Source organism: Dipodomys spectabilis, unplaced genomic scaffold (assembly GCF_019054845.1).
Source record: "Dipodomys spectabilis isolate Male_0828 unplaced genomic scaffold, ASM1905484v1 ptg000140l, whole genome shotgun sequence".
In the NCBI taxonomy this organism is placed as follows: Eukaryota; Metazoa; Chordata; class Mammalia; order Rodentia; family Heteromyidae; genus Dipodomys; species Dipodomys spectabilis.
In genome coordinates this window covers 13,468,223-13,540,311 of record NW_024870817.1, presented here as the reverse complement: position 1 = coordinate 13,540,311, position 72,089 = coordinate 13,468,223, and the positions used below count along the sequence as shown (strand labels likewise).

General features: G+C 36.6%; 1 protein-coding gene across 2 annotated transcripts; it reads right to left on the bottom strand.

Annotated features, from left to right (window-relative positions):
- Window positions 1-41,691: 41,691 nt before the first annotated feature.
- On the bottom strand, window positions 41,692-56,356 carry Cetn3 (centrin 3). 2 transcript variants are annotated; one of them, XM_042691002.1, is made up of 5 exons: window positions 56,221-56,356; window positions 54,102-54,237; window positions 52,132-52,246; window positions 45,067-45,180; window positions 41,692-42,084 (listed from the first exon to the last, which is right to left on the bottom strand). In XM_042691002.1, the coding sequence occupies exons 1-5, from the start codon at window positions 56,235-56,237 to the stop codon at window positions 42,041-42,043; spliced, it is 426 nt and encodes a 141-aa protein (XP_042546936.1). In that variant the 5' UTR covers window positions 56,238-56,356; the 3' UTR covers window positions 41,692-42,040. The 2 variants fall into 2 exon arrangements, with proteins under 2 accessions (XP_042546936.1, XP_042546935.1); XM_042691001.1 differs by having other exon boundaries at window positions 45,067-45,258; window positions 56,221-56,354.
- Between the last annotated feature and the right edge of the window lie 15,733 nt (window positions 56,357-72,089).

Below are 72,089 nucleotides of genomic sequence, written 5' to 3'. Positions count from 1 at the left end.
TACAGAGAAAGAGAAAGAGAGAGCGAGCGAACAGAAATAACAGCCTTAAAAAAGTGAATTAAGGCTGAAATATCCTGTGGTATTTTAACCTTAATTCTGAATTTCCTTGTTCTAATCAATCTAAATCAGGCCCTCCCTAATGATATTTAAGTGTAGCTACTTGTAATTCCCATAATAGGCAAACAAAAGGGAGGTTAAAATAATTCTATTATTTCACAATGATGAAACCGACTGAATATTTCAATTATTCTACTTATTATAGTACACACAGAACAATGCACTGTAATCTGCTTCGATATATATAGGCTCTCTAACCACACCACAGTGGGACTCATACAGTTACTTGGGTTGAGTTGCACTCGCTGATTCAGTGTTGGAATAAAGTACTTCACAGATTAGCTTAGTCTGCAGCACTTAAAGGTCAGGATTTATTGTAATGTAAATCACAAAGCAATTTTATCTTGACAGAGATTACATACTGTTACAATATTTCTCGCTGAATCTAGTGATGCGTTTGCTTTTTCTTTGCAACTGCTGTGCAAATTGGACGGTAGCCCAGAAAAGAAAAAGAGATGGCAGGCTGCTTTGGCTTTTCAGAAACAACTTAATTCTCTTCATTTTTCAAAGTTCCACAAGAAAAGGAACCTCTGAAAATATACATAAAATCACACATAAATACTTATAAACCTTTGCAAACCCTGAGCTCTCATGCACAGAGACACCTGTAAATGGTTATCTCTCTGATACTTTGAAGTGTTTTAGGAAAGGCTGATAATCGCTAATAACTTGACTTCAGATCATTCATACCAAGTATCTTGCTACCCTATTTAAATTATCTCCATTTTAAGCAAACAAACAGAAACAATAGGAAACACTCCGATTTCCCATTGACAGAAATCACAAACAAGAAAACTGAGTCTCAACAAAATAAGGTTGATTTAGAAAATACATTGCTGTCTTTGTCCCTATAACCAAATACAGAGATATAGAATCAAAAAATCTTCTCTATTTTTCTATTTCTTTAGAGACTGCCCTTAAAGTAGAAAATCTCAGAACCAACTATCAGGAAGAACTCTTTGATTACCAGAATATTTTATTAGCAACTCAAAGAGTTTGATATCCTGATATCCTCAAGGCAAGACCATCTCCCTTTGTCTTAAATGATGACAATCAAAGAATCAACATGCAGTAAATACCTCTACAGCAAGCAAATGGCATGTGTATAGAATTTTGCCATTTTTGTCAATTCTTCATATAGTAATAATATGCAAAATGTGATGGCTGGGCCTTGGACACCAGAAATGTGTCCCAGGTTAATTTCCACTGCACTTTCTCCATTTCTAATCCCTTCCCTGGAACCACCATTGGGCACTTATCTCTAACCCTGACAGAGAACTTTTCTTTGAATAAAAGATGACACATTTTTATACTTCCTCAAATACTGAGTGGAGTAAGCTTTCATTTTGGTTGCAACTTATCAAACAAAGTTGCCCACTTCTTAGTCATCCTAGGTCTGCTTTTACATATCTATATTTAATCTAAAATAAGATTTGCTTGTTTTTTCTTTAAATGAGTTCCAATTGTCCCCCAAATAACTTTATTTTAACATGGTTGCTAGAAAAATTATAGATTTAATAGTTATAAAACAATTCTTGTTTACTAACCAAAATTTGGAGAAATATAAGGTGTACAAAGAACTATGGGAACAGGAGATATATACTGCAGGTTAAAGTTATGTAGGAGCAATGGGTGATTTTCATACATGGAAAACACTTTAATAAATTACATTCATTCATGAGACACAAACAGTCCTATCCACAATGCTATCTGCTAGTTCCCTTCTCAATACACAAGTTGAGCAAACACCCCGATTTTCCTGGAGTAAATTTTTGTGTGCATCAGTCATGGAGTTTGACCTCAGGACTTCTTAAGCAGGTGCTTAGGAAGCCTTTCACTGTCTAATACATCCTGGTTTGGATAATGTTCAGAAAAATTAAGAAAATCATCCTCAGAAAGCTGGACGGTCAAAACGTGTCTGATTGACCTTAGGAGCTGTCTATCAGATCTCCAATACTAGTGGTGGGGGCAGGGTGGAATTCACATGAATAACACTGTAGAACAACACACATGGCCTTTTTGAATGTTCACAACAACTCTAAGAACTCTATATATATTACAACTAAGGATTCACAGGGGCAGGGCGGTTTAACAACTTCTTCAGAGCTCTGACAGTTATTGCCTCACACAACAAGGACTCACATATCCATGTCTTTGCTCTGTCTTTTCTAAGGAAGTAGGAATGTAAGCATCTTGGGAAGTAAAAGGGGTTGATCTAAATTGGATACCTATTCTGTTTATTTTTTCTTTTGATGTTTTATTTTTGACAGGGGCCTGCTACTCAGACCATGCCAAACTCAGGATCCTCCTGCCCTAGCCTCTTGACTGCTGGGATTACGGACATTCACAACCATGCCAAGCTGAGAAATACTCAGACACTTTGCCCATTTCCTTTTACCATGGCTTGGTGACGTTATAGCAAGAAATTGAGATATCCACAATGTTTTACACACATTCCCTAAGAAGAACACATTATATTATTTTGATTGCCAATATATTAGATAGACCTTTGGCTTAAATGGCTTTTTTGGCTTGGGCCTCACTTATCTAACCAAACTCTTAATTAAAATTCAAAGCTTATAATTGAAGCATCTTTTTTTTTGATGCTAAAAAGAATGAGAGGGAGGTACAGAAGGCACTCATTAGTGGCCTTGAAGATAGAAGCAGGGGGACATGTAACAAAATAGCACAACAGTCCTATACACTACTCTCCTTCTCCTCCTTTCCTGAGTGTTAAGCCAAGCATGTGGCTCCTCCCGCCTCACGTGGGGGAGGGCCAAAAGTTTTACATTACACCACTGGTTTACACCCTGAGAGACGTCGTGTGAGCTGCAAAATACACTTTGAAGCAACTTTCTAAAAGGCACATCTATATTTACCAATGTGTTCCACATGATTAAACTGTGAAATTTGTCTCCAGTTTGGCAATACCTTAGAGAGATGTTGTGAGGTTTAGAAAGAAAATGCCTGTGAAAGCCTTCAGTTTCATGGAAGGAAAGCACCCCAGGTGCTTCTCCCCCTTCCTCTTGGGGTAACAGCCAGGGGAAAATAGCATCAGTTGTGATGTCACAATGTTGTCATGCAACATCATCCATGGTGAGAGCAAGAAAAATCTGTTTTTAAAATTCCTCTCTCTCCCTTCTCTTCAGCTAGTTAAAGCATATGGCATTCAAAACTAGTTCACAGCGAACTTCATGTCTGTCCCTGCTGTAGATGAAGTTTCTTCTCAGGCAGATGTCAGTGAGAAAAGTTTGGTACTCATAAATATCAAATTTACATAAAATCTATATAGCTTTTTCAAAACTATCTTGGTTGATGTAGACTGATTAGCTGGGAATCATAGTTTCCTTACTTATTCCTGTAATTAGAACACTATCAGACGCACTAACTGGACAAACCATTTTGACTGATTTAGGAATGACATTCCAATGGCCTCTCTGGCTATACATGCCATGAGTCAGTCACCTTGAAGGGATCTGAGAATTACAAAGTTAAGTGAGATGTTCTCTTGCTGCTAATGGAGGCCTATGGTTTTGAACCATTTAGACAAAATGTATAATAGCTGATCGAGTAAGTTATGGCTCTTACTTACTTTACTCTCTAAACATTAAGATAACTTCTCAAGCAAACTCTACTGTTTGACAGACTAGAGAAGCTACCTCCTTGATAGAAAGATGAAAGGCAAAAATGGAATATTAATGAGAGGTGGCAATCTAGTTTAAAGCAAACCTTTTGCTGTGGAAAAGGGGACTTGATTATAACTGAGCAAATGTTTAATCAAACGTGTTTAATCCAAACACTTATTGAAGAGTAAAAGGTAGTTTTGATGTTGCTTTAATTGGTCTAGTCTACTATTTGTTCAGGTGGATTTTGAAGAACTTTCTAGAAGGAACAACAAAATTATTAATAATTTTATCTTCATAGGCAATCATTTTCTGAAACAATAAAACCAAGCTGATGAAGACAGTAGAATGATAAAATGATATTAATTCTAAGGTCATGTCGATTTAAGATGTAAGGTGTGTGGGTATAATAGCTATGAGCCACAGCACATGTCTTACTAATGTTCTTCAAAACAGAGCCTTTCTCAAACAAGAATTCACTTCCAGCTACAGAGTAAGCAAGACTTCCTGTAAGATTGCATACCCCATTTTACCTTGTTGATATTGCTGGCTACATGCATTCAAATTACAGTCAATTCTTAGCCTACTGATCCTTCCTCTCTTAGCCTAACTTAGCATATTTTTATGTAGACAACATAGTTTAACATTTGAAGGAAACATCTCAAGGTCTTTAAAAACATTCTACTCTCACAATGAAAATTACGAGCACAATGCTACTCTGCTTCAAACTCTTCCATGTTTCTTTTGATCTCTGGATGAAGTCAAAAATTCTCAACCCACCTCTTGAACCATGTATCTTTTTGTACCTCTCTCAAAGCCTGCATCTCTGAGTGCACACATGAAGTATAAATCCCAATCCGAGAAGATTGCAAACAGATTTTTCTTTCCACACTTGAGAATGTTACCACAGAGTTATGACTACAGCTCACCCTCCCTCCTTTCTTCCCTCCTTATCACTGATGACTTCTTACCGAGTTAAAGGACCTCTCTGCTAAGAAGTCACTTCCTTCAGGAGGTACCTTGCAACTATGGGGAGAATGCATTATACCCATTTGTGCTCATTTAGGAGAGCGTATTAACCAAGAAACCAAAAAGATGTATTTACTATAAATAACTCATAATTTGAAATAGGAATAGGATGTGTAGCAAAATGAATGCATCATAAATTTTTGGAAATAATTTTTCAGATAATTTTCAAATGTTTTCTCCCAAGACTGCTATAACCCATGAAGAGCCACTTCTTCAAAAAAGCTCCTGTTTATTTTGTGCAAAGGTTTTATTTTTTATGTTCCTTTACTCACCTTTTTTCCTTTTATTTAAGTATATACAATTATGGAAAATCTGCATATATTTTAAGTCAAACATCAACTTTTTAAAATTAATTATCCCTGTTCCCTCTAACTCTGTTATAAATCATACCCTCTTGTGATGAAAATATTAATACCCTAACGCTTGCTCATATTTCCCAGTATAGGGAAAATACACACACACACACACACACACACAACCTAAGTAAAATAAAACAGTAGCAATTAAGTGAAATTTAAAAAAATATATGAATTAGTAGCAAGAGAAAAGATGGAGGGGAAAATCTGACATAGTTAAACTCAATTTAATAGGTCATCCCTTGCTTAAAGACAGGGCTCCTCTGTGTCTATTATGATTATTGATTACAAATAAAGATTGAGTATCAAACACCTCCATGCTATCCTCAGGAATAATTTCTAATTCTAAGAAGAAAAGTCCCATTTTATATATGATGACCTTGCAACGGGGATTGGTAAATATCTATAGACAGCATTTTTCTCTCCATGGGTTGCCATGGAAACCTAAGGGGGTAAGTAATTCTGGTCACCAATGTCAACTTCAGATATTTACCTTTATGTCGAGTAAAAATTGACCATTCTTCAGAGAATTGAATTAGTAAACATACATGATCTGACAATGAGTCAGGTCAGTCGGGTTCTACCTAGGGAAGCTCTTCTGTAGATGCTTCAGGTGTTATTAAATCATCTATTTTTTTTATTTATTCACTTGTTTACAATTTCTCTACCACTGATGTTTACTTGAGGGCCAAGATCATTCCATGTAATTGTATTCTCTGCCTCTCTGGACTTGAGCACTTGCTGAAAGAGGGTTTGTAAGCCTTTGATGGGCTGAGTAAGAATGCTTATTACTTGGCAGCTCAGATGCATGATTTTCTTACAGAAAAAGATGGATCAGTATCACATACTATGAATAGAAAAGACAAGCAATTCATCAGAAAAACAACTTTAATCATCTTCAAGCAAAAATGGAAGCACCAGTGAGAATTTGAACATGATAGATGTTCAACTTTGTTCTAAGCAAACAAAATTAGAAGTTGTGGAAGAAAACAAAAGAAACTAAAAATGTTCATATTTATTTGTTTCATCGTTACAATGACATTGAGAGCAAAACATTCTCTCCATTTAATAGATAAGGAACTTGAGGTTCAAAAACTGAATGAATTTGCTGGCACTCAGTTATTAGGTGGTAGAAAGGGAATTCATGGTCAATTTAATTCCACATGGTCAATTTCTACCACACTAAAACAAGAAATGCCCTTACTCACATCTGAAAACACTAAAATCAAAAAGGATTCATGAAGTTTACATTGTATTCAAAATAAAAAGAGAATAGAGAGGCAAAAGTTAATCTTAGAAAGGTAAAACCAACAAAAACAATACTCAATTGAAAGCAGACATTGGTTCTACAGTATACAATGCACCTTATATACCTCTATACTCTGGACATAAAGATTAACTGATTTTTTCAATGTATTGGATATTCATCCTTATTTGCAGTCTGATTAAAATGTGAAAATACAATCTTTAAAACAGAAGCCAACCAACACAACTATATTTATCACAGCATTATTCACCATAGTTAAGATATGGAACCAACCCAGATGCCCATCAGTAGATGAGCAGTATGTATATGCATCAGTATGTATATACATACCACATTTTCTTGATCCATATATAATATCATAAGTAAAATATATATATAATGGAATTCTATGCCTCCATCAGAAAGAATGACACCACCCCATTTGTTAGGAAATGGAAAGACTTGGAAAAAATTACATTAAGTGAAGCAAGCCAGATTCAAAGAAACATAGGTCCCATGGTTTCCCTTATCTGCAATAACTAGTATGTCTAGGACAAAAAGATATAACCTGATGCTAAACGAAATGAACCCCAAGATAGGGACACAAGAAGTTTTATCTTTGTTGCTGTTCTTTTTAATGTACTTATAATGTACTATATGATTTTTTTTGTTTTTTTGTATGTTCTTCCCCATGCTACAACCCCTGATGTCACTGTATTTAATTCTGGTGTCCTGTATCTTGTATATACATTTTTCTAATTTGTGGAGGGGAAGGGAAATAACAAAATGCTGAAATAAGGATACAGGATGACCCATTGTAACAATGAGATGTACAAGACAGTATGTTGAAAATGAACTTTACAACTTTGTGGGGGGGTGGGAGGGAGGAGTTGGGGACATGGGAAGGAAAGGAATGGTAGGAGAAAAATAAAGGAGGGTGTAACAATGCTCCACAGGAAATGAACTCATTACCTTGCTCATGTAACTATAACCCTTCTATACAGTATCTTCACAATAAAAATATATTAAAATAAATAAAACAGAAGCCACCAATAATATTGCAGTAAGAAATTGGTTCAGTGATGTCCATGAACTGATCACAAGTGAGAAAATATTTTTAGTAAAACAAGATTACACTTGAAAATCTTTTCAACTCTGATTCTAAGCAGAGTAAGCTTCATTGTACAGAACAATCACTTAGGGGAATTTTCTATAAAATAGATTTTTGAGCTCCATTTTATGAGATTCTACTTTAAATATTGTATGTCTAAGGGTAGACCCTAAGCTGATTCTGATTCAAGAAATCTTAGGACAAAACTTCCAAGTATTATATGCAAAGAACTCATTCTCCTGTACTCTAAGCACCACCTATACTACGTGCACACGCGTGTGCACATGCACATGCACACATACACACACACACACATTAGGTGTCAGTCATCCTCTCCAAGAGCAAATAGTCCACTGACTGGAAAGAGTGGTCCTGGTAGCCAGAAGTGACCACTGGCCTGGTGGCACGTAACACATTTAATTGGACAGTGTATAAATGCTAGATAAAAGCTTTTCTGATCAGATTCTTTTCTAGGAAGATATATTTAGGATTGAGTAATCACATTTGTCTCTGATGGTGGTAAAAACAGAGATCATGGGTGAAAATGCTGATGGATTGTACTGTAGGATTCTATGGAAGTTCTAAAAATTTCTATATATCAGAAATGAAGGTCATTAGCTAAGCAAAAGAATAAAAAGCATTTGAAGATACAATAGAAAACAAAGTGCAAAATAATCATCTATTTACTTTCCTACCTCCTAGACTAATGATATGTATCATTATTATCTGGCAACATTAGGATTTCATACGAGATTTTTTTTGTCATAAACTTTAAACAAAAACAATTGAAAGTGTGTGTGTTTTTGTATACCACATTTAGCTTCATGATGCAAGCATAAAATAAGGGGAAGATTGGATTTAACCAGGAATGTAATTTGGACTCAACAGGACAATAAATCAAAGATCTATTGGTGGTAAAGGTACTTATAAGCAAGAACCATGACTGATAACAGCTAGCTGAAGACAGAAGAGATCCTGGTGGGTTAAAGGATTATTGGCATGAGGGTACTAGAGAGAAAAATGGAAAAACAGGAGGTGATGTTCACAGAACAAGATGAATGAAACTAAAGTGGAGAGAATGCAGTTACTGGTCAATATTTGAAATATAACTATGAAAATTAACAATTAAAATGGTTTAAGGCACAAACTTTTTAAATTTTTTTACTGTTATTATAATAGTGATGTACAGAGAGGTTATAGTTATATAAGTCGGGTAACAGTATATATGTTTTGGCCAATGTCACCCCTCCCCTAACTTTCTCCCAGTTTTTCCCTCCCATCCCCAACCATAAGTTGTATAGTTCATTTTCAACAGTGTCCAGTGTGTACTCTTGCTACATTTGTTCCTCCACCTTCGTGCCTAACCTTGTTCTCCCAAAGACATATAATTGAACATACAGAACAAAAAGGAAAGAAAACAAAAACAACAAAAAAATCTCTTGTTTTCATTTCCTGGAATTTCTTTCAATAAATATTATTTTGCATGATCAGATGAACGTAGACATTGTGCCTTTCTGTTCCTGTCCTAAGAGTGTCCTTCTTAGGATGAATGCCTAGAGAGTGTCCTTCTTACGAATGCCTAGAGACCTGTCCCAGTCTTTTAGATCTAGCTACTACATACGAGAAAATATGGGTAAGACACAATCTCCATAAGCAGCAACAGTCAAAACTGACAGACCAGAATGTTGAAAAATTATCCACAGGCCCAAAGTCACCAATCATTAAGAAGAAAGATTATTATTGAAAGAGGGGCAGTAGGAAGGAGATAATCCTATATAGTAAAGAACTAGCTGATCTGTGTCCTCAGTTTCTGAAAGTTTACACTGGAAATTTCCCAAGTGATTGCAGTGACTTTGTTACTTACTGTTGGGCCAGATTATACTAATGAGATGACTCACAATGGGCCTCTAGATCGTCAGGAGGGGAGATAGATGGTTATTGCATGAAAACCAACCCCGTGATTTGAGAGCAGGTGCTTTAGCCCTATGAGATTAACCTGAAGGGAAGAGAGAGTCTGGAAAATTGAGTTCCAGTTCAATCAGTGGCCTGTGAATCAATTAATCATGCCTACATAATGAAGTCCCAATAAGAACTTTGGGCATGGAAGCTTGAGTGTACTTTCATAGTTCAACACTCTTGTGTGTATTGTTCTACATCACACTGAGCAGGGATGTTGATGAAACCTGATTTCTGAGAGAGAAAATACTAGATACTAATACCTCACCTCACGTTGCTACTTTGGGCTGATTATCATTTACTTCCTTCTGCTGCAGCAAATCTGTAATCACCAGAAAAATAAATAAAACAAAACTGAGATTATGTAAGGGTTAGAACTTTGGGCTAATTACTTCTATAGAAAACAAAAAATAATCTGCAGAGTAAGCAGTAAAACAGATATGACAACGAATATGTATTATGTGAGAAAAGTGCTTCATAACTTTCTTTTCTATATGTATATGACATTTCTTTACAATAGATGTTTTGTAAGTTAATAAAAATAAAATGGTCCTTCAGTTTGTCCCAACTTACCTGCAACACAAGAGGAGTGTTAGAGAGTAATGAGTAAATTAAGACTCACAGATCATACTTAGTAACATTTAGCTTAACATTTATTAAATAAAATAATAAATAGAGAATGGAAGGAAGAAAGGAAGGTATGGAGGGAGGGAGGAATGACGGGAGGAAGGCAGGAAACAAAGCATTCTCCAAAGTCAAAATTTCATACTCTTTATCCATATCCAAATCATTGATCTTGTTAGTAGCTTGAGCTACCAAAGACCCCACAAGCCTTTGCCGTTCTACTAGTAGCTTTGATTGTATGCAACAGGCCTTGCTGAAACCTCTTCTGTTTGACTGATACTCCAAGAAAGCTAACATCAAAACTTAGAAATTCCTGCTGCTAGAAAAGGTAGAAATGGAAAGAATACTCTCTACTGTTATTTTTATTAGTACATGGTAATTGTACAAAATAATGGATTGCATCATATGTTCATACATGTATGTAATAAACTTTGGTCATATATTCTCCTCTCAGCACTCTCATTCTCTCTTTTTCTTGACTTTTTTTTTTTTGTCGGTCATGGGGCTTGAACTCTGGGCCTGGGCTCTGTCCCAGGGCTCTTCAGCTCAAGGTGAGTGGTCTACAGAACTACTTCTGGTTTTCTGGTGGATAATTGGAGATAAGAAACTCATGGACTTTCCTACCAGGCTGGCTTTGAACCTGATCCTCAGATCTCAGCCTCCAGAGTAGCTAGGATTACAGGCATGAGCCACTGGCACCTGGCTCATCACTATCTTTTATTCCCTACTCCCTCCCACTGGTTCCTTTCCTTTTCCTAAGTAGCCCAATCCTATTTTAATGTTTCTTAAAATCTAGACACCACAAAAGAGAGAGAATCATATGAGAAGATAGACAATATATAGTTAATGTTTAGGATTTTTAAAGAACAATAAGTTATACATAACTGTATAATAACCATTGGGGTAAAACAGGTTATTGATTTGAATTTACTGAATGATTTGTAAATAAAATACATACTCTTATAATACCTAAAGATCATTGTTTCTGCTTATTCCCTTTATTGATGTAATAGGCTAGACTATTGTACAATAAGAAATACCTTCCAAAATATTGGAAACTACCACAACCAATTCAGCAATTCTATGCTGATTATTATTGCAATTAATCTTCAAAATCTTATTATTTTAATCCTTTATCTTTTGATTTCCTTGTGAAACACAGGCTAGCCTTGAATTTACAATCATTCTGAGTGCTAGGATTATATTATGTACCACCATATCCAGCCTGAGATATCCACCTTAGGTCGCTAAGTGATCCAAGCTTCCAAGTGGAAGAATTCTCCATCTTTACATATAACTGATGATCCTCATGGCAATGGGACTTGGAGGACAATACACTGGCTCTTCACATGCACTTGGACCTCTAGTTGATGCAGAGTACTTCTGCTCAGATTCCATTAATAAAAATATGTGACCTTGTCCTCCTAACTACAGAAGGTGAAGGAATTTCAACTCTCCCGCCATTCTGACACATTGCTATGTAGCAGTGCGTGCTATGTATTATCTACCAACTAAGCTGGCACTGAAAATGGAATGGAATACGTATGAATACGCTGTTACATACTTTGCATTTGAACACCTGACAATTCATATTTCTTGATTTAAAAAAAAATTCTTGCTCTTCTCACTTAGGGTTCAAGTGTGACCCCCACAATATGTGAACACCTATCTTCTTGTGTTCTAGTGTGCTTACCTCACATACACAGTCAATCCCTAACCTCCCCCCTCCTTTCCCTAAGGCACACTCAAGAGTATATGATACATGGTTCTTTACTGAGGCATGTTAAAGGACACGTTTCTCATAAGGCGTGATAAAAGGATGTGATAAAATTGTATATATGTGTGTGTGTGTGTAACTCTCTAATATTGGTTAAATTTTGTGTGAACCCTAAATACTTATCAAATTAATTTAAATATGTAACAACTAGCTCCTGAAGTACAATTTTTTAGTACATTGCTCCCTCGTAAAATCCACAACACTGAGAACTTTATCCTACTTGCCTCTATGTCAGTGGAACCCCCGAAGTGACTGGAACATAGTATTCTTTAAGAATGTGTGCTAAATTAAAGGACTTACACATTGCCTCAGGGATTTGCAAACTAAATTCCACTTAAAATACAATTATTGCTGAAGAAATTTATGTTTATAGTTTGTTGCCATCTTAGTCTGATTTGTTATTTGGCTGACTTATTTCTTAGTGGTACTTACTAAAGAAATAGATATATTTGGTAGGAACCATTTTATAAGAAGAAGCACATGAGAAAATACAAGATTACTTTACTTTCAATTCTCCTAAAGCTTTTCTAGGACATTAAGATTCAATGATTTACTTGATCATCATGAAGCAAGGAGAAATGCACTAAATAAGCTAAACCACATTTGCATTTTTCTAAAGTCTAGTTACAAAATGCATGTTCATACATAAGCACAAGTAATATAAGCCACTGTTGGTGTATGTGTATATGTGTACACATGTGTGCATACATGCACACTAGTGGCCAGAATAAGAATAATCCTATTTTCTCCCAGAATAAAAACTATTCATATTTCTCCAATTAATCTACATGCAAAATCTTGCATAGATTCCCATTTCTGTACAGTATTATAACCCAAGAACAGACTTTTGCAAAGACTTTGGCTTTCCTGGCTCATTTTCCTCTAATAATACAAATGAAGTATACATGTAGTAGTTTGATATAGAGCTTCTATATCTCAGTTCCTAAATTAAGGCCTTTCACAGAGCTTTTAATAATACAGTTCTGCACTCCAGAATTATAGGCAAAGTTAAAAATCATTCCTCCTTTGCCTTTCAACTAATTTCAGTTCTCTCCTCTAGCTGTGTGCATGCAAGTTCTATTAATGCTAATGGAGATGATGCGCATGCATATGAAGCAGAATATATCTCTAAATCACACTTTAATCTTTAGCTCATAACTCTGGCACCTGTTCAAATGATACATGTGCTTCAAATACGCTCTGTATGTCTGTTTTTTTCTGTCTGGATATTAAAATTTATTCATGCATTTTAGTAGCTATTACAATGTTTTGGCCAACAAATTTTCTTATTATTTTTATACATGTGGTTGAGTTTTAACTGAGTGCTAGATACAACTATAACATTCCTGATTTATTATAATGCAATTAGAATGTAAATTTCATTCCTGACCAGGTTATATTTGTCTTTTAAAAAATGGAAAATTTCTGTTGTTTTCCATCTGAAACATATGCAGGATAGAGAAAATATGGTGCAAGCAAAATAAATATATGTAACCTGCTAGCTTGTTTCTGTGTGACTCATGGTTATCTTTACATAATATAAAACATTTTCATGCATGTGGTTTTAAAAATCTCAGTTAAATGAGATGATACTTGATTTGGTCTATGGAAAAATATTTTTATGGCTGTTAAATTTTTAGGGAAAAGTCAACTAAGTAATTTTATATTATTATTTACATAATCCTAAAGAACACATATCAATCTAATGTTAGACATTATCAATAGGTTTTTCCATTTTCATATGTCTCCTTTCCTTTTCTTCCTTCCCACAATGAGCCTCAAAGATTGAAAAAAGGAAGATTATAGTGAAATATGTAAACTATTTCAAGGCCAAAATGCAAGTACTTTGGGATGAGGAAAATAGTAATTTTTTTTTCTGCAACACACCTCATGCCATTCCAGCAGAATAGAAACTTGTTAATGAATTCAGTCTCTTTTTACATAAAATCATAAATATTTAGTCAATTCAAAGTTCAAAGTCCCTTCTAGGACCATTTTTTTCACCTTGCACTCCTGGCCAGCCAGAATAGAACAGGGTGAATAAAGTTTTCCATGTCCTCAAACAAGCAATAGGAGCCTCTTAGGGTCCAGAATGATTTGTCAGTTCTTTTTTTATTTTATTTTATCTTCTTTCATTCTTCCTCCCTCCCTCCCTCCCTCCCTCCTTCCCTCCCTCCCTTCCTTCCTTCCTTCCTTCCTTCTTTAGTTTTATTGTATAGATTCTGTAGAGAGGGGTTACAGTTACATAAGTAAGGTAATGAGTACATTTCTTGTCAAGTGTTGTTTTGTTTTTCTTCTACTGTCTCTTCCCTCCCCCACCTCCCCCACTCCTCTCCCACCAGAGGTCGTAAAGTTCATTTCCAACATACTGTCTTGTATGTGTCATTGTTGCAATGGGTCAACCTGGGTCCTTGTTTCAGCATTTTGTTATTCCCCTTTCCCTCCCCGAAATAAGATAAATGAATATACAAGATGCAGGGTACCAAAATCAAATACAGTGACAACAGAGGATGTACCATAGGAGAAGAACATACCAAAAAAATCACATAGAGCTGGGCGCCTGTGGCTCACGCATGTAATCCTAGCTACTCAGGAGGCTGAGATCTGAGGATCTTGGTTCAAAGCCAGCCCGGGCAGGAAAGTCTGTGAGACTCTTATCTCAGAAAACCGGAAGTGGCGCTGTAGCTCAAGTGGTAGATCGCTCGCCTTGAGCTAAAGAGCTGAGGGACAGTGCTCAGGCCCAGAGTTCAAGCCCCACGACTAAAAAAAAAAAAAAAACAAAATAAAACAATTACATAGTACATTAAAACAACAACAACAAAGAAAAACCTCTTGATTCCATATCTTGGGGTTCAATTCGCTTAGTATCATTTTATATGGTCATTTTATGTACCCAAATGATCACAAACAAGGTCATGCACAGCTATGTTTATTGCAGCATTATTCACCATAGCTAAGATATGGAACCAACCCAGATGCCCTCAGAGATGAATGGACCAAGAAATTGTGATATATACAAATACATATATACACAATGGAGTTCTATGCTTCCATGAGAAAGAATGACACTGCCCCATTTATTAGGAAATGGAAAGACTTGGAAAAATTCATATTAAGTGAAGTAAGCCAGAGCCAAAGAAATTTAGGTCCTATGGTTTTCCTTATTTGCAATAATTGGTATACATCTAGGATAATATTATCAGATTTGACAGTTCTTTTGCATGCAATCATGAGAGTCCATGTCCTCCAATATCCAGCGATAAAGTCTACTTCAGTAGGAACTTCAGATATTGTGGAAACCATGTACCACACACCACACGAGACTGACTCAACTAGCTCCATCCCTCAGCCATCCAATCCTTTATATGACATGCTTCCTTTTAATTTCAGGATGCCTCTAAAACTTCAGAAGCTACGTTTTGAGGGACTCAAACTAAAAAGTCGCTTTTAGCAATCTAGATATTTCTTTCACCTTTAGTCTACAGTGCTCTACCTCAGGATCATACCCTAAATAGGGAGCCAGAACATACATCTCTGATCTTTCCTTTTTCTCTCTCCTCTTCTTAGCCTTCCTGATCAGATCTGTCTCCAAAACGTCCCATGTTTCTTTGCTTTTTCCATGTGACATGTGGCCTTCTCCTCCCTGATAACTCAAGACACGATCACAACTTTGTTTCCATGTGGAAACATGGAAATTGATCCCCTCCCCAGTTTCAGAGAGTGAAATATAATTTGAATTCATCCAAATGTGGGAAATTCCATTGCTTTGCTGTAGTAAGAAAGATGAGGTGAAATTATGACCTCTGAGATAGGAGAAATGGCATGCTTGGGACTCTGGCAAAGGGTTCCTTAAAGAGGGACCTGAAGCTGGACATCCACTTTCTTAATGAACACTGTGGATACGAATTGTGAAACACAAGGCTTGTAAGTGTTGCTATTGTTTTGCAGCTAAGAGTAGAATAGCCAACAGGTTCAGTGGGGAAGCCTAAAATTAAGAAAAGAAATCCTGGTTATTAATAATGTCAACAAGCAATTGAGCTAGAGAAACCTACCTAGGGCCATTCATCTCAATTTTACATCTTACAGCCAAAAGCACACTAATTTATACTATCTTCTCTGGGGTCAAAATGTACAGAGGACCACAGAAAATGCAGAAGACATTCAAACGAAAGTATGTATAAACATTTAAAAAATATTTCATTCATAACATGCCAAGTAATTATAAGAGCATGGTATTATCATCACAATCCTCTCTGATGTACTGATAAATTCAGTCCCTCCCCACCCCAAGGATAGTGAGTTTCAATTAGCGACCTGTATATTAACTACCTGAGTTCATCTCAAATTGATTAAAAGTGCCCAGAGTGCAGTTAGTTCCTATTGGATAGCACTTCATATAAACGCTCAAATGTCCAAAATGTTTGAAAGATTCCCTTCTGAAACATAATCGCCCAGGTGAAAGGCACAAAAGATACTCCTTATTCATTAAATATTGACTTCTGTTTGTGTTGGGGGGCATGCTTTGGTTAATGTTAGAAAAGTATGTAATTTGTATTGGTGTTGTTTGTGCTGGTGACTCATGCCTACAGTCCTAGCTAGTCAGGAAACTGGGATCTAAGGACTACAATTTGAAACTGGCCCAGGCAGGAAAGTCTGTGAGACTCAACTTCAATTAACTACCAACCAAGCCAAAAGTGGATCCATGGCTCAATTGGTAGTATGTTAGCCTTGAGCAAAAAAACTTCATGGCAGCACCCAGGCTGTGAGTTCAAGCCCCATGACTGGAACAACAACAACTAATTATATATTTAGTTTTAATATATTTGACTTCTATAAACTTCTTTTTTAATTTGATTTTATTGTCAAGATGATGTAGAGAGGGGTTACAGTTACATAAGTAAGGTAATGAGTACATTTCTTGTCCAACATTGTTACTTTCCCTCCCCCAACTCCCCTCACCTATTTCCAAGTTATTGTCTTGTGAGTATCGCTGATTGGTTCACCCTTTGTGGTTTTGCTTCCCATCCCTTCCCTAATTCAGATAAACATATATACAATACTGAGGGTACCAAAATATAGACCCTTTTTTTTTGGTTGTGGAGCTTGAACTCTAGGATTGGGCACTGTCCCTGAGCTCTTCAGCTCATGACTAGAACTCTAACACTTGAGCCACAGAGCCACTTCTAGCTTTTGCTGTTTATAGGGGGCTCAGGAATGAAACCCAGGACCTCATGCATTCAAGACAACCACTCTACCACTGAGCCACCTTCCCAGCCCCATAGATGCTTATTTTTAATAGTGCAAAAATGACGCAGAAACATGTTTAGTGGGGAGGGCAAGTGGAGGCACAGGAATTAAAGGAGAAAGCTGAGAAAATGCAAATTCAATGGCTAGTATGTATGAATGCTGTAACTTAAGGGTAAGGATGGGAGGAGGAAATGGGAGAAAGCAAAGGAAGGGATGATGTTGACTGAAAAACATCATACTCCAAAGGAGGAGGCTGCAATGCTTGGTAAGAAATGTACGCATTATCCTGCCCATGTAATTGTAACCCCTCTGTACAGTATGTTCACAAATAAAATAAAATTAAATTAAAAAAAAAAGAAAAACATCATACTCATAACCTCACTTAAAGAAAACTGTAACATCTGAGTACAAATACTTAATAGTAAAAAAATTAAATATATACTTTTGATTGTAAAGATACTGTACAAACCTGTTACAGTTACATGAGTAAGGTAATGAGTACATTTCCTATCGAGCATTGTTACCACCTTCTTTGTTTTTTTTCCCTACCATCCCTTCTCTCCCCACCTCCCCAACTTCTCCCTACCCCACCAAAGCTGTAAAGTTCATTTTCAACATAGTGTCTTATACATCTCATTGCTACAATGGGTCAACCTCTATCCTTATTTCAGCATTTTGTTATTTCCCTTCCCCTCCCCAAATTAGAAAAATATGTACACAAGATGTAGGACACCAGAAACAAATACAATGAAAAAAGGGGTTATACCATAGGAGAATAATGTACAAGAGAAATAAAAAAAAATCACACATATTATACATACATTAAAAACAACAGAAACAAAGAGAAAAACCTCTTGTGTGCCTATCTTGGAGTTCATTTCACTTAACATCAGGCTATATGGTCATATGTACATAGCTGTTAAAAAAAATTGTGAAAATACCATACAGAGAAGTTACAATTACATGGGCAAAATAATGAGTACATTTCTTATCAAGCATTGTTGCCTCCTTCTTTGTTTCCCCTTCCCATCCATTCTCATATCCCCCCAGCCTCCCCACCCCTCACCCCCCACTCTTGCCCCTGCCCCACCCCTGTCCCCGCCAAAGTTGTATAGTTCATTTTTCAACATAAAGATTTGCACATCTCATTGTTGCAATGGGTCCACCTGTATCCCTATTTAAACAATTTTTTCCTTCCCCTCCACAAATTATACCAACATCAAATACAGTGAAAGCAGGGGTTATACCATGGGGGAAGGACATACAAAGCAACAAAGAAATTATCTTATAAATATGTGAGAAACAATTGAAAAAACAATTGAATCCTTACCTTGGGGTTCATTTCACCTAACATCAACTTAGCTTTTGAACTTTTCTGTTTGTCTTTGACATAAACTAGTTATTACAAATAAGAAAAACCATGGGACCTATGTTTTTGGGGCCTGGCTTACTTCACTTAATATAATTTTTTCCAAGTCTTTCCATTTCCTAACAAATGGGGCAATGTCATTCTTTCTGATGGAGGCACAGAATTCCATTGTGTATATATACCACATTTTCTTGATATATTCAATTACTGAGGGGCATCTGGGTTGGTTCCATATCTTAGCTATGGTAAATAATGCTGCAATAAACATAGATGTGCTGGTAGCTTTAGCATGGCCTTGTTTGTGATCGTTTGGGTAAATGCCCAAAAGTGGGATTGCTGGGTCATAGGAGGGCTCTATGTGTAGTATTTGAGGAAACTTCATACTGCTTTTCAGAGTGGTTGAGCAAGTTTACACTCTCACCAACAATGCATAGGGTTCCCTTTTGGCCACATCCCTTCCAGCATCTGTTGTTATTAGATTTCTTGATTCTAGCCATTCTAAATGGGGTGAGGTGGCATCTCAATGTTGTTTTGATTTGCATTTCTTTTATGGCTACAGAGGTTGAGCATTTCTTCATGTGTCTATTGGCCATTCTTCTTTCCTCTTCAGAGTTTCTCTTTAAGTCTTTAGCCCACTTATTAATTGAGTAGTTGTTTCTTTGAGGATTTGTTGGGGGATTTAATTTTGTTAAGTTCATTTTTGTTAAATATCATGAACATTTAAATTTCCTTTCTAATCTCTTCCATGACCCACTAGTGGTTCAACAGTACGTTGTTCAGCCTCCATGTATTAAAGGATTTTCTTTGCTGGCTTTTAGTATTGAATTCTAATTTTATTCCCTTATGGCCTGAGAAAATGCAGGGCATAATTTCAATGTTTCTGAATCTGGACACATTTGCTTTGTGACCTAAAATGTTGTTTATTTTGGAGAATGTTTCCTGTGCTACTGAGAATGTGTAGTCTGATGCTGCTGGATGGAATATTTGGTAGATGTCTGTTGTCTAGTTGGTCTATGCAGTTGTTTAGATCTGCAGTTTCTTTGTTGAGTTCTTCCCGAGTTGATCTATCTAATGGGGATAGTGGTGTGTTGAAGTCCCCAACAATTAATGTCTTTGGATCTATGTGAGATTTTAGGGAAGGTAGTGTTTCTTCGATAAATTTGGGTGCTACATTATTTGGTAAATAGATATTTAGAATTGTAATATCCTCCTGAAGGAGAGATCTTTTAATTAGCATGTATTGACCTTCTTTATCTCTTCTCGCTAATTTTAATTTGAAGTCTATTTTTTTTTTATATATATATTTTTTGGGTCCGGTCGTGGGGCCTGAACTCTGGGCCTGGGCGCTGTCCCTCAGCTCTTCAGCTCAAGGCTAGCGCTCTACCACTTGAGCCACAGCGCCACTTCCGGCTTTTTTCTTATGTGGTGCTGAGGAATCGAACCCAGGGCCTCGAGCATGCAAGGCAAGCGCTCTACCACTGAGCCACCTTCCCAGCCATTTGAAGTCTATTTTAATCTGATATTCAGATTGCATCTCCAACGTACTTATGGGGGCTGTTTGCTTGGTAGATTTTATTCCATTCTTTCACTTTCAGAATATGTTTTGTGTGTGTGTGTGTCTTGAAGGCAGAAGATAGAAGAATATTGCCTTTTGATCGAACTAGACAATCTATGTCATTTAATTGGAGAGTTAAGTCCATTAATATTGAGAGTTAGGACTGAGAGTTGTTTGGTAGTTCCTACCATGTTAACTATCTTCTTGGGGGCTGTGTCAACTGGGTTCTTCCAATGATTCTTGGATTCTGTGTTAAGGGATGTTTCTTGGCCTTTACTATGCTCTTATTGGTTTTCTATGTGTAGGACATCTTTAAGTATCTTTTGTAGTGTTGGTTTGGTGGAGATATATTGTTTCAATTTTTCTCTGCAGAAGGTTTTTATTTGACTTTCCCTTATGAAGGAGAGTTTAGCTGGGTACAGTATTCTTGGTTGATAGTTGTTTGTCTTTAGGACGAGACATACATCATTCCAGACTCTTCTTGCTTCTATTGTCTCTATTGATAAAGCTAAAGTTAATCTGATTGGTTTCCTTTTATAGGTGATTGATCTTTTCTCCCTAACAGCTTTAAGGATCCTTTCCTTGCTCTCAATTGATCCTGTACAGATCACAATGGATGTTGGGATGTCCTGTTCTGGTTTGGTCTATTTGGAGTTCTAAAGGCTTCTTGTATCTGAATGAGCCTATCTTTTTGCATGATTGGGAAGTTCTCTGCTAGGATCCTCTTAAATAAATTTCCTACACCTTTCATTTCTGTCTCTAGGCCCTCCTCTACACCCATTAGCCTTAAATTAGGCCTTCTGATGGTATCTTCTAAATGTTGAATAGATCGATCATATCTCTGGGATTCATCTTGAATACTTGCAGTTCTTCCTCTATAATGTCCAGGCTGTCTTCAATCCCAGAGATTCGATCTTCATGGTCTAATCTACTATAAAGCCTTTCTACTTCGTTTTTTTATTTACTTTCTTTCTAGTTGGACAGATTCTTCATTGGAGCTTTGTTTTAGCCTTGTATGGACTTCTTTACCTCCTTAATTTAGTTTTCAGTGTTCATTCTCAAATCTCTTAGTTGATTGGTTATTGTTTCTTTGGATTTCCTTTCCTACTGTTGGGCTTCATTCAGTATTCCCTTTGTGACCTCCATGGATTCCTCCAGCTTTCTGTTTGTGGATTCCATGAATGCCTCTATTAATCTTTGTTTCTTCTCATACCACTCACACAATTCCTCAATTAATCTTTGATTAGCCTCCTCATGCTCCCAAAATTCCTTTATTAATCTTTGGTTACCCTCATCAGGCTCATGAATTGCCCTATCATGCTCACACAGAGTCCTTTGCAGGTTTTCAATCTTTTCATTCAGCATGTTTACTAGTAGTATTTGTAGACCATTGTGGGAACTCTCCTCTAGATTATTCATTAACTGCTCTGTTGCCTGATTATCATGAGTGGGAGTTGAGATACCTGGACTTGCCATTTTTCATGTGTTTCTCCGGTTTGCTCTGCCCATTTGGGTATAAAAGCCAAACAAATTCCATGCTAAAACACTATTTTAAGGCAAGTTCAACCAGACCCCTCTAGTTGCACAGATTGATGCAGTCAAAATGAATATAAATACAATCTAGTTCAACAGATACAATCTAGTTCAACAACAAACAACTAGGGATCAATGGACTAAGAAAATCAAAGAAGGAGTTAACAGGCCAGAAATTAATAGGCTTAGAGATAATTCTGAGGAGAAAATAAGATTAGAGGAATGTGGGGAGGGAAACGGAAGGAGAGACTATAACCAAGACCTAAATGCACAGAGAGGAAAAGGATAGAATGAAAGGAGAGGAGAGCTATAAGTAAAAAGAAATAGTACTACAATTAAAGGAGTTAAGGCTGAGAGTTTGTGAATTGAGTGATCAACATCTGAATAAAGTATGCACACAATGAAGGATAAGGTCTAATAACCAAAGATGGATATATATCTGGAGATGAACAGAACAATTAAGTAAAGTTAAAAAAAAAAAAAAAAAAGGACCAAAGAGAAAAAAGTAAAAAGAAAATTCAAAAAAAAAAAGCTAAAATAAAAATCATGAAAAAAATAGAAAACACTTTTTTATTAAAAAAAAGGGGGGGTTGGAAAGGTGGCTCAGTGGTAGAGTGCTTGCCTTGCATGCATGAGGCCTTGGGTTCGATTCCTCAGCACCACATACTCAAAAAGAAAAAAACTGGAAGTGGTGCTGTGGCTCAAGTGGTAGAACGCTAGCCTTGAGCTGAAGAGCTGAGGGACAGCGTCCAAGCCCATTCAGGCCCCACGACCAGACCCCCCCCCAAAAAAATACTTAGACAAAAGAGTTCTTCAATTTTGGGGAGTGGGTTGGGGTGGGGGGAATCTTGTATCTCCCCTGTGTCTGTAACCAGTCTCTTGGTGGAGTCTCTGGCTTGTTTTTGGTGTTTGGTTTTCCTGTGGTTTGACTGGTTTCTTAAATCAGTTTGTTTGAGCAGGCAGAACAAAGCTCTGTTTTATCAGGGACTTTATGACCTTCCTCCCAGGCTAGTTCAGTGGGAGGGTGATCTGCTTTGAGTATCACAAGAGGGAGATGGCTGTTTCCCCTAGCTAGTAGTTGCTGTGATGGGGCTAGGTTGTGGGTAAGGTTGAGGCCTGTCAGCAATCAGTAGCTTTTCCCTAGGGACTAGCTCCTGAGACATTCTCACAGACCAGCTTGGAGCCATTCTCAGGATTTATGTTTACTGAGTTTCCAATTCTTTTTCTTTTATTCTCCCGCAGCTAGGTCTGCTGTTTGTGCTGCAGTGGGGGTGGGGCAGCCTCTGTTTACCTAGTGAAGAAAGTCACTTCCTCTGCCTGGGAAGGGCAACTTACTCCTAGGATGGAGGTAAGGCCCCATTCCAGGACCTGTTGAATGGCTCCTCTTGTCTTCTTCCAAGGCCTGAATTATGGGCTCACTGCTGTGGCCTAGTCTTTGTCAGCATCAAAGATCGAGTTCTTCTCAGGTGGTGGGGAAGGGGCTACCTTCCCACCTCTGCTCTGTGAAAAGGAGTGAGGATGTCTTGTGAGGTACTCAATCCTTTCCTTTAGTTTCTGGGCCATCCAAGGCCTGTAACTATCTGTGATCAGCAGGATGAAGATTTCTGCTCCTTGTCAGTTCTTGCTGGCAGTGTGTAGAATCCACTTACATACTGCCTCTGGCACCTTTGTCCCAGGCTCTCTCTGTTGATATGGTGGCTGCAGCTGCAGCCACTGCTGCCACCACTGCAGACACCAACAAGTGGTCGAATCTGTCTCCTTAACCAAGCTGCCTGAATTTTTCCTCTCTGTCCAAACTCTCTGTACTATGATGGCACACTTGGTGATACTCTTTAGCCTTGGACTCTTCACTGGAACACTAAAACTGTTTTCTTCACAAGAGCTTGTTTAGCCTCCAGCTTCTCTTCTACCATCTTCTTCTGGGAACCTTAAAAATCAAATTCTTGTGGGGGAGGGGATTCAGGTCGTGGGGCCAGAACTCTAGGCCTGGACGCTGTCCCTCAGCTCTTCAGCTCAAGGCTAGCGCTCTACCACTTGAGCACAGCACCACTTCCGGATTTCTTCTTTTTGCTTATGTGGTGCTGAGGAATCAAACCCAGGGCCTCAGGCATGCAAGGCAAGCATTCTACCACTGAGCCACCTTCCCAGCCCCCAAAATAAAATTTTTAATCACAAAAACAAATAGTTTCTTCCTTGTTAACACAGTGTACTTCACAGAGGCAACCTCTTAATTCTGTAAATTGATTCATTATTCATTCCCAAGCTTTCCAACAATATGTCAAGCATTAGTTTGCTAGAACTGCCATAACAAAAATCACAAACTGAGCATCTCAAACAACAGAAGTTTATTGTCTTGTGGTTCTGGAGACCAGAAAACCACATTTACATTGAGAACAGGTTAGGATTCCCCCAAGGTCTTTCTCACCGGCTTGCTGATGGCCTCCTCACTGTGCCCCCCTTGGTGACTCTTTGTAGGCTTTCATATCCTCCTCATCCAAGGATTCCACTGCTGTTCAAATAGGGCCCACCTTTGCCACATCGTTTTAACTTACTGAAGCCTGGTATCCAAGTAAAGTCACAAACTCATGTCCTGAAGGTTATGGCTTTAAGCATAAACTTAGCATATGGAAGGTAGAATAAGACCAATTTAGTCCATTTTAGATGATACAGTTGAAAATAATTGTATAGCAGTTCTTATGTAGCAATATTAGTTTTCTAATTTTTTTTTTTTTTTGTCCATCATGGAGCTTGAACTCTGGGCCTTGACACTGTCCCTGAGCTTTTCAGCTTAAGGTGAGTGCTCTACCACATGATCCACAGTGCCACTTCTGGTTTTCTGGTGATTAATTGAAGACAAGATTCTCACAAACATTCCTGTCTGGACTGGCTTTGATCTGTAATCCTCAGATTTCAGATCCTGAGTAGCTAGGATTACAAGTATCCTCGCTGTATAGATGAGTACTGAAGCACAGGCAGAGCAATTATCTTGCCTGAGTTCATACCACTGAAAACTCATTCACCTATGCTGAAAACCTAGGCAGTCTGGATTCAACTTTCATGTTCTTATGTATTCTTAGTATGAAGTTATGCTACATCCCTAAATTGTTTTTTCTCACCACAGAATACGACCATTCAGCTGTCTGTCCATCTCTAACAAACAGACACACATGTTCTTCATCATCCCAATGTCATTGTTTACCCTTTATGGCTGAGTGGGATTTTTTTTTAGTCAAGCAATATTACATATTACTATTACTTTTTGCCTGCATAAGTTAAATTTCCTTTTCCTGGAGTTGTTGATTTTTCCTCTTTGTTTTATATACAGGCACTATTAATTCAGCTTCACACTCTCTGACAATTTTTAAATATCTCTTTTTATATTAAGTATTCTACTAATTTCATCTTACTGGAGTGATTTCTTTCTCACAGTGCTCTCAACCACAATTTTGATAGGATCCTTGACCTACATTATATTCTTTCTTTTGTAGACACTACACACTTTACACTATCTTCCAGAAGTTTCAACAAAAGGAAAATATGGAGGTAAACTTTTGGAGAACTTTTAGGCCTAAAGACATCTGAAGGGGTGGCATTGATCAATATGCACTGTAGCAATAAAGTGATATGTTGACTAGAAACTCCTTTGTACAACTACTTAAAGATAATCTGTTAAAATACTTTCTTTATGCCTCACACTTAGCTATTTGGATGAATTTGGATATTGGCTTGGAAGGAATTTTTCTTTGAGTCTATGGCTTTATTGTGTATAAGTTTCCAGTATGCTGTTAAGAAGTCGTTTCTGATTTTTTAAGGGGTGATGCAGGGGATCAAACTCAAGGCTTTTTATCACAGGATCTTCTCCTCAACTATTTCCCTCATTCCAATTCTTCATCCTTTATGCACAACTTATCTAGTCTTTCTAGAAACTGTAATATTCTTTTTACCCTTCTGTATTATAAAATTTTGTTATGAGTTGTCCTAAATTCATAACTGGGTCAAACATTCAACTTGGAAATTCATATCATATCTTTAAGTTCTGAAAAATGTCACTGAATTATTTTGTTAATTGCTTTCTTTTTCACCATTCCCCTTGACACTCACATCTCCATTCTTTCTGAAGTTCCTTTTATTCAGATGCCACGTATTTCTCTCTTTTTTGTACTTTTTTTATTAAAAATGCTATACAGAGGGGTTACAGTTACGTGCAAGGTGATGAGTACATTTCCTATTGAGTATTGTTACCTCCTCCTTTTTTTTCCCCTACCATCCTTCCCTCCCATCTCCACAACTACCCCTCACCCCCCCCACCACCGCCAAAGTTGTAAAGTTCATTTTTAACATAGTGTCTTGTCCATCTCATTGTTACAATGGGTCAACCTATATCCCTATTTAAGTATTTTGTTTTTTCTCTTCCCCTCCCCAAATTAGAAAAGTGTATATACAAGATGCAGGGCACCAGAATCAAATACAGTAAAAACAGAGATTATACCATGGGGGAGGAATATACAAAGAAACAAACAAACAAAAATCACATGGTACATTATAAATATATTAGAAACAATAGCAAGAAAGACAAAAAAATTGTGTCCCTATCTTGGGGTTCATTTTGCTTAACATCATCTTATATGGTCATATGTACAGAGCTTTTGACTTTTTCTACTTGTCCTACACATGTACTAGTTATTGCAAATAAGGGAAACCATGGGACCTATGTTTCTTTGGGCCTGGCTTCCTTCACTTAATACAATTTTTTCCAAGTCTTTCCATTTTCTAACAAATGTGGCAATGTCATTCTTTCTGATGAAAGATGCCAGATATTTCAACCAGATTTGTAAATATCATTCCTTTCCACTGTTCCTTGTGTTTTTATTATATATACATATATAGCACTTTTTTAGTACATTTTTCCAGTACATTGGTTTTTGAGTGCATTTCCTATCTAGCATTCTTACCTCCTCCTTTGTTTTTCCCCTATCATCCCTTCCCTCCCCACCTCTCCAGTCTTCCCTCCCTGCCATCCCCCCAAATTGTAAAGTTCATTTTCAACATATTGTCTTGTACATCTCATTGTTACAATAGGTTAATCTGTATCCTTATTTTAGCATTTTATTTCCCTTTTCTTCCCCAAATTAGTATATACAAGTATATACAATGTATATACAAGATGCAGGGCACTGGAATAAAAAATAGTGAAAACAGGGGTTATACCATGGGGGGAAGAACATACAAAAGAAACAAACAAAAAAAACACATGGAATATTATAAATACATTAAAAACAACAGCAAGAAAGATAAAACCACTTGTGTCCCTATCTTGGGGTTCATTTTGCTTAGCATCATCTTATATGGTCATATATACATAGCTTTTGACCTTTTCTGCTTATCCTAGACGTATACTAGATATTGCAAATAAGGGAAACTATAGGGCTTATGTTTCTTTGGGCCTGGCTTACTTCACTTAACATAATTTTTTCCAAGTCTTTCTATTTCCTAACACATGGGGCAGTGTCAGTGTCATTCTTTTTGATGGAGGCATAGAATTCCATTGTGTGTGTGTATAAATATATATACATATATATTGTTTCTAATGTGTGTGTGTGTGTGTATATATATATATATATATATATATATATAGCATATAAATATGGCATTTTCTTGATCCATTCATCTACAGAGGGACAGCTGGGTTGGTTAAATATCTTAGCTATCGTAAATAATGCTGTGATAAACATAGTTGTGCTGGAAGCTTTAGTATAGCCTTGTTTGTGATCATTTGGGTAAGTGCCTAAAAGTTTCCTTCTGTTTTTATTGCTTTACTTTCTGAGATTTCCTCAACCTTATCTTCTAATTCATCTATTGAAAAATTTAATTCCCAGAAACTGTTTTTGTACTTTGTTGCTCTTTTGTGATACCTTACTTTTTTATTCTCACTGTAATATTGTTTGTTTTCTGAAGACAGTCATCTTTTTCCCCATTTGTTTTATTTGTTTTTGATTGTTTAAATGTTTCCTGAGTCCCAAACTGGAGGTAGATGGGGTGATTGGCACACACTCTGGTAAACAGTTCTTTGAAATGCAAGTGGGAGGGCTAACTGGGTGAACTAAAAAGTTGAACTATGTTGTAGTTGCTATAGGCAAAGGCTGAGCTGGATTTGGGAACTGAATGTACCTTTAGAGTCCTTCCCAATCAAGACAAGAGAAACATGACTTTGTGGCCCCAATCTCCATCTTCCACCTGGATGAGGTGCATCCAGGCTTCAAATGTGAGCTTCTCTGGAGAAGAGACGTAACCTTCAACAAGGTAGCACCACTTAGTCACTCACCTGTCAATTTAGCAGCTAATATTGCCAGCAGCTGGAGCAAAAGAATGTTGCAGTCCTGGAAGGGCCTATCCCAGCAGCACAATACAGCATTCTTTACAGTCTATTTTCTAAATGAAAAGGCTTTTCTCAGTTATTTGGTGGTCTTTGGGTTTTTTTTTTTATATTGAGAGTGACTTTAGAAATATTTTGGAAGTTCTGAGTACAAGCTAGCTCTTGTCTACTGTGATCTGTACTGCAGGGTGTTCTGGCTGGTCATTTCATTGGTTCCCCGGTGTCTTTTCTCGTGACTGGCCAAGTTTCATTAAGAAATATTTCCTACCCACACTGCACTATCAACACCCTGGCAGCCAAGTGGGGAGAAATGACAGCAGGTATATAGACAGACAATATGTGGAATCTGAGTCTATCCCTTTGTTTTCAGCACATATTATCCCTCCTCCTGTTGTTTTCTAGGTATATGTCAGTCCAGACAGGATTTACTTTTGTATTTTTTTAACTCACTTTAGCAATTAAACCTCTGATATTCTATGAGTTTGTGCAAGGACAAGTGTCTGGCTATGCAAGTGGTTATTTAATTCCTTCTTATTGAGGCTTTCAACCAATCCTATTTTTAGCCCCACCTTCAAATTCATTTTCAGAGATACCTGGAAATGTCACTAGTTGAACTTGCTGGATATTCTGCACTTCAGCTCTTCCCACTAGAATTTAGCTTTCCAGGTCTGCTGAATGGTGCCTTCATTCACCTGATTTCCAACTTCCTTTTTTTTAAAAATTTCTTTTACTTTCATTGTTTTATCCTTGTTGGTATATGCCTCCCAGAAGTATCTGCTTACTGTTATTTTAAGTAGCCAACACATATCCTCCTCCTTAGACATTTACACTTTTTCTGTTTCTTACATATGTTTTATTGGTAAAATGTTTTCATAGTTCTACAAATACAATTCCCTCTCCTACCTCTGTCCCTTAATCACCTAGTTGCCTCTTTTGTGCAATCACAAGCAGTTAATCACTTTTCTTAGTCCTTTTAAGTTTCTGCACATACTGAACTCCCCTTTTTACACAAAAGATAGCTTAACTTCTTCAACTTCCAGTTGTATTTTACATATCAGTATAGAGCTCTTCCTTGTTTATTTAGCAATTATATAATAGTCCACTTAATCAACTTTCTCTTAAGAGATATTTGTTTCTAATTTTTGGTATAACAAAACGATACCTAATAGTCTTGGACATACCTTTGCATGTGATCAAGAATAGACATAGTTTAAACTTCAGGAAACATGTTGGATCAAGTGATATGTTGATATTGACAATTTTTCTTCATGGAGTTGTACTAATTTTTAGCTCATATCCTGGGAGAGTATCTTTTTTTGTTGTTGGTGGTGGTCACAGGGCTTGAACTCTGGGCCTGAATGCTGTCCCTCAGCTCTTCAGCTCAAGGCAAGTGCTCTACCATTTGAGCCACTATTCTACTCCCGGTTTTCTGGTTTATTGGAGATAAGAGTCTCATGGACTTTCATGCCTGGGCTGGCTTTGAACCATGATCCTCAGATCTCAGCATCCTGTGCTAGGATTACAGTGCCAGCCTGGGAGAGTATCTCATCTATTTCCCCTACTTCCCAACATCTAGCAGAGTATATCATAAAATGGAATAGGTAAAAGTAGTATCTAATGTACTATAATTTTGCATTTCTCTTGCTATCCATGAAATTTTTCATATGTCTAAGATGAATTTGTATTTAATTATGCTTGATTTGGACTCTATCCTTACAGCTAACCCTTTTCTTTTTATTCTTTTTTAAATAAGTTTTTTATTGTGAAAACTGTACAGAGGAGTTACAGTTACCTGTGCAAAGTAATGAGTACATTTCCTATTGAGCATTGTTGCCTCCTCCTTTGTTTTTCTCCTATCATCCCTTCCCTCCCACCTCTACAACTACCCCACACATAATTGTAAAGTTCGTTGTTCAACATGTCTTGTACATCTCATTGTTACAATGGGTTAACCAGTATGCCTATTTAAATATTTTGTTTTTTCCCTTCCCTTCCCCAAATTATACCAATGTCAAATACAGCAAAAATAGGGTTATACCATGGCGGAGGAACATACAAAGCACCTGGAACCTGAATACATTAGAAACAATAACAAGAAAGAAAAAACCACTTGTGTCCCTACCTTGGGGTTCATTTCGCTTAACATCATTTTATCTGGTCATATGTACATACCTTTTGACCTTTTCTGCTTGTCCCAGACATACACTAATTATTGCAAATAAGGGAAACCATAGGACCTATGTTTCTTTGAGCCTGGCTAACTTCAAAATATTTTTTCCAAGTCTATTTCCTAACAAATGGGACAATGTCATTCTTTCTGATGGAGGCATAGAATTCCATTGTGTGTGTGTGTGTGTGTGTGTGTGTGTGTGTGTGTGTGTGTGTGTGTGTGTGTACATATATACATTTTCTTTCTCCATTCATCTACTGAGGGACATCTAGGGTGGTACCATATACTCAGCTATGGTAAATAATGATGCAGTAAACAAATGATGCTGGTAGCTTTAGTATAGTCTTGTTTGTGATCATTTGTGTAAATGTCCAAAAGTGGGCTAGCAAGATCAATAGAAAGCCCACGTATTGACAGAAGATCTTCACTAGCCATCAATGGATAAGGATCTCGTATTTTAAATATACTTGGAACTCAAAAAATTAAATTCCACAACAAAGAATCAACTGCCCAATAAATAAGTGGGCTAAAAACTTAAAGAGAAATTTCTCTGAAGAGGAAAGAAGAATGGCCCATGAAGAAATGCTCAACATCTGTAGCCATAAAAGAAATGCACATCAAAACAACATTGAGATACCACCTCATCCCAGTTAGAATGGCTAAAATCAAGAACTCTAATAACAACAGATGCTGGAGGGGATGTGGCCAGAAGGGAACCCTACTGCATTGTTGGTGGGACTGTAAACTTCAACCACTTTGGAAAGCAGTATGGAGATTCCTCAAAAGACTTCATATAGAGCTCCCCTATGACCCAGTAGTCCTTTTTTTCTTTGGGAAGAGAATGTGTGTACATCAAAAGTTAAAAGGTATCAACAAGAAAAATGTACTTATAATGTTCTATGTGATTTTTTTGTTTCTTTTATGTTCTTTCCCCATGATATAACCCCTGTTGTCACTGAATTTGATTCCAGTGCCCTGCATCTTGTATATACATTTTTCTAATTTGGGGAGGAGAAGGGAAATAACAAAATGCTGAAATAAGGATACGGGATGATCCTTTGTAACAATGAGATGTACAAGACACTATGTTGAAAACAAACTTTACAACTTTGCTGGGGGGTGGGGAGAGGAAAAGGATGGTAGGGGAAAAACAAAGGAGGGGGTAACAATGCTCAATAGGAAATGGACTCATTACCTTGCTCTTGTAACTGTAACCCCTCCATGCAGTATTTTTACAATAAAAATATATTGGGGGGCTGGGGAGAGATGAGAAGGGATGGGAAGATGAAACAAAGGAGCAGGCAACAATGCTTGATAAGAAATGTACTCATTACTTTGCCCATGTAATTATAACCCCTCTGTATGGTATTTTCACAATAAATAATAATAATAATAATAATAATAATAAATTTTAAAATATATTTTTAAGGTATCATTACACTAGATGTAATGTCTCCTTTCAATAATCTGAAATACTATGCACTGATCTTTATTAAGGCCAATGGGAATTATTGGGACGCAGATTATCCACACAGCAAGGTATTCCTCAAACAGAAAAACATGTCTGGAACAGACAAATTATGAGTTTACTAGTCTAATGTAGACTGAGGAATTCTGCTGGGAACAATGATAGTCTATGTTTGGGATATATTAAAAATCGACTGTGTATTTTGGAAAGAATATTTGGCTTAGAATCACCATGCAGAAAACATTATATTATTCAAATAATGTAATCAGTCTCAGACTCCATTTCCTTATCTGAAAACCGAGCAAAGTAACAACTACTCTACAGTGTTTACAAACTGTCACCACTAAGAGCCACCAATATCAATTACTTCTTTTTTTTAATGTTTTTATTGTAAAAATAGCGTACAGAGGGGTTACAGTTACATGAGTAAGGTAATGAATACATTTCCTATTGAGCATTGTTACCTCCTCCTTTGCTTTTCCCCTACCAACCCTTCCCTCTCCACCTCCCCAATCCCCCTATCCCCAAGTTGTAAAGTTGGTTTTCAACATAGTGTCTTGTACATCTCATTGTTACAATGGGTCAACCTATATCCTTGTTTCAGCATTTTGTTATTTCCCTTCTCCTCCCCAAATTAGAAAAATGTATATACAAGATGCAGGGCACCGACATCAAATACAGTGAAAACAGGGGTTAAACCATGGGGAATAAAATCAGGAAGTAGTCAGAAGGGCCAAGTTAAAAACATTGAGAGTAGGGGCTGGGAAGGTGGCTCAGTGGTAGAGCGTTTGCCTTGCATGCATGAGGCCCTGGGTTCAATTCCTCAGCACCACATAAGCAAAAAGAAAAAAGCCGGAAGTGGAGCTGTGGCTCAAGTGGTAGAGCGCTAGCCTTGAGTTGAAGAGCTGAGGGACAGTGACCAGGCCCAGAGTTCAGGCCCCACGACCGGACCCAAAAAAAACAAAAAATATTGAGAATAAACTATAGAACTTTCATAAGAAGAATATTTGAAATATAAAAAGACTATTGAATGATCAAATGGGTGATATTGATCAAGACACATTGTTCTCATAAACCTGACATGTTGAATTGAAACTCCTTTTTTTAACTGCTGACAGTAAAATTTTTATTAAAATATATTAAGACATGAGTTGAGTATAAATAAATCAGATAATACTTTTTGGTGAGAAAACATGTAATCTAAAAACACAAAGTAAAATGTCTTCACTGCTAGACCAGACAAAGATAGATTTGCCCATTTTCTGATCTATTTTGTGGCTGCAAATATTCTAAAATGTTTTCAGGAAAATTATGACTTTAAACCCCAGGAAAAAGCCAGAATAGGAATGAAATAGACTGAATTAGTAAGTTAGAAACGTGTTTTATGGGGAAAAACGTTCTGCTTTCTGAACACAGTCCTGTAATCATTTTAAAACTATTCTCAAAAACTATATATAACTATATATTTCTATCTCATTCTACTTAGAAAGACTATTAACACTAACAAATAAAAAACTATTTTACCTTTCCAGTGCTTTCATTATACAGTATGTAATAAAAAAAACATGCATAATACCATTATGTGGAATATAAGTATTTTTAAACAGATGTATACTCTTTAAAAAATAAAAACTATAGTAGCATGTAACAGTGTTATAAAATGTGTTCTTCCTGATTCAATTTTTTTAGTTGCAGCAATAGGTCCCCCTGGTGGAGATTGAAAATATATTTGTCCTATTTTTCTGTTGCCTCAAATCACTATTCTAATTTGAGTGGTTGGATTAAATACTGTTCTTCTTTGAAGTACTATAAGGGGAAAGCTTTAAAACAAAAAACTAATTGGTTAAATGATAGTAGAAAGTCTGTAGATTCACATCTTCTATATGTGTAAATTTTCACTTAGTAATGTATATAAATTCAAGAATAAAACCTCTCCCCCAAAACATAGTTCTAGTTGATATTTAAAAATTAATATGTGATCCCTAGCCATAAAAGAAATGCAAATCAAAACAACATTGAGATATCACCTCACCCCAGTTAGAACGGCAAAAATCAAGAACTCTAACAACAACAGATGCTGGAGGGGATGTGGACAGAAAGGAACCTTACTTCATTGTTGGTGGGAATGTAAACTTGTTCAACCACTTTGGAAAGCAGTATGGAGGTTCCTCAAAAGACTTCACATAGAACTCCCCTATGACCCAGCAATCCCACTTTTGGGCATTTACCCAAATGTTTACAAACAAGACCACACTAAAGCTACCAGCACAACAATGTTTATTACAGCATTATTTACCATAGCTAAGATATGGAACCAACCCAGATGCCCCTCAGTAGATGAATGGATCAAGAAAATGTGGTATATATACACAATGGAATTCTATGCCTCCATCAGAAAGAATGACATTGCCCCATTTGTTAGGAAATGGAAAAACTTGGAAAAAATTATATTAAGTGAAGTAAGCCAGGCCCAAAGAAACATAGGTCCCATGGGTTCCCTTATTTGCAATATCTAGTATATGTATGAGTCAAGCGGAAAAGGTCAGATAATGTGATGTCAGGAAAATGAACCCTTAGATATGTATTTTAATGTTTTTTTTTCTTTCATGCATGTGTTTCTAACGCATTTATAAGATTATCTCTTTGTTGCTTTGTATGTCTCTCCCCCACAGTATAACCCCTGCTTTCACTATATTTGATGTCAGTATAACTTGTGGAGGAGATGGGGAAAAACCAGTTGTTTAAGGATATAGGTGGACCTGTTGCAACAATGAGAAGTACAAGTTGTCATGTCCAAAACGAGCTTTACAACGTCGGTGGGGGGGGGGGGGAAGGGGGGGGAAGGAGAAGGATTGGGATTGGGTGGAGGGGGGAGGCTGGGAAGGGATGTGAAGGGTAAACCAAAGGAGGAGGCTGAAATGCTTGGTAAGAAATGTACGCATTATCCTGCCCATGTAATTGTAACCCCTCTGTACAGTATGTTCACAAATAAAATTAAATTAAATTAAAAAAAAAGAAATGTACTCATTATCTTGCCCATGTAATTGTAACCCCTCTGTACAGTATTTTCACAATAAAAAAAATATTTTCATCTCAACACTAAAAAAAAAATTAATATGTGATATAATCAAGGTTTTAAACATCAGATTCATAATTATAAGATTCTTCCTAATGATTTCCCATACTGGTCTATATCTACTCATGTATATAAGCAGATCACAAAGTTCACAATTATATTACCAGATTGAAATACCAAGAAATACAACACTTAATGTTAGGTTCCCTTGGATACTTATCAAGTGACACAGGAGAAATGTGCGTCAACTTCTTCCATGCATGAACAAAATAGAAATTCTCGAAGTGAAACCAGCACCTCATGGCTCCATCCTTGTAGCCCACCAGAAGCACAGTCATTTCACAGCAGTACAGAACTAATGTTCAAGCAAGCCCAAGGCAAAAGCTGAACTTCTGATGGTATTGTCACAATCTTACACTCCTAAAGGTCCTGTCAATCCCAGAACATCCAAGACCAGATTGTAGAATTGCAGATCACTTAAACCAACAGGCCAAAAACCACTTGGCAATTATCTCTCTGCCATCTGTGTCCCGCTGTCAGTATTTCCCTGTGACTCCTCCAGGTTTCCTACCTCAACCCTAAATCTCTAGCCTTCCTGAGGTCCAGGAACCCCAGAGCACTAATATGGATATTGTTTGCACATCCTACAATATATCCTTCAATACTGAATTCATCAATCCCTTTAATGCATGCATCCTCAATCCCTTTAATCTCACGTTCCTATTAATAAACGAGGTATATTACTGACCCAGAATTAGCAGTTCAGGAAACTTTGACTACACTCTTAAGTCATATTCAAAGTCACACTTTCTTTTACCTCTCTCTTTCTCTCTCATGGGCTTCAAGTTCCTTCATTATACAGGAACAAGTTGTCTAGAGATCAACAATTCTAAACATTACAGAGGTCTGGTATATTCCTTCCCCTACAAACAGACACTTCTCAAAACTCAGCACCCCTAATTCCATAGGTAACAAGGGATGTGGGAGAGGAAAAAGTAGTGAAAAGCACCAGTCACAGATGGGATAAGCTTTGTTGTCCTCCCCTGGTCTATTCTTCCTTCCTTCTTGTCTTTCTAATGTATTAGTTTTATTATATTTGTGAAGTTGGCTACAATTTCATTTCTTAAAAATATTACATAAATTATGTGGAAACAGAAAATGTGGTACCTATATACAATAACATTTCACACAGGCATTAGAAAAAAAATAAATGTTATGTTCAGGGAAATGGATAGAATTAGAACAAATCATGTTAAGTGAGTTAAGTCAAATCAGACAAACAGAGCATGTTCTCTCTGATATGCAGAAGTTAGATCTAAACACGCACTGGGATATAAGAAATTACAAGGGATTCTACATACTCACATACATTGAGACCAAAAGAGTATATGGTCTTAGGTGAGAATCACAAATGTGCAATGCCTAAGCACCTCTTAAAATAATATGTACATATTGAAATGAACTCCAAAGATATGGAAACAAGATTTGTTTTTTCTTTTTCTGATGATTCTGGATTTTTGTTTTTTGTTTGGTTTTTTTTGGTCATGGGGCTTGAACTCTGGGCCTAGCTGTCCCTGCACTCTTCAACTCAAGGCTAACACTCTATCACTTGAACCACAGCACCACTTCCGGTTTCCTGGTGGTTTATTGGAGATAAGTGTCTCACGGACTTTTCTGCCCGGGCTGGCTTTGAATCATAATCCTCAGATCTCAGCCTCCTGAGTGGCTAGGATTACAGGCATGAGCCACTGGCACCCAGCTTGATTCTGGATTCTTTACCTTACATATGATGTATTCACATGCATATCTGTGGGAGTTTGGGCAGGGAGGGCACAGAAACTGAGTAAAAAAGGGTGAAAAAGTGCAGCAGGGGAACACACTGGCATCAATGAAAGTAATCTATATAACTGCTGGTGGAGATGGGTGGGAGGGACTAGGAGAGAATGAGGGAACAGACTACAGGAAATGTACTCATTACCTGATGGCTGTAAATGTAACCCCCTCTGTCTATCACCCCTATAATAACAATAATTTAAAAAATGGAAACCGAACTTTTATTTGCTTTTTTTTTCAGCTTAACCTTTCAGGAATGGAGTTATGGATGCTAGGAAGCAAGGTTAGTGCTTTGAAAATATTTCTTTTTAAACCTTGGGCCTTATTAATTTAAGTAGAAACATACATTATAATCTTTAAATTAGTTTCAACCAAATATGAACAGTATATGGATTTATACAGCCTATCTAAGGTTATACTTCCTCAGATATAAACTAATATAAACATAGAAATTTACCCTCAAGTGGGCTAGGGACGTAGTTAAGTGGAATAGTGTTGGTCTAGCATTCATGAGGTATTGATTCCATCTTCATCTGCAAGGACAAGGTTATAAAATTGTTTGCAGTTGGGCCCATAGGCTAATAACTTAAACTACACCACAAACATAATTATTCTTTATATTTTCATTAATTCCCAAAAATTTCATAAATATCTCATTTAATTTTTCCAACAACAAAATTAGCTACTTTTGTTTGATCCATCCTAGTTTTGTTGATTAACTTGAGATCTTTGCAACAGTAGTAAAAGCAAGAAGCCAACTATTGGGCTTCATAAAGATAACTTCTAGAATCCAACTCATCCATCCTCCCCTCCTTTCAGGAAGTAACTTTTTGTTGTCAGTGTTGAAAAATGGCTTCACAATCCCCTAGGATTTAGATTATCAACAACGGTCACCCAGCAAGACAAAAAAAGTTGGACCAACTATTAAGACATAAGTGGATATTTAACAGATATAAGACAAAAATTAAGATGTAGATTGCTCTTAAAGTATGGTTACATCTATGTGTTTGGCAGGGAGCTCAAATGCATGAACTTTCAAAATAAGCCTAAAGCACATTTTACAATGAAAGACTGCTTCTCAGTAGGTCAACCCCAAACCTTTAACCTGCTGTTAAAATTTAAGGAGCTTTTCCATGGTAGGAAATATTATTTGGAAATATTTTTATCACTTAGCATTTAGTTGATATATATTGTTTTCTTTTTTTACTCTAAAGAACCATCTATTAGAATAAGCTTTCACCAATAAGTCCCCAGAATTTACGTTCTACAACAGTACATGTTCCCTTGCAGTCAGGCTTACACAGACCTTTTGGAAGACCCTGGGGATAGGCAGTCTATGGTAATGCCATACAGAGAAAATGATCGTTCTTTTCAGAGAACACAGTGGTTGTTGGACAAATGTTACAAGCATATTAAAATCAGAAATGTCGGACTCCAGGGATTCTATTAAGTATCCCTGATTTCTTTTATTATGGAATAAAAGAAAATCTATTTTAAAACAGTTTTAATTGAGTATAAAATGAAGGCAACCCCGCTGATCTCTGATTCTAGAAAATGTCACTAATCTTCCTAAAATCATCATATAATGAAAACATCATATAATGAAAGTTCAAAACTTTCAGGTTTCCAAAGTTCTAATAAAAAAATTTAGATTTTGTAGACAATTAGACAATATTACTAAAAATTATACCTAATATTTAGAGTGCATCTCATGGAGGTAATGTTCATATACACTCAGGCATATCAGAAACTCATTTTTCCTAGTTTTAGATTCTCATTAGCAATTTTAACACAATCTAGATGGAAGTCTTCACTGAATGTTTTAACTATAGCATGTACTGAAGGCATAATGGGAAATGCAAACAAATTAACTGAAAACACCCATTTGAACAAGGATGCCAAGGCCAATTAACTAATTCTAAGATTCAACTAAGTGTTCTCCCAGGATGGCTGCCATATTTCATTTCAGGATTTCCTGCTTACCCCTCAATTCATTCATAATCCTAGTATTAAAATGAGTTGCTGATCCATTCTGTGAAAAAGAACCTCTATTGAGACAAGAACTTGGTTTTATGCTACCAAGTTTAGGTCCATCAACTTTTCACCCTCCTCCTCTGTATGGCTGGCTTAATAACTCAAAGGCCATTCCACATACCTTTCACCGTTCTTCTAAACTTCCTAAGAAATCTCCAGAATTGGAAAACGTTTTCCTAAACTTTACTCTCAAAATGAGAACCTTGAGTATTTACTACTGCTCAGTAATGTAGTTTCTCAAGAGATATTCGCTTAATGATGTAGTTTTAATTTAAATAATGTAGTTTTCTTTTAAATCCAGATACTTTTTGAATGTTGCTTGCATGACTACAAAAATAGCCTGATTACAGTAGACCTTTGGTCAACGGGTGTATGAGTATATGGCCCCAGGAGACTGCAGTTGAGAAAATAAAACCAAAACAACAACAACAAAAAACACCTGCAAATATTCAGAATGTATAAGGTTCAGTACTATCCTGTGGATCCATGATTGTTTTACCACCCCATGGCCCAACTTCCACTAAAAACATATGTCTCTACGACAAATCTCCAATCTTTCTTACCACCTAAGCATATTAACCTTTACCTTGCTTGGAAGCAGCATTCACTTTTATGGGAGGCATATTTCCAAAACTAAAGGCAGGAAAACACTCAGGAGAGGCAGTACTAAAAGCTTCTTAGTTGTGTAACACATGCACAGAAACTTTTTTTGGGGGGTCCGGTCGTGGGCTGAACTCTGGGCCTGGGCGCTGTCCCTCAGCTCTTCAGCTCAAGGCTAGCGCTCTACCACTTGAACCACAGCGCCACTTCCGGCTTTTTTCTTTTTGCTTATGTGGTGCTGAGGAATCGAACCCAGGGCCTCATGCATGCAAGGCAAGCGTTCTACCACTGAACCACCTTTCCCAGCCCAGAAACTTTTTTGTTTGTTTTTTTTACCACACTTTGTTATAACTATGTTCCATTAACCCATGAATACGTTGGGCTTACTGTGTAAGCTTCCAGAAGTCTGACACCAAATACCACTTCCTATAGAATAACATGTAACAGATGCATGCTCAATTAAGCTTCTTTTAACAAATGTTTAAGCTGCTGACCTTTTTTTTTTTAATTTTTATCGTGAAAATACCAAGCTGCTGACCTGAATACCAAAGTCCCTGGTTTCTGATTTTAAAGATGTGACTCACTTGAAAGACTATGAAAATAATCTAGTAGTGGTTATCAGTGGATCCATATTGTTAAATCTTGTGACTAAATTCCAATTCAATTATTGTCTGCTATACATAGCACATTAAAGTCCAAATTAGTTTTGTGAGGGTAAAATAAATTTAAGATTAATTCATTTCCTACTGTAAAACAACACTAACATAAACAGCCAGCCAAGGGGAACATTTTTTTCCCCCTAAAAATCAAAACTTCTAGCTATTCAGGAGACTGAGATCTGAGGATCACGGTTCACAACCAGCCCAGACAGAAAAGACCATGAGACTCTTACATTCAATTATCCAGAAACAGCTGGAAGTTGAGGTGTGGCTCAAGTGGCACAAAGCCATCCTTGAGCAAAAAAGCCAAGTGAGAGTATAAGGCCCTGAGTTCAAGACCTAGAAATGACACCATAAACAAATAATCCATCCCCATACACCCTAAAGAGGACTTATTCACTATGTGAGGGCTCACACCTATAATACTAACTACTCTAGAGGCTGAAATCAGTGGTCTGAGGTCAGCCCCCAAAAAACTCAACTAATAAAAAGTGGGTATGGTGGAGCATACCCATCATATCATAGTCCAGTCTGGCCTAAGCCAAAACTTCCTTATTTAAAAGAAACCAAAAAAGCAAAAAGGACTGGGAGCCAAGCTTGAAGGGTAGAGCATCTTTCTAGCAAGCACAGGTCTTGAGTTTAGGAAGGGAAAAAAAACAGGATCTCTAAGTAGAAAAAGTATCAAGTTATTGCTCAAATAAACTGTTTGAATACTAAGCATTGATTTTTGTGGACTATTCTTTATTTTTCTGGAATCAATGTAAGTCATGATCATGACATAGAATGCAATTCATCAATGAGGGCGATTCTTTCTTTCAGTGTTTATCTGTTACTCTGAATACTGTTACTACTGTGATGATTCCACATTCAAAATTAAATCATCCTAGGTAAAAGAATTAAGTTACTTGCTTTTTTTTTCTTTTGGTCAGTCATGGGACCTGAACTCTCGGCCTGGGCGCTGTCTCTAAGCTCTTCAGCTGAAGGTTAGCGCTCAACCACTTGGGCCACAGTGCCACATCTGGCTTTTTCTGCTTTTATGGTGCTGAGGAATCGAGCCCAGGGCCTCATGCATGCAAGGCAAGCACTCTACCACTAAGCTACCTTCCCAGCCCCAAGAATTAACTTACTTTCTAGAGAACTGTATGAAATATCACCACAGTTTTATTATTTCCTAATGATTTTCTGTTAAGTTTCTAAAGGATAAATCTTAACACTCTGGTAGTTTCATAATATTTAAAGTGACTCAAATTATATTAAATTTAAAATAAGAAGTTTAATCACTGAAATTGATATACTTAACATTCTTCCTAGGAGAACCCAGATTGCCAAAAACTGAACTGTTGGTGAAGGCTTGGTACAGGTCCACTTTCCTCATGCATTACCCACAATCACTGGTTCATCAAACATAGACTTCTTCAAGGCTTTAGGAAATCCTACCTATAACCTGGGAAGTATCTCCACTTTCTCCTGATAAATCACATGTTCCTTTACGTAGGTAAAACAAAGCCCTAAATTATTCTTGTGGCTTACCATTTTCTGACTTTATTACTGTCTTAACAGATCAGAATTTCAGTTTAAATATTTCATCAAGACATGTGGCAATTAACCCTGCATTCATTTATGAAGAAAATACTCATATTTAACTGTTAGAATACCAAGAGTTCTAAAATGTAATACAGTTAAATTAATGGGCTTGTATGCACAATATCTGATCTTTCCAAAATAAAAAATGACTAAAAAAGGAATTGGGTATATATGAATCATTATTTTATGCAGAATGTCAAACTTGATGAAATCTTAGGGAATGGAAAAATATGGTATTCTATTGTGTTTTTGTTTCAGAAACTAGTATAAGGAGAAAACATTTTTAAATAATTTATCAAAGGTTAAACATAATAGAAATCAAAAAAAATTGAAAACTTACCAGCCTTAGAGTACTAATAAAATATTTTATTAACAAAATCTGAAAAATGTGTACACCAAAATAAAAGTGATGACAAATGTCTAAAGATCTGCAAAGAATGTACACCACATGATTTTGTTTTTAACACTTTATATAAAAACTGTATTATAAATTCAAAATTAAACCTATTTGAATACTAACACTAACACTGTTCATATGAAGAAACTCAACAGTAGTAAAATACAAACACAGAAATGTTTAGTTTTGGTCCTTCTGGAAAAAAGAATGAAGATATTTTGGGTCTTTTTCATGGTGGCTCCATGCCCAAAATTAGAATATAAGATGGTGACTGCAACATTCTTAGTGTTTATCCTTGTAATCTTAAATGTCACCAGTCATAATAGCAATGAACTCCTCTTGATTAACTGCAGTAAGAAAGAAAATGTTAGTCAGAAATATAGATGCATTTTAGTCAAAAAATACCCTATTTTTAAGACTAAAGTTACCATTTACAGTACTTTTAAATTTTATATTATGTAAATTTCATAATAAGGCCTACTTTGCTCAGAAGTTAAACAGGTTTATTAAACAGAATTTCATGAATAACAAAAACATAAAATGTAATAAAGTTATAAAATTCATGTTCTACAATATTAACTGAGAAAAGAGATGATACTATGTTACTATAAAGCAATCAGTCATAACATTTGTACAAACTTATTAAGACAGTTTTAATAAACATGACATTTTACATTTCTTACGGTTCAATACCTCCTTATTACTCCTCCTTAACTAGTTTGGCAAATGCTTCCTCTCTAAGTAAGGCTGAAAATACAAGGCATGTAAATTATGGGTATTCTGAAGAATAAAAATACATTAAAAAAACTTTAAAGTTCAAATAGTTGTTTTTAAACTTTTGTATATTTAAAATAATTTCAAAGAAAAAATAATCAAAACCACATGACTGCAACTAAAAATATTAATAAAAATGGCAACTTGAAAATACAAATTTTATCTTAAAAAATGGCAACTTGAAAATACAAATTTTATCCTAAGTACTGTTGAAACCATAAAAAACAGATGTAAATTCAGTATATAATCACTGATTACTTTACCAAAATAATTAAATTCAGTAAGAAATTGTAATTTGTAAAGTGTGTTTCAGACAGTATGCTACAATAGTGGATAATTTTCTCTAATATAATTTTTATAAAACAATACACACACAAATTCAATTTCCAAATATTTGTAACGTTTCATTTTATGTATTCTGAGGAATCGAGTGTTATTCTATATCACTACTACAGTTTTATGTTTACTTTGAAGTATACTTTATTTACCTTTAACTCCACATCTATGTTTATTACTTTTTATTGTAATTTACAGTTTTACTGCTTTTAAAAACTGAGCAGCATGAAACATTCAAAGACAGATGAACTACAAAAGTCCACAAGAGTGAGAAAATATTATGATCATTAGCTGTTAAAATACAAAGAATGTAGTTTGTATCACTAAACAAAACTTGATTTGCAACCAAAAAAATTTATATTAAGTATATGCAAGTACAAAGCAGTCTGTTCTCTAAATGCTATGATCACTCAATAAAAGCTTCATAAAAAACACAGATACCATTAAGAGGAAGGTTTGGGAAAAAGATGGTCTTTAAAATGTGCTTGGAAAAATGACTAACATTTTAGTAGACAGATATTGGCAATTAGAGCACTCTTAAAACTGAGGAACAGCATAAGCAAATATGGCATAAAAAGTGTTTTCAGGATCAGAGTACTCTGTCAAACTGTGCACATATGGAAGATGAGGGCTGAAACCATAAAGCAGAAGACAGTGGGAAATAAAACTAGTTACTTGAAGTGGGACAGATATTAGAAGACTTTACATTTATAAACAGTAAAGATTCATTTAATATGAACACAGAAATAGCATAATCAAACCTCCATTTTAGGAAAAGAAATCAATCAACAAACTAAAGAAGAGTAAGATATTACAGAATTAGAGGTTTTATAGACTCAGGTTAACTAGAGGCTATAAAAAAAACCCAGCACCATTATGTAACATGTCAGCATACAGAATACTGCCACCTGCTGGACAATCAAGGAAAGCATAAATAAAGCTATAAGAATATAACTAAGACAGGTACTGGTATCCTACCCATATTCCTAGCTACTCGGGAGGCAGAGATCTGAGGGCACCATTCAAAGCCAGAGCATCAGGAAAGTCTGGGAGACTTTTATCTCTAGTCTGGGAGACTTTTATCTCTAATTAATGGAAACAGAAAGTGGCTGTTGCAATAACTAGTATATGTCTAAGACAAGCAGAAAAGGTCAGATAAGTTGATGTTAGGTGAAATAAACCCCAAGATAAGGACTCAAATGGTTTTTCTTTCTTGCTATTTTTCTAAGATATTTATAAGATGATTTCTTTGTTGCTTTGTATGTCCCTCCCTGTCCCTCCCCCACGGTATAACCCCTGCTTTCACTGTATTTGATGTTGGTATAATTTGTGGAGGGGAAGGGAAAAAACAAATCGTTTAAATAGGGATACAGGTGGACCTCATTGCAACAATGTGATGTACAAGTCATTATGTTGAAAAATGAACTATACAACTTTGGGGGGGTAGGGGAGGTTGGGAAGGGATGGGAAGAGGAAACAAAGGAGGAGGCAACAATGCTTGATAAGAAATGTACTCATCCTGCTCATGTAATTGTAACCCCTCTGTACAATATTTTCACAATTAAAAAAAGAAAAAAAAAGTGGAGCTGTGGCTCAAAGTGGTAGAGAGCTAGCCTTAAGCAAAAGAGCTCAGAAACAGCACACAACCCTGAGTTCAGGCCCCAAGTTCAGGCTCCATGACCAACAACAAAAAAGAACATTTCTAAGAAAGCAGGGTCTGAACTATCCACATAGGAAAAATAGTAAAAAGATCTGAAGCGTAACATTATTGTAACTTAGTAATAGTTTATAAGTGTATATTAGTTGAGTGACAAAGTCTGAAATTTTATTGAAGTTCTGCTAATACTTCATTTTCAGAGAGAAGTACCTTTTCAAAGTATAGTACTTCGTATTATAACCTATAATAATTTTAAAATTCTGATTCATTCTACATTGAATTTGTAAGGTATTTCAACAAAAATCCTACTACAGACTGAATGATATAATGAATAAAAAGTGTTAGTTTCTAGCTATGGCACACCCATAGTCCCAACTACTCAGGAGGCTGAAGTAAGGTGATCTCTTGAGCCTGAGTTCAAGACCACCTTGGGCAACATAAGCTCTGTCTATAAAGAAAAGAGGGAAGGATAGTTAACAAAGTGTCTTGACTATCACAAGGTAGGAATCTAGTATATGTGTCACACCAGAAATATTCAAAAAATAGGTTATGTAAAACTTACTTTCTCCATCACCATCTTTATCAAATTCTTCTATCATAGCCCGAAGTTCTTCATCACTCATATTTTCACCCAGTTCTCTAGCAACACGTCGCAAATTCCTCAAGCTTATTTTACCTGAATCATCATCATCAAATAGTTTAAATGCCTTAAGTATTTCTTCATGTGGATCTCTTTCCAATATCCAGTCTGTCACTGGAGTTAAAAATAAAAATTTAACCAAACCTACATAATCACAAAGGCATTCATTTGTAGAGTTAACTAACTATTAAATGAGAAAAGCTATAAATCTGTCAAACATTTATTCTAATATTACTATCTAAAACCCAAAGAAACAAACCTGAAATTATAAAAAGAAAATCCATATTTTAAATTTAAGATATTTAGAGCAAATAACTTGTAACAGTAAGCAAAACTGTATCACTCAGAGAAAAGAACTCATGTGAGCCATATTTACTTCAGGTCAACTTTTATTTTTTTTTATTTTTTATTTTTTTTGCTGGTCATGGGGCCTGAAACTCTTGGCCTGGGCGCTGTCCCTCAGCTCTTTGGCTCAAGGCTAACGCTCTACCAGTTGAGCCATCGCACCACTTCTGACTTTTTCTGCTTATGTGGTACTGAGGAATCGAACCCAGGGCCACACACATGCAAAGCAAGCACTCTACCACTAAGCCACCTTCCCAGTCCCTCAACTTTTATTAAAAATTGTACTAGGCTCCAGTGACACCACACCTAAATGAGACTAAAAAGTCATATCTCCAAACAAGCTAAATCAATAAAAGCTGTGAGCTAAACTTAATATACTCATGCTTCCTCTAATTGAATCCTTAAAAACAAACAGAATTTGAGAAATTAACAAAAAGCACTTCCATCATTGATAAGGCACACTCTGAATCAATAGATGAAAATTCCTCTAACATGATTAGAAGAACTTCTTGGTGTCTAAAATGTGGAAAGTAGATTTAAAGGATTCAAACTGATCACAGGAAAACAGGAAAATAAAATCTTGGAAAAGCACCCTCTAAAGTCATTGACACTTTGCTCGGAAGGATAATGTGAGTAATTTTAGGCCTCAACAAAAGAAATATGTATTTAATATACTAAACAAAATCACATATAAAATCATAGTAATGTAGCTAGCCTAAATATTTTCCATACTAGCCTTTAATTGGTAAGTACAATAACAAAAAAACTGAAGGAAAAATATGTAAATTTTTTAAAATACTAGGTAAAATTCTCAAAATGTGGGTATGTCTGAAGTAATTATACATGCTACTCTACAAGAAAAGAAAAGGTATTTTAAGATTACCAGTGAAACATTAAAAGTAGTCCTCGTGAGGTCACAGAATCATCACAAAACTGCAACAGTTTGAAAATATAAAGTGCTGGTATGCTTAGTGAATGTAAACTTAAAAAATGAATCAATAAATCAAAATCCCCAACAAGGTATTGCTGTTTGCTGTTGTTTCATCTGCATTTGGTTGAGCAAGCACCTGGTAAAGCTAACGTATCACCTACATATTCAATATGTAACTTTTAATCACTAATTTTATCCAAAAAAAGGCTTCCAAGTAACTAATTGAAGTATATTACTATCAGTATGCAAATCAAAGCTCATAAATATTCAGTCAAAAAAGATTTGGCATATATACAGCCATTACACCAAAATAAAATACCACACTTAACTCTATGGCTCATACTCAAACTTATTTTGAATTTAGTCCCAACAAAAAAGCAGGACAAGGAAAAAAGTGTTAAGAAATTCTCCTTACCAATTAAATAATTTGCATGACAGGTGAACCAAAAAAGCAGCTTGCTGAATGTATTAATGTACTTAAGGAAGCAACAGGGTGATATGGGGAACAGATGGGACTCCAAGATGTATAAATTCTTATCCCTCTGGTACTTTGTGTTAGCTCAGATTTATTTGTAATCTATATATCCTTTTATCAATGCTTTCCTTTAGAATAAAGCTATTTCTTGAAATTACAAATGTCTGTAGTTGCAGATACCTAAAGTATTATCTAGCATATATAATTATTCAGAGCCTCTTCTCCATGTCGTCTTCTTCTACTTCTGTTTTATAAGTAAACTTTAATCACAAGAAGTATCTTTTCATGAAATCTATTGATACATATTTCGTATAGGTTTCCTCTATTTCACAAAACTTCAGACTTCTTAGCCGGGCGCCAGTGGTTCACGCCTGTAATCCTAGTTACTCAGGAGGCTGAGATCTGAGGATCTCGGTTCAAAGCCAGCCCGGGCAGAAAAGTCTGTGAAACTCTTATCTCCAATAAAGCGCCAGAAAACTGGAAGTGGCGCTGTAGCTCAAGTGGTAGAGTGCTTGCCTTGAGCTGAAGAGCTGAGGGACAGAGCTCAAGCCCAGAGTTCAAGCCCCACAACTGACAAAAAAAAAGCAAAAACCTTCAGACTTCTATGTAACTGTTATTATCTCATGGGGTATTTGTTTTGCTTTTTTTTAATAATACTGAAGTTTTGTTGTTGTTTGTCGGTCATGGGGCCTGAACTCTGGGCCTGGGTGCTATTCCTGATCTCTTTAGCTCAAGGCGCTTAGCGCTCTACCACTTGAGCCATAGAGCCATTTCCGGCTTTTTCTGCTTATGTGGTGCTGAGGAGTCGAATCCAGGGCTTCATGCATGCAAGGCAAGGTAAGCCACCTTCCCAGCCCCAATACTGAAGTAAAGCACTCTAAATCAAACCAATTATAAAGACACATGATTTAACTACAACTATCAGAAGCATACTTCATCAAAATAATTAGGTCTTATGCATATAAAAACTCACTTAAGAATACAACATTCAAACACATCACATTAAAGTAAATAAAAAATGATTTAGTGCTAGAATAGCAAGTCTACTTCTCACTGCCACTAGAAATTTCTATCCAAACACAAACACTTGCTTTAAACCCAGCACACTGGGCTCCAAACTCCTTCCATGACCACCATGCAGGTCTTTGCTCCTCCCTGATCTGTAACCTTCAAGGACAAGAGCATCAGTAATAGATAGTTAACTCAATTTGAAAAGCCAAAATCGTTTCCTTCCCATAAACTTCATCAGTGAACAGATTATGTCGCTCTCATTGTTAGAAGAAAAAACTATACCATTTCAGGACTAAAGTCTAGAATGTGGTTTGTAATCTTTCGTCCCGCTAACTCATCCTCAATCTTCACATCATATCCCATAACTTAAAAATTGTTAGATAATCTTTGCTGACTAAAGTCTAAATTCTCTCCAATATTTGACAGTTGGCCAATAGGACCCACTTCTTCTTTCTCAGTTATTTCCCTATCCTCTAACCAAGGAAACCATCTGAAGTTTCAAAATGTGCTAGACTTCTAATACCACTCCTAGTTTTGCTATCTTCTTTGCTTCTTGAAGTATTTTTCTACTCCTCCTGCAGCCTTCTTGGAAATTGTATTCACATTCCAAAGGGCCTAAATTTAAAATCTCCACAGTGAAGTCTGCTTAAATTTGTCTGGATGAAGAGCTGATAGTAAATCTTTCCAGTAAATGGCCAGACAGTAAATATTTTAGAGGCTTGGCAGGGAGGTCCTAAGGTCTCTGTTTAAACCATGAAGTCTACTATGGTAGCATGAAGAATGGGTATGGTAGCATTAAGAGTGCAGTAGTGGCCCAAGAGTTGTAGCTTCCCTAGACAAAAAACACACTTTACCACATGAACCATGGCTTGTTATCACTTATACTTAAAAGAAAAATTGCTTGGTAACTTTTAATTAATTCCCCTTCCTCACACCAGTAACCGAATGCCAAAAATCCAGTATTAAATATGCAAAATAAAAATATAATCTTGTAAATAGGCAATTAAAAGAACAACATAGTATGTGACAGAAATAGAAGAAACACAAGTATCTGATTTACACTGTTCCTACTTCTAAAAAAAAATCCTAGCAGACATGGGTTGACTCATGCCTGTAATCCTAAATATTCAGGGGATTAACACCTGAAGGATCACAGTTCAAGGCCAACTCAGGCAAAAAAGTACCTTAGACTCCATTTCTAAAAGAACCAGCAAAAAGCAGAGCTGGAGGTATGGCTCAAGTAGTAAAGTGCCAGCCTAGCAAGTGTGAGACCCTAAGTACAAACCCTAATACCATGCTCTCCTCCCTCAAGAAAGCGATTCTTGAAATACCAATGATACTCATCAGCTCAGCTCAGGCCTCCTTGAATCTAAACTTGCATTAAATATTTAATGCTTCTTCCTAAAGCTGGGGGAGGGGGGGCGATATTAAATGTTAACTTCATTCATAGGTATCTGTGAGGCAGTATACTTAAGCAGTAGTAGACAATACATAAAGCCAAGATTCACATGTTCTGGTTTTGAGGCACTCATCACAAAGTATAAAATATTAATCTATGTCTCATTATTAATCAAAATATGAAGGTTTGATACATCATTTTTGATTGATTCTCAAATGTAAGGAATTTTTACTTAGTAGCTGGTATTCTCAATAGGTAGTTTTATGTAGCTAAAGTATATGTTAGACATGTCAGAGGTTCACCGTTCAAGAGCCAAAGTTGGTGTTTGCCATAGCTATGTATGCTAGAAGGAATAAGTATTTCTGCTCTGTTATCTTAGAAAAGATAGGATTTCAGGAAAAGGTGAAAGTAGCATGGGCCTCTGTTCCTGACTGCTAATAAAACCTCTTTTGAAACTGAATTCAGGGGCTGAGAATGTGGTTTAGTGGTTGAGTGCTTTTCTAGCATGCATGAAGCCCTGGATTCAATTCCTCAGTACCACAGAAAACAGAAAAAGCCGGAAGAGGCACTGTGGCTCAAGTAGTAGAGTGCTAGCCCTGAGCAAAAGAAGCTCAAGGACAGTGCTCAGGCCCTGAGTTCAAGCCCCAGGACTGGCAAAAGAAAAAGGTCTCATGGAGCCCAGCACTGGTGGCTCATGCCTGTCATCCTAGCTACTCTCAGGAGGCTGAGATCTGAGGCTCACAGTTCAAAGCCAGCCCGGGCAGGAAAGCCCATGAGACTATTATCTCCAATAAACCACTGGAAAACCAGAAGTGGCGCTGTGGCTCAAGTGATAGAGCGCTCGCCTTGAGCTGAAGAGCTGAGGGATAGCATCCAAGCCCAGAGTTCAAGCCCCATGGACTGACAAAACAAAAACAAAAACTGAATTCATTGACAAAAAAAAATTGACAAAAACAATGATGATAATACCTAGACTGCTACTAAAAAAAAAAAGACAGAAAAATCTCAGTTTTTTTTTTTGTCCAGTACGCAGCCTCTGACACAAATACTATTTTTAAAAAAAGTTGTCATAGATTACACTTAGTAGCATTTACTATATGGAAGGTCCTTTTATAAGTACTTCATGTATTATTAAATTATTTAACCCTTACAAGAACCTTTTGAGACATATTTACAATTATCCCAATTTGATAGTTGAACTTAAGACATAGGTACATAAAATGATTAAACTGTATAGCTAGTAAGTGGTAAAACCCAGATCTGAATTCTCAAGTAGGCCAGTGTAAACGACTACACAGTAGCTAATGTGCCTGAATTAAATAGCTCTTTCCTAGTATTATCATTCCACTATAGCCTAACACCTTGTTCCTACAAATAATCTAAATTCACACGTGGAATATTATAAGCATAAGCCTTATAAAAACATCTATCTGTACTGAGAGAAGAAAGGTGGCTCTTTCCTTTTCAGGAAAATAAATCTGCAAATCATAAGGAATAAAACAATACACTTCTAAAAGGGACAGATGCTTCTCTAAATAGTCACATATTAGTTTACAAGTTGGAGAATCTGTGCTGTGGTTTCTTTCACTTAAATTTGCCATTTACTTCTGTCTCCCCTCTTTGTTATGAGCTTTCAAATTGGAAAAAAAACAGTCTAACAATGTGAATCTATTTTCTCTCTCTACTAATTACCATTTCTTTTTGTTTCTCATATTGCTTCTTAATGAATATTTAAAATAAGTTTATACGTGCATATAAAATTGCATATGCTTTCAATTTTTTGAAAATAACTATATGGGACTAGGAAGGTAGCTCAGCAGTAGATTGCATGCCTTGCAAGCATGAGGCCCTGGGTTCGATTCCTCAGCACCACATAAACAGAAAAAGCCGGAAGTGGTGCTGTGGCTCCAGTGGTAGAGCGCTAGCCTTGAGCTGAAGAACTGAGGGACAGCGCCCAGGCCCAGAGTTCAGGCCCCATGACCGGCAAAAAAAAAAAAAAAAGAAAATATATGATGTGCTTAAGTGATTATCATTTTTTGGGAAAAATAACTTAATAGAAATAAATCTGAATGTTTACACATTTCACATATGATATTTTAGTCAATATATTCAGTTTATAGTAGCCAAGTCCTAGCTTTCCAGAATCTTCTATACTGAAAAGCCTAATCTAGACTATAAAAAAAAGATTTATCTATGACTAATCAATAATTCACTAAAATCAATTATATACAATTTAAGTATATTAAACTCATGACACATTATTTTCCCTTGGTAGTTCTAAAGCATTTTCTGTTTCTTTTATTACTCTTTTAAATAGTTCAAAGTTATCCAGCACATACAGCCCTCTCATCAACTCTATCATTATGAAGGAAAGTTTCTCATCTATACCAAATGCAATCAATTTCCTCTTCTCCCACTATACCCCCCACCAAAAAAAATTATTTGTAGAAAGGTCTTGGAAAATATTTCCTAAGTAGCAGAACACTATATTTTTTATCTTACTCAGAGAAAATTATTTGTTGATTAACTTTTTAAAACATAATATATAAACACTTATTAATTGGAAAAAAATCTTTACATAAAAAGCTGCATTATAGTTTCTGCTTGGAAGAAACATTATTATTCTTAGACGAAAAACTACAACTCTTACAACTACAAACATTTTTCCTTTGAAAGAAGAAAAGTACCCTCTGTTCAAAAAAAAATGTGAACCGTATTGTACACCAAAACATTTAATAACAAAATTCTCTACTTTAATTAAAAAATATATATTAACTGGACAATTTCCCAACAACTCCTGATTACAAAAATCATTAAAATACACACCAACTTCATTAAAATCTTCAAAGGTGATTTTCCCTGTGGCTTCTCTGTCGTAATCCTTAAGAATTTTCAGCACATCCGCTTTTTTTACATCAAACCCCAAAGCTCTCATTGCCACCTTTTGGAGTAAAAGAGAAAAGCAAATTATGAAGCACTTCTTACAAAAGAAATGATTACTAATCTTTTTATCTCTTAAAGAGATAAAAATGCCTTGAGGAAATACAATTCTTTTGTAGGCTTTATATATCTAAAATAACAAAGAGTACAGTTAATCTCCATTACAGAAATAAGACGTTTTCATTAAGATTTTATTTTTTCTGACTAGTGAACAGTGTTTAGAGAATACACCCTACTATGCATTGACTTGGACAATTTTAAAAATCTATTTACTCTCAAAGAAATAAAATTAAAATGTAAACTATATATTACATAAATATTAAGGCTATACAAGAACAAGAACGTATACATTAAACAAAAATTATACATTAAAACACGAATTATTGGCTCAGCCTGGTAGCACACACCTGTAATCAAAGCATTCAGGTGGTTAAGGCAGGAGAATTCCAAGTTTAAGACCATCCTTGGCTATGAAGTAAGACTCTTATCAGTAAGTAAGTAGATAAATAAATAATAAAGACCCCGTGCAATTAGCTACCAAGTAAACAGTCCAAGACCTAAGTTTAAACAAATAAGAAAAGAGTTTTATTACTAATTAATGAAGTCTTATTTGAGAGTTGTTCCTTAATGAATAAATGAAGAGAAGTAGAAGGCATTCAGAAAGGATGATTGGTATTAAAACAGACACTGAAATTGATGTTGGAAAAATAGATCTGAGAAACAATGAACAGAGCTGTTTACCTTCTATGAATGGGAAGAGCTCAGGTGAAAGGCAGCACCTAGCAAGTGACAAAACTAGATGGGAATAAAACCGCAGCGGGCATTTAATAGAAAGAAAGCAAAGGAATCTGAAGTTCATGTAGTGTGTGGTATATAGTGAGTCGGTAAAGGTCTAAATGCAGCAAACTATTAGAATAGTTTAAGAAAGATCTAAATCCAATGGTGATATACAAGGTGAACTACAAATAAAAAAACAAGTTAGAAAGTTTCAGCAATGAAAAAAGTTCCAAACCAAGCTAGTAATCACAACAAATCGAAGAAATATTTTAAAGGTCAAATCAGGATAGCTAAAAGAAAAAACAACAGGAAAAACAATCTGGAGAGACAATAAAGATTGAGCAGTTTATTACTAGACATTCTACACATTCTATCCTTTCTTTGCCTAGTTCCTAACCCTATTTGGAATTCTTGTGTACCAAAATCCCTTAGAAGTTGCCAAAGTTAACTACGAAATAAACATTCAGATTTTCCATTAAAGACAGTAAAAATCTCAAAAAGTTATCTTTGCGACTACGCTAAATATAAAACTAATATCAACTTCCCTTGCATCTTTATAAATAACTCCAAGCCTTAACGGTGTCATTTTCCTCCGTTAGGTATGTAATATTAGGTATCAGACAAGTTATATACTGTTTGTATCAGAGAAAGTAAGTTGAGACTGAAAGTGGACTGAAAATTTAAAGCTTACAAGACACTGAACATTCCCTCAATCGTAAAATTAAGCTATCCTTGCACACGTGCGTGCAGGAACACACACACGCAGGCGCACACACGCACACACGCACACACACACACAAACCAGAAGTCAGAAGAATATGGTACTAACCAAACGCAGTCCTTCAATTATATGAGTGAAAAATACACAGTATCATTTATTTTACCAAATGACAAAAAATTCCCTAAAATCTGTTAGTTCTATTTACTTTTCTTACAGCACCTAACTGTAATTGTTTAAAATTGCTTCATAATTTTAATGCCAGTTCATTTAAAATAATTATTTCCAAATATATTTTAAAGCAAATGCCACAACTGTAAATTAACTTAATAGGGAATTAAACCTCAAAGTACACTATTACCTTTAATTCATGATAATCTATTGCTTCATCTTTGTCTGTATCAAATAGCTCAAAAGCATCTTTAATTTCTTGTTTCTGTTCTTCAGAGAGTTCTCTTCTTTTTTTCCTCTTTGTTTTATCTACTACCAGCTCACTTCTATGAAACAGAAAAACAGTCTTTAGCCCCCTTAAATACAGTGTTTTATGCAAATTGGTTAAAGAATAAGTTTCAAAATTTTTTTAAAAAGGATTCTGGTGAGTCAATACCCTGCTTATTTTCTAATCTAAACTACTATTTACTTGCATTTCCCAAGACTGAACAGTGCTACTACACATTGTAACTAAAGGAAAAGAAGCCAGACACTGGTGGTAATCCTAGCTACTCATAGCCAATCAGGAAGCTGAGATCTGAGGGCCAGGGTCAGAAGCCACTCCATATAGAAGCCATCCCATGTAGAAAAAGTCTGTGGGACCCTTATCTCCAATTAACCAGCAAAAAGCCAAAAGTGAAACTGATTCAAATGGCAGAGTGCCAGCCTTGAGTGAAAAGTTAAGGGAGAGTGCTCTGACCTCTGACCCTGAGTTCAAGTCCCAGTCCCAGTAAGAAAGAGAAAGAGAGAATGAATATACCAAGTTTCCCTCTCCTGTCCTTTGTATTTTTCCCACAAATATTACTGCGAAGAAATAAGAATAGTGAAAAGTCTTAACACAGGTCTGAAATCCTAACCAAAGCAAGTATCTATACTAACATCGTTCTACAAAAGCATAAAAAAAGCAAAAATGAAAACAAAACTCATCGTTGATCATTCTATACTTTTTTTTCTTGATTATCTGTAAAACTGGGTTCTCAAAATCACTACAGAAAAAAAAAAAAAGAACCATAAACTGTATCAATTAACACAAATTATTCTGGCTCTGTAAATCCAGGTTTTATTTAACATGGCTTCTACTAATTTAGTACCGTCCTTGTAACTTCTCGGACTATACCAAACCAACCAAAATATTAATGCCTCTAGATACATTACAAATGCTAGACTCCAAAAATAGGACGGAGTACTCTGGCCTTAGTTCCAGGAGACGTGAAAAGTCTTGCACTCTTCACTTAGCATGTAAATGAGAGGCTCAAATTTTTTGTCTAAAAACAAAACATCTCCGGAAAAGCTTAACACAAATAAAAGGGCAGGGGGGGTGGGGGTGGGGAAGGGGTGGGGGTGGGGCAGGAGAGGTGGGAGTGGGGGTGGGGGGATGAGAGGTAGGGGTGGGGAAGGGAGTGGGGTGGGGAAGAAGGGCTTTAATCTTCAAGCCAGAAACATCTTCCTGCAAAGCTGGCGACCTTGAAGCGCTCTCACTTTCTTTTAAAGAGGGTGCCACACGCGTGTGCCAACACCGGTTTCAAAGGGGGTAAGATGCTTAGGAAACTGGCGAGTGTCATTCTGAAGACCAAGGCCGGTGTCGGAGGGTGTGGTCGGGGGCGTTTCAAGGTGGTTGGCTCTCGGACGCAACCACCCCCCTCCCCAGGAGCCCGGGCCTGTCTAGACAGGGCCTGACTGGCAGGCTGGCGTGGGGCGGCGGGGTGACGGCGGCCCTGGTCCGCCCCGGGCTCCGGCGCTCGCGCGGCCTCCCCCGGCCTCTTGCGCGGGGCCGAGTGCGGCACGCAGCGGGGCCCGGCCCAGGCCCCGGCACAACGCCTTCCCCTCCGAGGGTGGCCTGGCTACGGCCGGGTCAAGTGTCACGTCTACGCGGAGGGAGGGGACCGGAGGTCGGAACAGCATCGAAGCGGAGGCCTGCGGCGGCGGGGCACGGCCTTTCCCGGCGAGGGGAAGCGGCGGCCGCCCCGGCTGCGCGGGCGGGAACCCCGGGAGCCAGGGCCCGGTGCTCGGGATACACCGAGACCTCGCGATAGTGCACTCCCTCCCGGCTCGCCGTGGAACCCGCGGCCTCCGAGGGCCACGGCGGGAAGGGCCTCGGGCCTGGGGCCCAGGCGGAGGGCTGCGGACGGGGTGGCCCGGGGTCCCCGTCCCGCGTCCGTCACGGCATCCTCCGGCTGGCGCGGGCCGCAGGCGGCCTCCCACCTCCACCCATCCGGGGCCCCACTCCGCGGTGTCCACAGCATTCCGCTCCGGGGTGCCTCAGTACCGACCTCAGAGCTAAACTCATTTTCTCTCCGGACGGAGACCTTCCTCTCAAGAACGACTTTAACCCCTAGACGGCGCCGCGCCCCTTCCACTCGCCGTTCAACGGACTCCTAGCTCGCCCGACCGCCCTGAGCACCAGGAACTCCTCAACCGGATTGGTCGAAAAGCGCCAATGCGCTGCTCGTTAGAACGGAAGTTTTGCGATCCTCTATTCCCATTGGCCATATGGTACGTCAATCAAAGAAAGTCTATTGGTCCTCTCCCCCCCCCCCCACCCCTCCGCCCATCAGATTGGCCAGATGTGCTCTCCGCCACCCCCTGGATCTTTTGCGGGTGCGCTTCTGAGTAGGGGCTTTGAGGCGGTCTCTCCGGGATAGAGGAGGAGAAATAGTCCCGCAGGCTGGTCATCCCGCAGGCTGTCTTCCCTGGCGGGGAGCGGCGGGTGCAGAGAAATCTTCCTAACTTGGCTCCGGCCTGATCAAAAACTTTACCGGGCACATGTACTGAAAATGCACAGTGAGATCTGTCTACCTCCACTCTGATTCGGGAATGGAGTCGCTCGTTCTGTCTCTTCTCCGTTGCTATTTCACAACACATCGAGGTTCCTCAAGCTCACTTTATTTTAGTAATTAATTGATAATGAATACTCGTGTTCTTCATCTCTCCTACTTAGCTGAATTAGAGCAGGATTGTATCTTCCATTCGACAGTAGTCAAATAAAAACAAAATAATAATAAAATGCATTATGCCTGAAAGTGTTGTATTTTGGTAAACATTCATACAACAACTATGAAATTAATTTCTGATATCTAAATAATCTTCAGAGTCCGTCCTCAGACTTAATATTTTACAAACTGCCTGCAAAAACTAAAATTCAGAAAGCTGCTGACAATCCTACCAACACTTCGGAAAGAGTCAATCTACCTGACAGAACCTCAGGGAGATTCCACATAAAGGGTGGGAAGAGAAGTCGGAAAAATACAAAGCCAGCACTTTGCTTCCTCCAGATTTCCCTCCCTAAAACTTTCTCTTCACCTGTGTCTAGAATTGCACTCTTAAAACTAAACTAAGAATTAAAAGCATCAGTTATTCTTTTTTAATCAGCAGCATGAAACATAAAACTAAGGGAAACAAATTATTATCTCAGGACTTCAAGTCAGCTAGTAACCAAAAGAAATTCACTGTGATAATAATGATGATGATGAACTTCCTAAGACGTAATAGGAAAATACTGTATCAGAGAACAGAATACTCAGGAAAAAAAAGAAAAGAGAACAAGAAAAGGTTGGAAATAAACATATATACATGCAGAAGATTAAAAATCTAATAGAATTATATGGTAACTTAGTAGACAAAACATCCCAGAGCATACAGTACTCAAACAACACATGGACAATTTTGACATTGAGGATTTATCTGTCATATGACTAATGAAAATTCCAGAAAAGCAACTAATAGGTGGAAAATGTCAAAGAAATAACTAAGAAATTTTAAAGACTTGAAGATTAACAAAAGACCTCAGATATAGAAGGAATACAGGGCTAAACACAATAAATGATAGAAGCTTCTAGCCAAATCAACAATAAAAGAATACGACAATACAACAATAAAATAAAATTAAAGAAAGTGGCCTAGAATTACATATGGGAGCATAATAAAGACTTCAGAAAGTTTAATTAACATGTACTCTAGAAAATACACGGTAGGGGCTGGGAAGGTGGCTCAGTGGTAGAGCACTTGCCTTGCATGCATGAGGCCCTGGGTTCGATTCCTCAGCACCACATAAACAGAAAAAAACGTGGAAGTGGAGTTGTGGCCCAAGTGGTAGAGTGCTATCCTTGAGCTGAAGAGCTGAGGGATAGCGCCCAGGCCCAGAGTTCAGGCCCCATAACCAACCAAAAAAAAAACACAGCAAGTTATACACAATACAAGAATGTGGCAAACAGAATGGCCCAAGATGCTCCTACCCTGATACCTAAAACTTGTATGTTACATTGCATGGCAAAAGGAGTTTTGCACCGGGCGCCGTGGTGGCTCATGCCTGTAATCCTAGCGACTCAAGAGACTGAGATCTGAGGATCCCGGTTCAAAGCAAGCTGGGGCAGGAAAGTCCGTGAGACTCTTATCTCCAATAAACCACTAGAAAGCCAGAAGTGGCGCTGTGGCTCAAGCGGTAAGAGTGCTGGTATTGAGCTGAAGAGTGAAAGAATAGCACCCAACCCCAGAGTTTAAGCCCCATGACCCACAAAAAAAAAAAAAGAAGTTTTGCAAGTGTAAAGTTACTAACCTTATAACTGGGTAATTGTTTTGGTGCACCCCTTCTGAGACATGAGCCCTCAAAAACACAGGCTTTTTTCCATGTAGAGACAGGACTAATAAAGCAGGAGAGTTGGGAGAGGTTTGCAGTATGATAATAATTCAATTTACCATTATTTGCCTCGAAAATGAAAATAATCAGGTCATAAATCCCAATATGGACGTAGAAGTTAAGATGGATTCTAGCCAGCAACTCTAGCCAGAAGGACATGGAGACCTACATTTAATGAAAGAGTGAAACTGGTTAGTAGTACTTGTAGGACCCTAAGAAAATTCAGTTGAACTACACTGTATTTAGACTTCTGACCTTTAGAAATTTGGCATAAAACTAAGTGAGTGTTGTTTTAAACCTGAAGTTACACAAGAGAAAAGGAATACACAGGGAATCACAAGGCTATGAAAAGAGGAAATAGGAGGTTTAAGAAGCAATTAGTCTAAAATAAATGAAGGATACTTGGGGAAATGTCTTCTAGAAGAAAAATATAACCAGGATTCAAAGCAATATGCAAAACAGATAAAATGTAAGTTAATGAATTCAGTGACATGGCCAAGAAAGTATTGCTTTCTTTACAGTAAAAAAATAAGAGAAAATCCTTGAAAAAAACACACTAGAAAAATCATGGCTGAAAATCATGCAATTTTAGGCTAGTGAACGCTGTAGAGTACCATCCACTTTCCTCTCTTCAGAACCAAAAACTTCGGAAAGTCTTTACAGCTGAGAAATAACAGTGCTAGGACATTGCCCTCCATCAAATTTGGTTTTTTAAGCAAAGTTCAACATTCTTCTCCTTGAGGGTAGGGTGTATCCAAAGATTGTTCAAACTAGAGAGAAAGCTGAGTTCTTTTTCTTAAAGGAAGGAAACTCTCTGAAAGGCTTCATCTACTTTATAGTTCCCCCTCTAGTTGACTGACAATTCTGCTTCAATCACCTCACAATAGAACTTCTTGAAACCAATCTTCTTGAAACCAATCTGTTTATATTAGTTCTTCACAGATCATTTTCTGAAAGGCCTTTTAGATCAACTGCATTTATAGAAATCTCTATCTCTTAGACAACTCTTACTAAAATATAGTTGACAGAATTTAAAAAGAATGATACACATAAGGTAGCCCAGACTTTGAGACTCAAGTTTTTATAATGAAATACAGAGGTTAAGGTCTTTAAAGTGAATGAATTTCTTAGGATAAAAAAGACCACACTGATATTTATAGTAACTATATTCATAAATACCAAAACCTGAAAAACAACCATGATATCCTTCAGTGAGTTCATGAGTCAATGAACTATGGTAAATCCCAACAGAGGATTTCCATTCAGCTCTAAAAAATAAAATAGCTATCTAACTACAAGGAGACAAGGAAGGAATATAAATGCATATTACTAAACAAGAAAAGTCAATCTGAAAAGTCAACTCTATAAAAATTCAGAAAAGGCAGAAACTATGGAGGCAGGAAAGAGAGTAGTTAGAGCTAGAGTCAAGAAGATTGACTAGAAGTAAATGGATCTTTATGGAAATAAAAATATTCTTTGATATTATAATGAAGGATAGATATCATTACATATTAGTTAAAACTCCTACAATGTTTTCCCATCAAATGGTAATCCTTATGTACATAATGGTCTGTGGATGCATAATAATACATCAGTGTAAACTCACCAATCATGATAAATGTTCATCTCTGATACAAGATATTTGTTACAAGATATTAATAGTATGGGAAGATGTTGTTCATATGTTAGTGGGTACATGTTTACTATTTACTTTCTGCCATTTTTCTCTGAACAGAAAACTACTCCAAAAATAAAGTTGTTTTAAAAAAAGATTGTTAGCTGGGCCCTGGTGGTTCACGCCTTTATTCCTAGCTATTCAGGAGGCTGAGATCTGATGATCACAGTTCAAAGCCAGCTCCAGCAGAAAAGCCCATGAAATTCTTATCGCCAATACCACTCAGAAAACCGGAAGTGGCTTTGTGGCCCAAGTGGTAGAGCACTAGCCTTGAGCTGAAGAGCTCAGGGACAGCACCCAGGCCCAGAGTTCAAGCCCCACAACCGACAAAAAAAAAGAAAAAAAAAGATTCTTAGAAGATTGTTTAAATTGGTTACCTCTGAAAACTTGAACCTTAATTTCCTATGCCAATGGAGGCCAGTATCTTCATTGACTTGTCAATCAACTGTTACACTATCTCTCAAGGTTACACCTCAGCTGTAATATGTAAACATCAACAATACCACAAGATTATTATTATATTTTTGGATGAGACAATTGGTTCCGAATTTTCTTGGAGTGCTGAGATGAAAATAAAAGTCTACTGAGTAACAGAAGGAGGAGAAAGGTGGAAGAAGAGGAATATGAACAGAAATAAAAATAAAAAAGGAGGAGACTAGGAAGAAGAGGAGGAGGAGCACTAGAAGGAGGAGATCACAGTCCAGACTGGCCCAGGCATAAAGCCAGACTTGCATCCTGAAAATAGTCAACACATTGGGAGGAAATGGTCAGAATGATTAAAGGAGATATATTGGGCATGGTGCATTGTACTGATGAACTGACATGTTAAATGGTTACCTTCTTGTACAACTATTTAAAGATAATGAAAATATAATTTGTTAAAGAAAATTACACAAAAGGGGTGGCTCAAAGGGTAGAATGCCTGCCTTGTGATCAGAAGGCCCTAAGTTCATCCTCTAGAACTTCCAAAGGCAGAGAGACTGATATGGCAAAAACAAAGTCACAAAAATAAGAAATTGGCAGGTGTATTTGAAGAAAACAATTAAAGGATTGAAACATAACACCTTTTTTGACAATTTCATAATTCAGTGTGCTCATATTGGCCCACAAAGAATACGAAGGTTGGCAAGTTCAAGTAGATCACAACAATGAATAGAAAAAGATCTTTCCCATCCACTAATGGAACACAATAATTAAGAGGGTGGCATTAATGAAAGGAGGGTAAATCATATCATATCTCTTTGTATGCTCTTTATATATATATATATATATATATATATATATATATATATATATATGATTTACCCTCATTTCATATATAAAGAGCATAGTACCGTAAATGACACTGCAGCAACTGGATAACAGACACACACACAAAACGAACCCTGATTCTTACCCTTTACACCATGCAAAAATTAACAACAGATGAATCATACCATGTGAAGGAATAATCAATCTAAAGACATTTGGGAAAAAGGAGAATATATTCATGACTTTGAGGACAGACACAATTTTGTAAACAGGACTTGTACTTAAAATTTGTCACATAACTAAAAATTGATTGCTTGAACTAAGCATAGCAGTGCACAGCTGTAATCCCGGTGCTCAAACGTGGGGCAGTGGATCATGAGTTCCTAGTTTCAAGGCCACTCTGGGCTACATAGCAAAACCTTGTCTTCTAAGATGTTTTATTTCATAAGTTTGGCCTACAACTTTTAAAAATTGGGGGTCTGGAGATGTGGCTCAGCAGTGGAATGACTACTTAGCATGCACAAGATCCTGAGTTCAAATCCTAATACTGCCAAAAATAAAATGTTTTGGTCATTGAATAGACAATTAGGAAAAAAAAAACCCAAAAAGGCAAATTGCAGTCTGTGTGTGTGTGTGTGTGTGTGTGTGTGTGTGTGTGTTCAGGCTGAGAGCTGAGAATTGCCATTAATAGCCAGCGCATGACACTCTTGTCTCCAATTAACCACCAAAAGCCAGAAGTGGAGCTTGATTCAAGTGGTAGAGCATATAATAATCAGAACTAATCTATGTTTTGGGGGATCAGACTAGCAGTTATATCTAGGTAGGCACTGTGCTGAAAAGAAGCACAAAGTTGCTCTACAATATATTGCAAATATTCTACATCTTGAGGTGTAGCGTTCACATAAGATTGGTGGGCTTCATGCATTTTTACCAGGAATATTAACAAGTATTAGTGTGTCAAAGGGCCTTTAGATGCAATGTTTGTAGAATTGGGGAAGGCCATCTAGATTATAAAGAGCTGTGGAAGAATGAAGTGGTGAAATTAAGACTTTTTGAAAAAAGGAAATAGGAAGTAAGGGCATCTACAAAAACCAGCAGCCATGTGGGAAAGTTGATTGAATGCAGAGAGCCCTATGGAGGAGTTATGTCTGCTGCCAGATGTTGGGCAAACACCCTTAGTAATTGTTTTCCCCAATCCTGTGATGGGAATTACACATACTTATCAGAGCAGTTATGAAGGCTTAATGAGTTAAAGTGTGTATATGAGACAAATACTAACTGCAGTTCCCTTTCCAAATGGACCACAGTTGCTGAAATGAATAGTAGGGCAGAAATTATGACTAATTTGGGATCCAGAGAAAAATGATTGTTTTCCATTTATAAAATAAGTCAGTTACCTGTCTGAGGGTTTTTAAGTAATAAATTCAATATATTTTCTTAACTGATTCATAAGAACATAAAGGTTATACATATTTATTGAGTACCATGTGATATTTCAAGATGTATATAAATTGTGTAGTATTTAAATTAGATTAAACATATCTACAGCAAACATTTCATAATTCCTTTATAGTAAAAACATTCAAGCTCCTTCCTTCTGGCTTTTTGAAGTATACAGTACATATTTTATTGTTACTCTATGGTCACCTACTGTGTGCTTTCCTATGAAATATTGCAGAAAACTTAATTAATTTATTAATCCCCTTTCTTTTCTTCAAATCAGAATATTTAGTGACTAGCAGTAGGTCTGAAAATTGTGTGAGACCTGCCTAAAGAAAAATGAAATTTCATAGCCTCTGCTTTTGTCTGGCTCAATATTTCTTCCAATCAAGCACTATGTATTTAGCTATTCATATTTGTAGATTCACAGGATGTCTTTGAACTCAAATGGTGCTCTTATTAGAATCATCAGAAACAAAGAATTTTACATTATTTTTGATGAATTCTCATTAGTAATGAGGCATTAAACATGCTAGTGAATACAATATAGGGCAGAATATTAATAGAGTTATTTTTAGCTACCACCTACACACAACATCAGACAACATCAGGAGCAGGAGAGAAATAATGGTTCTTTTAGGTTAATAAACCATAATGTTCCTGAAACATTCTTTCCTTTCCTACTTAAATTGGAGCATCTAATTATATAAAGTGATTGCTGTGGCAACAGCTTAGATATGAGTAACAGGGAAAGTGGTAAAAGAACAGAGGAAGAGAGAGGAGGGGCCAGGGGAAGGAAGAAAAGAACAAACAAAAAAATTTAAGCTATTAAGCAAAAATGATAAATTTATACAAAGAAGAATGCATTTTTTTCTGAAAAGTGGAATGTGGGAAACAGGTAGTGAAAAAAGAAAGTCTGATAAATTGTGTTTAAGACTTAGACCTGTCAGTATCTGAATGTTGAATATTGTTGCATACTGTAAATGTAGATAAAAGAAGCCAAGAATTAGATAGTTGCTTTCAGTAAGATAGGAGGAGGAAATATAAAAATATATTTCCAGATGGAGTAATAAACCTTAGAAGGAAATTCAATCAAGTATATGCTATTTTGTGAAATAAGAAAATACCAAGATTACCTATACCATATATTATCACATATTAATATAAAGATTACCTATAATATATATCATATACTAAGTACATATAAATATATACAGTATAATGAAATATATCACATCATACATAGTATATAATATGTAGTGTAATAAAATATATATCCTATATGATACATTATAGATTATCTATATGACTTTGCATTGTGTATCTGAATCATATATGTTGTATATGATATATTTCCTTATACTACATGATATATATCACATATATAATATGTAGAAGAGTACCTAAACCATTTAAGAGGGGATCTTACTTAAAAAGATCTACAAACTACTTTAAATATGGCTTCCTGAACCTTAAAAATGAGACTGTGCCTAAATCAATGACACTGAGACACAAATTTTCATCTATTTCATTTGTAAAGATCTAAATTTGTTATTACTAATATACTGTGGTGAAGGTAGTAGGACAAGATTTCCTTAAACATTATGAAGGCTTGGGCTCTTTGGGGAAATTTGAAGAAGAGATGCATCAGAATTTAAACAGCCCTTCAAATCAGTGTTCTCTGAGACTGTCCTTTAAATATAACTGCACATGTGCATAAAGTATGTACAAAGCTATTGGTACAGCTTAAAAGCCAAAAAAATCTTCAAAAATCTAAATGTTTATCAACAGAAGATAGGAAAAACATAGTCATTTACAATCATAGAATTATTATTCACTTAATAAAAAGAATATGAGAAGGAAGTACTGTATGTACTAAAACACAATGTCTAAAATAAATTCTTAAATAAAATAAGATAAGCACACATTATATACTAATACTTTAAATTAATTTTATTGTCAACTAGAATAGACCACCAGAAATGTTTGAATAATTCAATTTGCTATATTTTTGCAGCAAGGCAGAAGTCTCAACTTATGAAAATTGTGTGGTTGCTGCATTAGTAAGAGCGTGTAAAAAAAATGACTTTGCCTACATAACTTTGAAAGGGTAAAAAGAAGCAAGTATAATAGTATGACTGACAATCTTAATTTTATTTACAGGGAGATTAGATAAAAGTTGTAATGGGCTGAAATTCAGATCTTCCCCAACCAGACTTTACTGGCATAGGTGGATATAAGACCATACATTTTTCTTTGTGATGTTTAGTAGCAGTAAATTGATTGTTCTCTAAAAGTTTTCTGTACGTCAGATTCTTCTCTTCTGGTCTTAGGCTCCAGGGAAGTATGAATTGAAGAAGCACAGAGAAAACAGTGAAAACAGAACTCCCGTAGGAGGACTTCCTGGTTTAGTACAGAAATGGAAAGGATTTTAGTATTAGTGGATTTCTGGAGATGGCAGCATCCATTTTTAAGGAATTGAAAATCATCAAAATAGTTACATCTTCATTTTGCGAACTAGATGTTTAACACAACCATTACTAAGGATTAAAGCATATAAATATGGTTTCATAAATGATATTAAGTACAAAAATAATGAATACTCAAACCTTCCAATTTGCCAATTATTTATTACTATTGCCTTTTGTAGTTTTTTGTAGTAATTTTGAAGCTATTTAATATATATATTCATTATTGAATTACTCTAACAGTTTATTACTGAGCATTTTTCATAATCATATAGACAAACTAGAATTAGTCATTATGGGAGGATTGGCATCACAGATACTGGCAAATGAAGCAAATGTTTCATTTGGTGTTTTTCTTTAAACATTTAAGAAATGCAGAAGAAAATATTGGAAGTACAAATTAAACTTAAATGTATGTTATGTTAGTTACTGTTTCATTGTGTATAGCACAAAAGAATAAGGAAGTAGCTTTCCAGTACTAAAACAACAAAGCCACCATTTGATTCAGCAGCAATAACAACAACGTCAACAATAATAATATAATAATCACTCTCATCAGTGATGAAGGCATTAAGGTCCAACTGTTTCCATGGTTTCACCTTCATCTGACTCCTGGAGAAAGAAGATAGAGGGAAACAGGAAAAAAAAAAGTACTCATGAAAGTAAAACAAAAAGTGTTGAGATTTCACCACTTGTCTTATTATTACTGTGTCACATGGTTGCCTTGTAAGGGACTCTGGGATGCATACATTTTAAGTATGTCTTTCTCAAGCCAAATAATTGTTCTGCTACTAAGGAAGGTGGGGAATGGATTTGGGCAGGGAAATTAAAGAATGTCTTGGCAAGGATGTCCACTCTCTCCATTTCTCTTCAATCTAGTATTAGAATGCCTAGCTACAGCAATAAGACAAGATATAAACATAAAGGGGATACAAATAGGGAAAGAAGAAATAAAACTCTCCCTCTTTGCAGATGACATGATCTTGTATTTAAAGAATCCCATAGACTCCACTCCCAAATTACTCAAGCTGATTCAAAACTTTGGCAAAGTAGCAGGGTATAAAATTAACCCCCAAAAATCAATGGCTTTTCTGTATGCCAACAATGAGAAAAGTGTGGCTGAAATTAGGAAAGCAACTCCATTTGTATTAGCCCCACAAAAAAAAATACCTAGGAATTAACTTAACCAAAGAAGTGAAGGACCTCTATGATGAACACTTTAAAAACCTGAAAAAGGAAATCAAAACAGAACTTAGAAAATGGCAAAACTTCCCATGCTCCTGGATTGGAAAGATTAACATCGTGAAAATGGCTATACTTCCCACGGCTATCTACAAATTCAATTCGATACCTATCAATATCTCATCCTCATTCTTCATGGAAATAGAAGGGGCAAGCCAAAAATTTATATGGAACAATAAAAGACCCCGAATAGCAAAACCGCTCCTCAACGGAAAGAACACTGCTGGAGGAATATCAATACCAAATTTCAAACTCTACTATAAAGCCATAGTAATCAAAACAGCTTGGTACTGGCACAAGAACAGACCTCAGGACCAATGGAATAGAATTGAAAACCCAGAAATGAACCCACAGACCTATAGCCATCTAATCTTCGATAAGGGAGCTAAAAAAATAGAATGGAAGAAAGACAGCCTCTTCAGTAAATGGTGCTGGCAAAATTGGTTAACTACTTGTAGAAAACTAAAGCTAGATCCTTATATATCATCCTGCACCAGAATCAACTCCAAATGGATCAAAGACCTTGAAGTCAAAGCAGACACTCTGAAAACATTACAGGATGGAATAGGAGAAACCCTAGGTCTCCTTGGCTCAGGCCGAAATTTTCTGAATAGAGACCCAGAAACAACAAATCAAAGAAAGGTTGGACAAATGGGATTGCATGAAGTTGCAGAGCTTCTACATGGCAAAGGACATAGCTAGCAAGATCATTAGAAAGCCCACAGATTGGGAGAAGATCTTCACTAGCCATACAATGGACAAGGATCTCATGTCTAAAATATACTTGGAACTCAAAAAATTAAATTCCCCAACAACAAATCCTCAAAGAAACAACTGCCCAATAAATAAATGGGCTAAAGACTTAAAGAGAAACTTCTCTGAAGAAGAAAGAAGGATGGCCAATAGACACATGAAGAAATGCTCAACCTCCCTAGCCATAAAAGAAATGCAAATCAAAACAACATTGAGATACCACCTCACTCCAGTTAGAATGGCAAAAATCAAGAACTCTAACAACAGATTCTGGAGGGGATGTGGACAGAAGGGAACCTTACTTCATTGTTGGTGGGAGTGTAAACTTGTTCAACCACTTTGGAAAGCAGTATGGAGGTTCCTCAAAAGACTTCACATAGAGCTCCCATATGACCCAGCAATCCTACTTTTGGGCATTTACCCAAATGTTTACAAACAAGACAACACTAAAGCTACCAGCACAACTATGTTTATTGCAGCATTATTTACCATAGCTAAGATATGGAACCAACCCAGATGCCCCTCAGTAGATGAATGGATCAAGAAAATGTGGTATATATACACAATGGAATTCTATGCCTCCATCAGAAAGAATGACATTGCCCCATTTGTTAGGAAATGGAAAGGCTTGGAAAAAATTACATTAAGTGAAGTAAGCCAAGCCCAAAGAAACATAGGTCCCATGATTTCCCTTATTTGCAATATCTAGTATATGTATGAGTCAAGCAGAAGAGGTCAGATAATGTGATGTTAGGAAAATGAACCCTTAGATATGTATTTAAATGTTTTTTTTCTTTCATGCATTTGTTTCTAACGCATTTATAAGATTATTTCTTTGTTGCTTTGTATGTCCCTCCCCCACAGTATAACCCCTGCTTTCTCTATATTTGATGTCAGTATAATTTGTGGAGAAGGGGAAAAACAAGTCATTTAAGGATACAAGTGGACCCGTTGCAACAATGAGAAGTACAAGTTGTCAACTTTGGTGGTGGTGGGGGGGGGGGGGGGAAATGTGGAAGGCATGGAAGGGATGTGAAGGGTAAACAAAGGAGGAGGCTACAATGCTTGATAAGAAATGTACTCATTATCTTGCCTATGTAATTGTAACCCCTCTGTGTAGTATGTTCACAATAAAAAAAATAAAATAAAAGAATGTCTTGGACAAGATCAGTAGGACACAAAAAAGATGACTTTTCTGGTAGTCTAAAACTCAAGTGATGGAAGCTAAAACAGATAGGTAGTCCTTGAAGACAGGAATGGAGAGAATCAATATATAATTTGGAGATAGAATGAATAAAAGAAACAGAATCAGATGAGACTAGGAAAGACTAGGAATGGCTTAGATTTTGGAACTAGGTAGATGGAAAAACTGCAGAGATGGAAGACCGAAAAAGACAAAAAAAAAAATGTATGGGGATGGAAAATATGTTTGAATTTAGGAGCAGCAAATTTCTGATATCCTTTAGACGTTTATGTGAAAAATGTTAAAGAGGAACCATTTATGAGTCTGGGACTTCAACGTGAGATGAAAGTATTTTTTTAATTTTTTAATTTTATTGTTATGGTAAAGGTAAAGTACAGAGAGGGGTTACAGTCAGGTAATGAGTACATTTCTTCTTGAGCAGTGTCACCTCTTCCCTCATTTTCTCCTAATTTTTCCCTCCTGACCTCTCCCCAACATTTTCAACATAGGGTCTAGTATCACTGCTGCACTTGTTCCCCCTTTGTCCCATCAGTTCTGTGACATGTATCAAAATGAACCCTAAGAAATGGAAAGAGGAGGTTTTACATTATTTTGCTTCTTGTTCTTTTTTTTCTTTGCCACTGTTTTTTAAATTAATTTCTGTACCTTTTGTCTTGTAGAGTTTACCTGTTTTGAAGCAGGTAAAAGGGAGAACAGAAAATGTGAAAGTACTTAAGGTAATAGCATTTAAAGTCAGATAACTAAATAAAATCAATTTCAAAAATTGTGTGCACATTTTAAAAATAAGGTAGAAGATCAATAGCAGAGCATATGAAAAAGTTGATCAGAATAGTAGAAATAAAATCAAGAGAAGGTGATGTTAGACACCAAGTAAGAGAAAAGAAGTCAGCTCCAGGGAATTTGGCAAAATTGGTAAGTTCAACAAGAGCACATTTACTGGAATGTTAGTGCTGGACCCCAGACTGGATGAATTAAAAATTGTCACAGCACTCTTATTGTGAACTGATATTTATGTAAAATGTATTTTTATTTTTTTCAAATTGTGAAAATTATTGAGGGACCCACTTTAAAATAATAGGTTTAACTGTAAGAAATAACTTCTTTCTATAAATTGCAGCCCTTCTCTTTTCTCATTTATATGCTAAATTTCCATAATATGCAGTATAGATAGAAGGGTTATGCATGCTTAGCATGGTAGATTGCATGCTCAGCATGGGAGAGGCCACCAATTCAATTCACAGACAGGCACACTACAGAATAAAAATTCCAAATGATGAACTTAACTGAATTTTAGCCACTTCTTTATTTCAAGCTACATAATGTTGGCTCATGGAATTTCTAATATTTGATGCTTGAAAAAAATAATTTTATTTCTTTTAGAGAGTCTGTCCCATCTTTCCAATTTTTTAGGATGGATAAGGACACAGTGAATGATTGTATAGTACTCATTTTATATTTGTACGTAATTGGAAGTTGCCAGAATAACGTGTGTGTGCAGAAAAAATAAACAAATAAACAAACAGGAGAGTGCCAAGAAACTTAGATGCAACTTCAGAAGACACACTCCCCAGGGAGTTAAAAGTCAGAGAACAGGTAGCATGCACACTGGAAGAGGGAGAGACATCTTAGACATATTTGAATGTGCTGCATTGATGTGAAAATCCAGGCTGCAGTAAGGTAGAGCTTAGTAGAAACAAACATTTGTGAAATAATTTATGTTAATTTCTGAGTAATATGCTAGGAAATTGCTATGGTATGAAAAATAGTGAGATACTTGGACAAGTGAAGTTCCTTTCCATTGGGCATGAACGTTGCTTGGGGATATTTTAATAGAGCAAGGTCACTGGAAAAGCCAAGGCTTCCTTGGTCGATTGGATCAAGAAAGAGATGACTACAGGCAGCCTACCAATAAGTAAGAAACAAAAAGGTATATTTAAAATGCTATTGTTGCTAATGTTTAAAAATCCAGGAACACAGAACAAAGACTGAGTTTCTGATTCTTGAAAACCCAAAGATCCAGCAATGCAGGTGCTACATCCCTCACAGCTAAAGCATTGCTGCCCCCTTCAGGTGGGAGTATGGACTGCTACTTGCCAAGTCCCTTCACTTATTTTACTACAAATGTACTGCTTCATTTAGTGCTTCACGCCCTATATAAGTTTTGAGTTTAGTTCTATACTGATACATTCAGCATGGAGTGTTTGACATGCTAGCATGAGTTTGATCAGTGAGAGAGAAGCAAGCAGAGTCTTACATTATCAATGTGATTTGACCACCACATGTTGAGAATTGCACTCTAAACCACTTCTCAGGCAATTAATCCCATACTCTATGCCTGCTGTAATGTCTCATAGTTTTCTTGTGCTATAAATGCTAAATGCCATGTGAATGAGTGGTGTGATAATAAATGCTTAAGGGGGCAGACAAGGGTGTGATTATTTCTGCAATGATTAAGATAAAGTATTTTAAATTGGTTTGATTTTTTTTAAAGAATTCATTCAAGATGGAAAAATAAAGGGAAAAAAGAATCAATTTAGGAAGGTATAAAATATATGCAATCAGTGGAAACTAGAGTTCTTGAAGCTAATCTTCCTCCATCCTAGTAACTAACTTAGCACTTGAGAAAACTACAGAGATATTAAAACCAGAAAAGAACTTAGAGATGGTTCTACATTTGAAACTCTTCTTTTTTTACAGAGGACAACCAAGATGTAAAGAACTTAAATGATGTACATAATTTCATAAAGCTAGTCAAGATAACAGCTTCCAATTTCCAATGTTCTCCTGTATTCCTCACGTCATTCAGTGTGGGTAATTCATGACAGGCAAGAGGAGAAAGTTCTAAGCTGTTGCAGAGTTCAAACACTTTATTTTTCTTTTCTATATATTGCCAGTCCTGGGGCTTGAATTCAGAGCCTGGGCACTGTCCTTGGACTTCTTTTGCTCAAGACTAGCATTCTACCACTTCCGGCTTTTTTTTGTTTGTTTGTTTATGTAGTACTGAATAATTGAATCCACAGCTTCATCATGCTAAGAAAGCACTCTACCACTGTCACATTCCCAGTCCTTTATTTTTCTTTACCTCATTAGTCATTACTCATTTTTCTACTCGTTACTCACTTTCATTTGATACTCTTTTTGCCATTATTGTTATTATTGTTGTTCAAGTTTGGGGTTTGAACTCAGGGTCTGGGAGCTGTCCCTGAGCATTTTGCTCAAGGCTAGACTCAACCACTTGAGCGATAGATAACTTCGTTGCTTTTGGGTGGTTAACTGGAGATGAGTCTCATGGACTTTCCTGATCAGGCTGCCTTTGAACCTCAGTCCTCATATCTCAGCTTCCTTTTTTTCTTTTCTTTTCTTTTTTCTTTTCTCTTTTTCTTTCTTTCTTTCTTTTTTTTTTTTTTTTTTTTTTGCGTGTCAGTCGTGGACTTGAACTCTGGGCCTGGGCACTGTCCCTGAGCTCTTCAGCT

What these genes read in the sequence shown, in the direction of transcription:
- Cetn3 (XM_042691001.1), bottom strand. An exon ending in TAGATTATCATGAATTAAAG is followed by an intron (nt 52,247 to 54,101) that starts GTAATAGTGTAC and finishes TTACTCCAAAAG; the next exon opens with GTGGCAATGAGAGCTTTGGG. An exon ending in TAAAGATGGTGATGGAGAAA is followed by an intron (nt 42,085 to 45,066) that starts GTAAGTTTTACA and finishes TTCTTACTGCAG; the next exon opens with TTAATCAAGAGGAGTTCATT.